The sequence below is a fragment of the Myodes glareolus genome, chromosome 9 (genome assembly GCF_982192425.1).
Source record: "Myodes glareolus chromosome 9, mMyoGla1.1, whole genome shotgun sequence".
Lineage (NCBI taxonomy): Eukaryota > Metazoa > Chordata > Mammalia > Rodentia > Cricetidae > Myodes > Myodes glareolus.
In genome coordinates, this window is record NC_142034.1 from 25,675,775 (window position 1) to 25,743,684 (window position 67,910).

Here is a 67,910-nt window from a genome sequence, read left to right on the forward strand (position 1 = left end):
AAATAAACTGGATCACAAGTTCAAGGCCAGGCCGTATAGCAAGACTGTTTAATCTGACAACAGCAAATCAGAACCGAGCAAATAACGACCACCATAGTCAAAAGTCAGGCATAACGGCTCTGCTTGTGCTGCCAGTGTTTGGTAGGCTGAGGCAGGAGGGCAGCTGTGAGTTCAAGGCTAGCCTGGGCTACACAGTGAGTTCCAGGCCAGCCTTGGCAACAGTAGAGCATCTCTTTAAACAGCTTCAACAAAAGCTCCTGGAAATGCAGAGCCCACTCTTCCTGAAACTGGAGGAGAAACCTGGGATCAGTTGCCACACTTTGGGGTCTCAGAACTTGACCCCAGGATGCTTACCAACACAGAGCAGGAACTTGGGGGCTGCTGTCACAGTGGAGTGGGGGGGGGTGAAGGAGAGGAAGAATCAAATGAGAGCCCAAGCTGCTTTTCCAGCATTCTGAGACACCAAGGAAGCCCCGTGAGAGAAGAAAAGGTCTGAACGTGGACTGAGACCCTCTGCTTTGGCCAAACGTCTGCTTCTGGGTGCCAGGAGGCAATGGGGGCGCTTTAAAAGCAGCAAACTATTTTTGAAATATCACCCTGAAGCTGGGTGTGGATGCTCAAGTAACGTCAGTGCTCAAGGGGCTGAGACAAAAGGCTTGCTGAACTCTAAATGTGTCAGGCCAGCCTGGACTACATGGGATGTTCCAGGGAGCCTGGGTACAATGTAAACACTGTCTCAAAAGAGCAAGTTGAAGACACCCAAACCCACAGAGAGAGAGAGAGAGACAGACAGACAGACAGACAGACAGACACAGACAGAGCTCAGTAATTAAGTTGATTGCCTCACGAGTGCCAAGAACCCGAGTTCAGGTTCCCAGAACCCCTATGAAAATTCATGCTGTCATCTCCCTGACAACGGGATGGGAGATACAGGAAGTGTCAGAGATGTCCCTGGCCAGCTAGCCCATACGTTTCTTAGTGACATCCCAGGTCAAAGAGACCCTACCTCAAACAAAGGAAAAGACAGAGTGTGCCTGGGGAAGGACACTTGAGGGTCCTCAGATCTCCACATAAAAACACACCCATGCACACCCCACACCCACATATATACACCCCCACACAGGAACATGCACATACAACCAGCTAAGCAAAAGCCCACAGCTGCTGAGGCCAGAGGTCTGACAGTCAGTGTGCCAGCAGGGTGTCTCTTCAGGGGCTCAGAGCACGCTCTGCTCTGCTGGACATGCCTGGCTGTGGAGGCCTGGAGTCAGTACACCCACCTCCCACGGGGCGCACTCCCGGATAACCCATTTGCCACAAAGCTCTTTCCTCTTCCCTGTGCCCAACTTTTGTTGTTCTCACAAGGAACCAGTTGAATCTGCCAAGTCCCTGCTCCAGAATAAGACCATAGTTCACAGTTTCAGGAACTAGGAATATTGTGTGTGTGTGTGTGTGTGTGTGTGTGTGTGTGTGTGTGTGTGTGTATGCTATGGCACATGTATGATAGCAGGCAACTTTAAACCAGCTCTCTCCACCTTTACACGAGCTCCAGGGATCTGACTCAGGTCAGCAGATTTGCAAGGCAAAGCCTCTTTACTCCCTGGGCCATCTTGCTAGCCCAAGTAAGTTAACTTTCGTCACACTCTTCCCCCATTCCTTGGCCAGTGCTGAGGAGTGAACCCAGGACTGGCCTTCTGCATGCCAGGCAAGCACTCCACCCCGGGTCCCATACATCCCTATTCCTTTGGAAACAGGCCTTTTTGGAGCAACGTGAGTCAACACACAGCAGTTACGAGCCTTCCCCGAGACCTCCAGAGCCTATAGTTTTCAATGAGGGGTCACGGGCCAAAGTCTAGGACAATCTTTATTGGAGCTTGGAATGTGACAGCAATTCACCTGACTCAGGCAAACTGAGAAAATGAGCAGCAGCAGCAGCGAGAGACACCAGCAGCGGGGGTGTCCTGGCTACATGAGGAATCCTGCTCGCCGGCAAGCAGGACACAGCACGCGCGCGTACACACACACACACACACACACACACACACACACTCCTACACAAACTTACACTCACACTGGCTCACTCCCTCCTGGGTGAGTCTGAGGCCAGGCAACTCAGCCCGCTCCACACCTCTTGGAGAAGGCTCATCCACCTCTTGGGGCATCTGCTAAGCCGAGCCTGAAGGGACCACTGGTGGCCCTGGGGTGGAGGAGCTGGAAGCAGCAGGTGCCTTGCAGTTTGGGAGAAGGGGATGCGGGACAAGGGATGGGTCAGGGCGGAGCGAAGAGGCTGCAAAGACGACAGATGGGAAAAGGGCATCTCCTCTCCTTCACCCATTCCAGCCTCGCAGCACGGCCAGCGCCCTGGGCATAGAAAGTCTGGGTTGCATCAAGGGGGCCCCCTGTGTCCTAGGAAGGCACTAAAATGGAGAGCAAATCTGGGGAACCTGGCATCTCCCCCAAAACACGCCCAGAAGAGGAGGATGGCTGAGCGAGAAGGGTCTGACATGCCAGCTGCTGGGGTAGCAAGACTGGGAAGCTCGGATTCCACTTCTACCCCAGTGGTGGGATGGGAGAGCGCTGAGATACAGCCTCTCTGGCCAGCAGAGGGGGAAAGGGCTTGAGGCTTGGCTGCCCCTCTGCCCTCAAGGGCAGTGAGAGCGAACCTGACCTCACCCATATGTCCGTGGTAGGAAGAGGGGCAGGAGTGATGGCCCAGAGTCTCCTGCCCCTAGGCCAGGGCTACCAGAGCACGGCCCCATCCAGGTTTCCATAGCCCGGCTCAGCACGCAGCCTCCAGTATGTATGGTTGGTCACCCACCACTCCTTGCCGCTGCTGTCTGTCTGCCGCCTGGGGGAAAAGCACCAGTAGGTGTGGGTAGAGGATGGTAGAATGCAGGCTAGTTCCCGGTACTGCCTCCCACAAACTACTCTAAGCAGAAGGCGGTAATGAGGAGCTGGGCTGCAGAGGAACCCAGAGCGGCGGGCAGGGTGGGCGGGGGATGAGGCACCTGAAGAAGCGCGCCTGGTGCACGATGTTGTTCTCCTCCATCACTCTCCTCCGGTCTCGCTGGAGCTGCTCTATCCTCCTCTTCTGGGCCTCCGCCGCCTGTATGTTCCCCTCCTCCAGGTACCTGACGATCCAGACATCAGGCAATGAACTGGCTAGCCTCAGGGGTTCCCAAAGCTGAGGTCCCCGCCCCTTCCCCATTTTAAGGAGTCCCTAGGTAGGTCAGCCGGCACCGACCTCTGGTCAGGCCGGAGCCGTGTGTCAGTGGAAGGCAGGGTCCGTTTCAGCTCTGCGGTCAGCTCATTCAGCTCCAAGGCAAACTGAGTGAAGCCGAAGTTTCGCTCATGGTCTGGGGGCATTGAATCTGGGGGAGGCAAGGGGCTGGGGCAGGTGGACTGTTTCACAGTCACCCTCACCCTCTTTAGTCCTCCCTGGACACCCCACTTACTGGGTTTCCAAATGCACTGCCCACCCGGTGGGAGACCGCGGTACAGCCCCTCATGCCATTTCCCGAAGAGGCGATGGAGGACGCGCCCACTGCGGCTAAGTACGGCGCCTTGCACCTCATGGATGTTGGAGCTCCAGTACTTGGCCTAGGGTGGAGAAGGTGGGAATGAGTGAGGGGCTCTCCCCCTTCCCCAGCGTATGGAGAGGAGAGGCCTCTCCGAGTGGAGAGGTGGGGTGGGCGCGCGGGCACACCTACCTTGCAGAAGGTGATCTTGCAATGGCAGGAGCTATCCTGTGTGTTTCGGATAAGCACCTCTCCATAGTGCTCGATCCAGCGCTGGCCACTGAGGATGTTGTGGATACAGGATGTCACCTTGTTCCACTCAAAGTGGTCCCCAAACCTGAGAGAGACAGGGCACATGAGGGCAGCTGTCAACCAGCCCTGGGAAACAGGTGGGCCGTTAATAGAAATGCTCCTTTCTTCCTGTATCAAGTCAGGAGGGCCGGAAGGAGAAGTCCCGAGGTCCGGCACCAGCTACGGGAGTGGCCATCACAGAACACTCCAGTGAACACGTCTGGATTCCATAACAAAGTCCCTGAGTGCCCGAGTCACGGAAATAAGACTACAGAAGGGTCCCTGACATTCTTCCGTTCTGGGATTTTTGAGTCAGGGTCTCACTGTGTAGCCTTGGCTGGCCTCGGGACTTGCTGCATAGCCCTGGCTGCCTTGAACTCACAGACACCTACTTGCTTCAGTGTGCACCTCCAAACCGGGCTCCTGTCACTGTTAGTGAAAGGCCTCTTTCCCCTTTAGCTTCTGCTGTCTGTCTGTGTCTGTGTCTGTGTCTGTGTCTCTGTCTCTCAGGTTTTCGAGACAGGGTTTCTCTGTGTAGCCCTGACTGTCGCGGAACTCATTTTGGAGGCAGGGCTGCCTCTGCTCCCCAAGTGCAGGGATTAAAGGCACGCACCACCACACCCGGCTGAGAAGAGGGTTTTTAAATATGGTTTGCGATCCATTCATTCCAGCATCCATTTAGATTTCTGTGTGTGTGTGTTGGGGGGGGGTGGGGATGCCTCGTTTCCACAGATTTGAAGTCTCAAGTGCATTTCTGAAGGTGAGTCATGATCAAAAAGTTGTGAAAGACACTTAGTCAGATGACCTCGTTAAGCCCCCACCCCGGTTCTCAGGCTTCTCGCCTTCTTCACAGTAACCGCTGCAGACGCAGGTGTAAAATGTACAAATGCCGCCGCCTGCTGTCACCTCCAGCAGCTCCAGGCTAGACCAGACCCTTCTCCTACCATAGCTCCGGCCCCACCTGCAGCCAGGAGAATACCCGTGGGCAGGCCCAGCCCCTGGAATTTACAGTACTCACCTGGGCAGGCTGACGTTGACAGTCCCCACAGGCACAATCTCCAGGGATTTGCCCCAGAACTTGTTCTTCCACTTCATGTCTGGGTGGGTGACAGGAGAGGGAGCAGCAGACATAAGGCCAGAGTGATCCAGATTGTTCCAGCCACCCCCGCACCCCGCCACCCATAACCTTCATGCCCATCCAGCCCTGCACCACTCACCTTGCCAGAAGATGAAGTTCTCCGATTCTGCGTGACATGCGGAGATTGGGGGATGATGGGAAACCTTGATAAACAAACAAACAAACAAACAAAAGTCCTTAACACTGCCCCTGAGGAGCTTGGGGTCTCCTTAACCCAGCCCCCACCCCGATTCTCTGATTCCTACCTAGTTTCAGGGGAATCAGTTAATTCTTGTTTGTTTGCTCTTTGAGACAGGGTTTCTCTGTGTAGTCCTGGCTGTCCTGGAACTCGCTCTATAGAACAGGCTGACCTCAAACTCACAGAGAACCACCTGCCTCTGCCTCCCAAGTGCTGGGATGAAAGGCGTGCGCCACCACTGCCCAGCTTGAATCGGTTAATTCTAAGTCATCTGCTCCTGCAACCCCCAGGCACCATCCGAGTCCATTACCATCTCTTCCCCCACTGCGCCCTGTGTTCTCCTTGCTCATTGGCCCTGCTGACCTCCCTGGCTGGCTCTGCTGATGGAGCCCTCAAGCAACCCTGCTTTGGCACAGACATTGCCTGCAACATACCCAACAGGGCCTCCACCCATGCGGGAAAAGGCAGCTCCTTCCACTCTGGCCTCATCCCTGCTACCTGCTCCCCACCGAGCCTTCCAGGCTGGCTCCCCTGCCCTGTGCAGCAGCTCTTCCTCCCTGGCTCCACAGCCCTCCCACACCGCTTCCCTTCAGTCCTTCCTTCCACATGACCCCTTCTCTACGAACAAAAGGGTTTCCTGCATCTCCCATCCGAAGCAGCAAGCCTTCCCTTTATTTTCCCACACAAATATTCATAGCGCTTTTATTCATAATACCCCCAACAGGAAACAATTCAAACGTCAATCAAAAAGGAAACAAGCAAACTGCTGTGCGTTCACACAAAGGGATATTCATTAATAAAAGGAATACACTATTGGCACACTCAACAATATGAATAAGGCTTTATGCTGAGTGAGAGGCGCCACCAACGAGTACACACGCCATGACTGCATTTTAAGCCTCCCCCTTCTGGACAGGCACGTCTCTGCTGGCATCTGTGCCCATCATTTCAGGCAGGGTGCGAGTAGCAGAAGTCCCCTCCCTAGGTCAGAATGGGAGGATTCTAGTGTACACGTTATTCTGCTGTGTAAAATTTGCATCCTCTTTAATTCCTGATCTCAGGAGGCAGAGACAGGTCTACATAGCAAGTTCAAGGCCAGCCAGGGTTACATAGTAAGACCCTGCCTCAGAAAACAAAGCAAACAACACCAACAAAAACTAAATAAAAGAATGAGTTGTCTCAGCCTTTCATAGTCCCTCTGGTGCCCAGCCATTTCTCCTCCCTCTGGTGCCCACCCTTTTCTCTGCTTTCCCTTGTGATAACATTTCTTGAAAATAGTCTGCATTTCTTCAAGTTTTAAATTAATTTTTTAAGATTTATTTATTACATACATAGTATTCTGCACGCAGGAATGCTTGCATGCCAGAAGAGGACATCATATCTCATTATAGATGGTTGTGAGCCACCATGTGGTTGGCTGGGAATTGAACTCAGAACCTCTGAAAGAGTAGGCATTGCTCTTAACCCCTGAGCCAATCTGTCCAGCCTGTTAATTTTTTTTTTTCTTAAAAATTTAGCTGGGATGGGCAGTTGTGCCATATACCATTAATCTCAGCACTGAGAGGCAAGAGGCAGAAGGATCTCTGAGAGTTCAAGGCCAGTCTAGTGTTCAGGGCAAGTTCCAGGACAGTCAGGGTTACACAGAGAATCCCTATCTCAAAAAACAAACAAAGAAACAAAAATTTACGCGGATGTATGTTTGCCTGTATGTATATTTATGTACCATGTTCTTGCAAAGACCAGAAGAGGGCATGAGGTCTCCCGGAACTGGAGTTACAGTTGGTTGTAAGCCACATTGTGGTGGTAGAAACAGAACTTGGGGTTCTCTACAAGAACAATGAGTACTCCTTAACCCCTGAGCCATCTCTTCAGTGCCTAGTTTAAAACACACACACACACACACACACACACACACACACACATTCATGTGCTCACACACACACATATATACATACATTTAAAAAAATTTAAATGGGGGCGGTGCTGGAGAGATTGCACAGTTAATAGCCTTGGCTGCTTTCCCAAGGGTCTTACTATGCAAATAAATAAATCCAAGTCCAATTTCCCGTACCCATACGGCAGCTTACACACATCTGTTACTCCAGTTCCAGGGGACCTGGTGTCCTCTTTTGTCCTTTACAGCACCACGTATGCAAATACTGAACAGACACACAAGCAGGCAAAACACCCCCACATACATAAAATATAAGATATGTGCACACATATCTACATATGTGTGTGTTTATGAGTGTATGTGCATGGGAGCATGTGGGTGGAGGTCAGAGGACAGTTGGCAGGAATTGCTTCTCTTTCCGCCATGTAAATCACTGGACTTGAACTCAGGTCATCAGGCTTAGTGGCCACTGCTCTGACACGCTGAGCCACCACATTGGATCTTTTTCTAGCTTTTTTTTGGTTTTTCGAGACAAGTTTTTTCTGTGCAGCTCTGGCTGTTCTGGAACTTGTTCAGTCTGGCTGTGAACTCAGAGCCTGTCTCTCCCGAGTGCTGAGATTAAAGCCTGCCCTATCGCTGCCCAGCTCTAGTTTTTATTTTATATTTTTTTAACTTTCACTGTAGTCAGGGCTTTCTAACTTTTTAAATTTCCTTCCTTCCTTCCTTCTTTCCTTCCTTCCTTCTTCCTTCCTTCTTTCCTTCCTTCTTCCTTCCTTTCTTTATTTCAGACGGGGTCTCTCTTTATAGTCCTGGCTGTCCTAGAACTCACTATGTAGACCAGACTGGACACAAATTCACAGAGTTCCTCCTGCTTTAACTTCCCCAGTATCGTCACCACACCCAGCCTTGTCCATCTTTTGATGTGGCAATATGATGTTGTCATCTACAGCTCTTTTGGGCTGCATTTGCAGTGTCCTGAGGTGGACTCAGCCAATGGGCTGCAAGCTGGATACACCTGTGCATTCTGCATAGTCTCCTCTCTACCCTGTCCACTCATGAAGTCATCGACACCCAGGTCCCATGAACCATTTCCCCTCCTGGTGACAACCCCACAGGGGATCCTGATTTTTCCCACCTACTAAGTTGGGAACCCACTGATTTGCTACCTCTTTCCAGTCCCTGGTCCATAAGCCTCAAAGCCAAGAGGACATTTCCCCGAGGAAGTCCCACGCAGGGGGCAGCCTGCTACGAGGTCCTTTCTTCCCTTCTACCTTCTCTCTTCTCGCTGGCATCTGCACCCATGCACTGAATCTCCTCAACTAGAGGGTCAGGACCACGCAGGACCCCCCTCCACTCACCAATCTCATTGCCCAACACTCTAAGAAGTCCCTCCATACTTGTTCCCGTCTGCTGCCCACACAAGGCTGGCAGCTCCTCAGAGCAGAACCCTCCACCCCAGCCTGTGCCGTGGTGCCCAGCACAGGGTCACTTCCCACGCTCCCCTCCACCCCTCCACCTGCCGAGTTCAGTCAGTGGTGACGCACACACAGCTCTCAGTTTCAGGGAACCACAGGCTAAGTGCAGGTTGCCCTCAGCTCTCAGGCTGATGACTTTAATGGCCCGATAATGGCCTCTGCCAACTGTTGCACACCGCGGCCTGAGTGCTCTTTACAGAGTGCCATTGTGAATACGCCACTTCTCCGTTTCCAGTTCCCCATGCCTCTCAATGGTTTCAGATTTAGAAGCAAATAAAACCCCAGAATGCACCTCACTTTCACCTATAAAGCACAGGGCTTATTTAGTCGGTTCAGTCCTGTCTCTAGCTTTGCTGCACGTGGTCTCCCTTAGCCTACACACAAGAAACAAACCAACGTTCCAGCTCTTTACCCAGACTTTCCCTAACCCACCCTTCAAGACCTAGCTGGCAGTGTTGCCCCTCTCCCAGCACACCTTGGCTGTGGCTCTCACTAGCCCTCTTAAATTGTTTCACCCATATACAGAGCAGAGCTCTCCCACTTAATATGTCCTGGCAAAGGGCCACTGCTTCTATTCTCCTCTATCCACTGGCCCCACCGGCCCAACTTCTGGTCCCCAAAGTCCAGGCCTTCCCCTGCCCCAGCAGTGAGAACAGCCCTCCCACCTCAGGGCCCATACCTGCTCGCTGATAAAACGGAAACCCCGGTCAGGTCGCTCACACTCGTAGGTCTCTCCCAGGACGGGGTTAAAGGGCTTGCATCCTGCCCGGTGGTACGTGGAGGAGTAGGCAGAGACGGCAAAGGCGGCAATGTACACCTGCGGGAAGGCCAAGGAGGGTGCCACAGATGCAAGGACACCCCAGGAAGGAGACAGCAGCCATGGCAAGCAGAGTCTGGGGTTTCAGCACCAGGGACCCACCCTGGCAGGATTTGGGAAGACAGACAGAACCCCAGGGAGGAACGGGTGACCCTGGGTGGGTACCATGCGCTCGCAGGGGTCAGTCATGTGGCTGGCCTGGTCCAGGAGGTTACTATACTCCAGCTCCTCACAGAGCCTCTGCAGGGTGTTGAGCGGCTCGTTGAGCTGCACAGGCATCGACACCTTAGACAGGTCTTTGCCGATGTTGTTGCGGAGGATGTTCCACAGGCTCACGTCTGTTCCAGGCCCACTGGCAGCTGGCAGGCAGCGGCGGCGAGGGGGCCCGACAGCAGTCCCTGGAGCACACGCCCGTGGGCCAAGGCAGTCATTTTAGTCTCCTCTGGGACACCAGTGCTCCAGATAAGCCAGGTCCACTGCACAGGACTGCCTCCCAAACTCCTGAGGCATCCTGGCATTGCCTCCTAGGCCAAGGCTGGATCTACCTGCTTGTGAGCCCCTGGATGGGCAGCAGAGCTAAGAACCACCCAGACAGGACAGTGCCACTGCCATGCACACGTGCTCAGAAGTTGGGCCTAAGCCTCAACCTTGCCTCTGTCCCCTGATGAATAAAGCAGATGCTGGGATGCAGAGCATCCGCTGCCCTCCCCGCAGTTTTGGACAGGGACAGAGTCTCCTTGGGTCTGTGTCCACTGTGTAGCTGAGGGTAATCTTGATCTGACCCTTCACCTCCACCTCCCGAGTGCTGGGATTCCAGGCCTGTGCCACCACTCTTGGTTCTGGGGGCTGAAGCCAGGGCTTTGAACAGATAAGGCCAAGATAACTCTAGAAGCCAAGCTATACCCCCTGTCCCCAGCCCCTTTTCTAGAAGAAGAAATAAGATGGGCAGTGGTTGTGCACATCTTTAATCCCAGCACTCAAGAGGCAGAGGCAGGCGGATCTGAGTTCGAGGCCAGTCTGGTCTACAGATGGAGTTTTAAGACAGCTAGTGCTATACAGAAAAACACTGTCTCAAAAAAACAAAAAATAAATTAAATTAAATTTAAAAATTTTAAAAAATAAATTAAATTAAAATTCAAAAAAAAAAGAGAAAAAAAGAAAGAAAAGGAAATGGGCTCTAGAAAGTAAAATGATGAACTCAAGGCTATTCTGCTGAAAGCCCAAGCAGAACCATCTGTCCCTCTGTCACAGCCTATTGAGCCATCCCAGACTGCTGGAATGAAGGCCAGCACCACTCCCAAGCCTGGTCAACCTCCCAGAACAGCCCCCCAAATATTCCCCAGCTCATGGTTCCAAGGTCAATTCTGGGATCAGTACCCAAAGACAAAAGGCCACCAGACACAAAGGACTGCCTCTACATGGCACCCGGACCATGAGCCAACAACTTCTCCACACACACACCCCAGTTCACTCTTGTCCCCCTGCCTACTCATCCAGTTGGTACCTTTCGGACAGCGGTCGGCTCCCCTGAGGTCCAGCACCTCCTCAGACAGGCTGGTGGTGATCTCACTAGCACACGACTCCTCCTCCTCAGAACCCTGAACAGGGAGAGCGGATAGGTAGGGGAGACTAAACGGCCATGCCCAGGACCTGGCAAGAATATGTCAGTTAACTCTTCGATGGAAAGAGGAAAGACTGGGCGAGGAGGACTTGAGGCCCTAAGGTATCATCCTGTACTTGATTGGCAGAAAAGAGCTTGCGCCGGGTGGTAGTGGCACACACCTTTAATCCGTGCACTCAGGAGGCAGAGGTAGGTGGATCTCTGTGAGTTCGAGGACAGCCTGGTCTACAAAGGGAGTTCCAGAACATCAGGACTGTTACACAGAGAAACCCTGTCTTGGGGAAAACAAAACAAAACAAAAAACAAAAATAAAAAACAGAGCTTGGGGACTTGGCAAGACATAGAGAGAAGGGACGTTGACAGGTACTGAGATTCAGAGTCTGGGGACACAGGGGTCAATGGAGCGTGAAAGCTGACGTGGGATCACGAGAAGAGGACTTCAGAGACCGCAGTAAGGTAAGGCGTGGCAAACTGGGAGAAGAGGTTTCTAAGAGCCCGCACAATGGGTGTGCTCTCAGAGATAGCTGCCAAGGTGGCGAGAAAGGACACAGGAATCTCGGGACCCCAAGCCCATCTTCCCCACATCCCTCCACTCCTGCTGCCAGCTTCCCCTTTGCTCACCTCGTTCTCGGAAGAGCTGGCGGAAAGGAGAACCTCGCAGGCATCGAAGAACTCCGTGTGGGAGTCAGCGAGGGACAGCACACTGCTTTGGGAGAGCTGCGGGGTCAGCTCTCGGCCTTTCATGTACAGAGCTTCTTGCTGTGGAAGACAGGTAAACCAGAGACCTCAGAGGCCGTCGGAGTGAGAGTTCCCGGAGAGGGAAGCCACCCCCACACACACACCAGACACAATTCCTGCCAGCAGGAGAAGTAACAGAGAGGGGAGGAGAAGCATGAAGGGAGAGGGAACAACTTAGACTTGGGAGAGGTGGCACCAACAACACCTGGCTTCAAACCCTTTTCCTGCGCTGGCCCACTCAGTCTAGACCCCCACCCCATGAACAGGTGCAGCTGTGTCCCCAGCTTGAAGATTAGAAGACCGAGACTCAGAACACACAGCTGGCAGGCAGTGGCACCACATTCGGACTCTAATTCAGCCTGGGTACAACTACGGGACCATGAGCCCATCGACTGGATTCTTTGGGTTTTAGTTGTATGATACAGACATGTCCAACCTGTGGTCCATGAGCTCTACCCGACAGAATGCAGCCGAGAACAGCCATAAATGCAGGCCAACACAAATTCATAAGCTTATTTATCACATCATTAAAAAATTGTTGGTGGGGCTGGAGAGATGGCTCAGAGGTTAAGAGCACTGACTGATCTTCCAGAGGTCCTGAGTTCAATTCCCAGCAACCACATGGTGGCTAACAACCACCTGTAATGAGATCTGGTGCCCTCTTCTGGTGTGCAGGCATACATGGAAGCAGAATGTTCTATACATACATAATAAATAAATAAATCTTTTTAAAAAAAATGTTGGCAATTTTGTTGCTGTTATTGTTAACGTCATTATGTGGTTCTGGGGTGTGAATTTCATACAAGACAATGCCATGTTGCAATGTCAAAAGGCTGGACTGGCCCGGTAGAAAGGAAGAACCAATGCCTCATAGGCTCTGAAGTCAAAGTTCTCAGAGGCTGGGCATTGGTTCAGAAGCAGACTGCTTGCCTGGCATGCTCAGGGCCCTAGGTTCAAGGCTCAGTACTGCAAACCAAACAAGACGTGAGGAGGTACAAGCTGCCTGGAGGACCCATCAAGAGAACTGTGATGCTGTGTGAGAGCAAGGCAAGCTGGAGCTCCTCCCACCCCTCCCCCACCTGCCTCCAGACAAAAATCAAGCCCATGCCCTGCCCCTGGGAGAGAGCCAGCACCCACTGTCCATCCTCCATCCTCACCTCCTCCGGGTTGAGGGAACTGAAGGAGTCTGCCGTGGTGTCTGAGGAGATGGAGAGTGAGTGGAGCCGTCTCTGACCATCTGGGGCCTCAGAGACCTGAGGCAGAGGGTGAGCAAACAGGTGTGGGAAAGTGAAACCCTCCCCACCTGCCACCCTCACCGACTCAGGAACAGCCTCTGTCAATCCCTGAGCCCTGGCACAGATCTGCTGAGGGGACCTGCAGTCCCATCTCAGTCTCAGGCCCTCCCTCCAGTCAGCTGCCATGTCCCTGAGCTCACCGCCATCTGGGACAGCTCTGAGCCCTGATGCAGGTCTCTCAGTCGATCCCGTTCTGTGGTGAGGGCAACCAGGACGCTGCTAAGGGAGTTGTGCACTGCCGGGGCAGGCCAGACGTCAGACCCTCTTCTTCTCCTCACCTCTTGACTTACTCGGGGTTACCTCCCAGCCTGTACTTACCCTTTTGGGCCAGGGCCCAGAAACTGCGCTGCAGGTGGGCATAGTCTGGAGGTGGCAGCCCACGGTGGCTGGAAGAGTCCCGGGACTCCAGGTACCGAGACAGGTTGGGAACAGAGCCATGGAGACGACCAACCTGGCGGAGAACGTGAGGGGTGAAGGGACAGCTTCCTGATGTCCAGGGTACTGCATCCCTGCAACTTGAGGCTTGCACCCCCATCTCACCCGTCCAATGGTGTCATCTTTGGCAAAGCCCTGTGTGCACCACATACGACTGGTTCGTTTCCCCTTCTTGGGTCTCTCAGCTGTCACCGAGGCCTGGCAAGTTGAAGAGTGATTTCACTCACAGGGTTGGAAAGAGCCGTGGAGGAGAGCTCAGATCATTCAGGCACATGGGCGTGGCATGCGGCAGTGACCCAGACAGAAGGAGCAAAGAAACAGCCTGAAGGCTACTGAAACAGGGATGAGGCAGGCAGGCCTGCCCCCCAGAGTAACAGGGATGAGGGCCCCAAGCAGTCGCTGCCTCTTCTCTTGACCCTTACCTGGTGTGTGGGGATCACAGGGGCAGAGGGGATTCGGTGTAGGGATTCCAGGCTCTGAAGGAGTCTGTGTAATTCCTGGAGCTTACCCTGGCATTCTGAGAGCGCTGGGGGAGAAGGAAGGAGGGGACATTGCTCTCCTAAAAGTACCCAGGTTTCCCAGGTGTCCTATTTGTTTTTTTTCTATCCAGAAATACGGCTGGCAGCCAGGGGGAGTCTGATACTGTTTCCTCTCTTCAGGAGCTTAAAGCATTTCCAGTCCTGTGGCATAGCCGCTGCTGATTGTCTGGGAGGCCAGTAGTCTACCGCACCCCATCTGCACACTACCCCCCACCTCTTCTGCCTGCCCGTGCCCAGGTTGGGTGTCCTTACTATCTGTCTCTCCTTATTTAGATACACTACCCTCTCTGGGTCACTATCTCGGTCTCCTGCTGCAGGAATTCAATTCTAGGGCACAGTCTTTCCCTGTTGCTATTCAGAAATGTCACTGCATTGGCCTCAGGCAGGACTCTTCATGCGGGCTACGTGTCTAGGGCATGTGCCTACTGTCTTCTGCAAATTGGGGTTCCTCGGGACACTAAGAAGATTTGATCATCTTGGAGGCAGAGGGTGTCTCCCCCAGCAGAGGGGGTCCCTCCAAGGAAGTGATGGAGGTAACATTTTCCCTTTGTGTTGCTGCTGCCCAGACCTGAGAACATGGACCCTACCCACAGAGGCCCTGGGGTCAGGGACCCTCACCATGAGAGCAGCGGTCTAGGCCATCACTGTCCCTCAGCCAGGATGATACTTTCTCTCGAGGGCCAACCCCAGGTAAGGCGGAGGCACTACCTGCTGTTAGCATCTGGGTACCAGGAACCTGTGGGGGTAAGCCAAGGGTCAGGAAAGACGGTGCCCAGCTCTCCGGGGCTCAGTTCCCTACAGCCTCCATCCTTAAATCTTCACATCAGCCGCCCTCACGCCAGGGCCCCTCTTACCTTTCGATGAGCGGCACCGGGCATGTCCAGGCGCTGGGCCAAGCGATGGGCTCGGAGCTGGGCCACCCAGCTTTGGAACAGGTCCTGGGATTTGATCTGCAGAAATGATGGAGAGAGATAAGAGGGGAGGGGTTGCTTTCCAGGAGCAAAACATCAGGTCTCTGATTTCCAGGCAAGCAGGGAATTTCCCTAGAGCACCCAGCTTATAGAAAACCCTATCACAGACAGAGCATAACAACGCCCCAAGCATCAGAGCTCCGAGGTTTGCATTTATATAACAGCCCACGGAAGAGGGCCCACTCCTGCCTGTTCCACACAATTGAAACGTTCTTCATGTCAAACTCAGAGAACCCTTAGCATCTACATTTGTGCCCTGGCACCTCTGCCAGGCTAGTGCCCAGAACACTTTGTTCCCAGGGATGTCACCTTTAGGTGGTAGATGTTGTCTTCTGTGTCCAGGTCAATGCGCTGGGCCTTTTTGTTGATGGACATGACAGATAGCCGGACATCAATGGAGCCATGGAGCTTCCCCTTGGCGATCTGGAGTGGAGGGTTGGTGGGAGACAGAACTGGTTTGAGGTTCCCAGAAGCACAGACTCACCATCTCCTTGAGGCCACTCAAGACTCACAGGCCAAGCACCACAAGTCATATATGAAAGGGCTCATTCATCACCTCGTGTACACAGAACCCTATGCTGTGCCCAACTTCGAGCAGGTCTGAGAAGCCATCAAGGAAGGAAAAAATACTGCCACCCCTTGAGCTCTATGTGGTGGAAAACAGAACGCCCTTTGGAAGGAACTGAGACTCCACTTTATTTCTTGTTCCCAGCACAAGAGTGGGACAAGGACAAGGGCGACAAAGCCCCTAGGCATTTAGTTTGCAATGGGCATCATCCTGACAACGGCACAGGTGGCTGACTGAGTGTGCCCCCTACTCCGTGTCAGCAGGAAGGAGGTTGAAGGCCAGGGAAGCAATTGTCTCATGATATTTTGGGTTCTAGGAGCCACAAAGAAAACCAAAATGCACACATGCTAATATCCAATGGTAAAAGGTACAGTTTCTACATATAAACTACATACCATCGCTGCATCCGTTAGCCATTCCTAGATGACTTCTAATACCTAACACCCTATAAATGCTGTGGGAATGGTGATTCTAGTGTTTAGGGAATCACAGCGATGTGTCCAGTACAAATATACTTCCTTTTTAAAAAGATTTATTTCTTTATTATGTATACAACATTCTGCCTCCATGTATGCCTACAAGCCAGAAGAGGGTACCAGACCTCATTACAGATGGCTGTGAGCCACCATGTGGTTGCTGGAAATTGAACTCAGGATCTCTGGAAGAGCAACCAGTGCTCTTAATCTCTGAGCCATCTCTTCAGCTCCACAGATATACTTTCAAAGTGTGTGTGTATATGTGTATGTGTGTGTGTACGCACGTGTGCATATGTGTGTGTATGTGTGTCTGTATGTGCACATGTGCGTGTGTGTGCGCGTGTATGTGTGTGTATGTTCACACGCGTGCGTGTTTAAATCGTTGACTCTGCAGATGTGGAGCCTAAGGATGCAGAAAGTCAACAGTAATTTGACGGAGGTTGTTGAAAAGTGGAACTGAGTGAGATTCAGACTCTGCTCCAGCTAACTCAAAGCCACCTGCTCAGAACATCTGGGACAAGCTCCCCCCACACCCCCAACCTAGAAGCTGACTTACGTCTTGTCGCGTTGTGGCATAGTGGAGGATCCCATCCTCAAGCACAAAGTACCTCTGTACGGAAGGAGCAGGACCAGGCAGCCAAGAGCACGGGGTAGGGAGAGAGCAAACACACACAGTTGTCTTCTCCTGCAGCACGCATGAATGCGCGGGCTGGCCAGCAGATCCCACATGTAGCTCCTCCCTTGCCCTGACACCCTACCTTGTGCCAGCCCTTAAGAGGCCACTTCCTCTTCTTCAGCAGGTGTCCTTCCTGTCTCTCGGGCATGATGTCCTCTGCTCCCAGTCTGCCCCGAGGATCCTCCACCACCTCCCACAGCTCAGAGGCCTGAAATCCAGGGTAGATGGGGGGGCGGCAGCTGGTGAGCTGCCACCTCAGCCCATCCCCCAGGGGCCCAGGCTAGGCCCAGCCGCCACTGCTTTCTGCTCAGACCTGCTGGGTACTGCTGGGCTTTGATGATTGAGTGCTCTCAGTCAGGGAGGGAGTGTCTCTTTCCTGGAAGTCCATGAGGAAGGAGAGGGTACTCCCCGATGAGGAGGGCAGAGCAGGGTGGCAAGGGAAGGGTGTCACCTTGTCCTGGGGGATCCCTTGAAGCAAAAGAGAGACCCATGAGTATTACCCTGCTGTCATGCTCCCCACCGTCCGTCCCTCCTGCACTAAGATCCATATCCCCCACTCGCATGCCAACCCCACACCCCCAGAATGCCTTTACATCACCATGGGCCTCACCAGCAACACCCAACTCAACCACCACTGTGGCCACTGCTAGGGGGGTAAGTTAGCACTCAGCCTATGGCTCCACCCTGGAAATACACCCCAGGAATCCAGGAAATGCTAGTTCCTTGGGGCTGGGGAGGAAAGAAAGAAGAACGTCCAAGAAGAGATGGAAGGACTCAGAGACTAGGTGGGCAAGAGCTCCTCAGTTCAGCTGCTTTTTCCTCTGAGATCTCTTTGCCTACTTCTATGGCTTGGCCACTCCTCTGCCACAACTGCCCTGCAGACCACCCTTCAAACGTATACGAAATGGCCCATTAGCTGAGCTGCTAGAGCTTGTGCTCCCATTTTCTGCACAGGGAAACTGAGGTCTGAGGCAGTCCTATCCTCCCATGCCTCCTCGCGCCAAACGTGCCCCGAGGATAACCACCTTGGGTTTTTTCCCTGCTCCTATCTACCACGTTAGTCCTCTGTGCTCCTGAGAAGCACCTCCCGCCCAGCAGGTGCAGGACCCTGGCTGGCTGAGACACTGCAGGGGGGGGGGGGGGGTGAGAAAAGGTGACCAGGAACATGAGCAGGTCTGTCCAGGTCCCGCGGCAGTGCCCACAGGCGCCCTTGGCACTCGTTCTGGCCATCCTGGCTCCGCCGGGAGATCAATAATGCATGAGGCTGTGTGTGTGTGTGTGTGTGTGTGTGTGTGTGTGTGTGTGTGTGTGAAGGGGGAGGGGACTCTAGGGGTGATGTCCTGTGTCTGGGGAAGCAGCTCAGAGCTTATGCAGCTAACAAGCACCTGAGGAGTTGAGGCCAGAAGGGACAGGGAAAAGGCAGTGTAAGTGTGGCCAGGTCACAGCAGAAGGACCCAGACTGTAAGAGGCTGACCCAAGGGTAAACTCCTGCATTTGGCCATTTGAAGTTTCCAAACTCTTCCGGTGTTTGGGTGTTTCTATGCCCTTGTCAGGGCCCCTAGGACCTGGGCCATTCACTGCTGGCTCCCGGTAGAGGTGGGAGGTGTCTACCAGTAGGAAGGAGATGAGCCAGGTGAGTGTCCCCCTAACCACCTCCATTCTCTGCCTCTTCACTGGAGGAGCAGACCCTCCAGCTCCAGAGGAGAAGAAGCCCTCCCAGGAATGTCAAGTGGTGCCAGCAAGGCCCCCTTACCCCAGGGTCCATGGACGCCAGTGCTCCTTGGTCCGTACACTGATCCGCCTCTGAGTCACTGTCCCTGAGTCGCCAGCTACCTCTTCACAGAGCTGAGCAGTGGCAGCAGCTGCTGCAGGAACCAGGAAGGAAGGAGACGTCGGAGCCTCCCCTCCAGCCGGATCTCCCCACCTGCCCCTCCCCCGTCGCCTCCTCCCGCCAAGCTCCGGGCTGCCGCTCAACTCTGCCCCCCTGCTCCCGGGAGGACTAAGAACTGAGTGATACCGAGTGACTTGGAATTGAGGGGCGCAGTCCCCACTGGGCACAGATCCACATGAATCAGAGGACTGCAAAAATGCTGGCTTCCAGCCGCAGGAGGTAAAGGATTTATTCTGGCTAGCGTGGCCTTGACCCTGGGAGTACTCAAGGCCATTTCCTGATTCACCCTGGCTGGCCTCTCGGTTTACACCTGAAATAGAGGGCACATTTTGGACCAGCAAAGATGTCAGGTTGACTGGGAAGGGACGAAGACATCCTCCCATCTCACACCACCCCTACATACTCTGGGACGCGACAAACTATGCCAGAAGCATAGTCAGCAGGCCACTCAAGGGACAAGGGACAGCTGAAAACCCAGAGGCTATTCACTGCTAGCATTGCGATTCCCTACCAGGTCGGCTGTGGGGATCATGAGATGCCGGTGCAGTGAGTGTCTGGGGTGGGAACAGCTATGGGGCAATCACCAGCTGGTTGTTATAAAGGAAAGCCAACTTGGGGGTCCCTCCCCTGACCCTCAGACACCTTTACCCACTGCTGGAACACTAAGTTCAGTTGCTGAAGTAATCAAGAATTGGCTCTTGAGAAATGTCTACAACTCATCCAAATGGATGTGCTCTGACTGACAGGTTTGGTGTCTAAGAAATGGTGGCACCAGCAAGCGGATATGGGTGTGAAGGCTCTACTATGGCCTCAGAAGTGATGTGGGTCACTTGTCTGCTCCACCTTGTCACCTCAGGGATACCTGGTGTCTGGGCTCCCTTCAGAACCTCAGCATGGATATAGCCTTCCAGGAGGGAGTAGCCCAGTGGGCAGCACCAGGTAGGCCTCTGGAAGCAGAGCCACCCAGTGGCACTGAGCAAAGCTGCTGACTCTCAGAGCCTCAAGGGCCTTTTAAATGATTGAGCATCCCTGGGCATCCGCAGAGCTGGGCTCGGTAAGAAGCTGGTCCTGGCCCAGGCCAGGGTATAGCTGCTGCAGATCTCCAACCCTAGAGTCTGTCCAGGACTGAAGATGCTGTGGCATTGCTCCAAGTCTGGGAAGGAGTGCTGAGGAGCCGCTCCTCATTCAACACCATCCGTCCAATCAAGGACCATGCAGGCCACAGGCTAAGCACCTTTCTTGTTAGAAGTACCGCTCTCCAAGACCTGAGGAGGGCCTTCTGAGACAGTCCCCCCAGGACTCAGGGAGGGCCTCCTATGACAGCCCCCCCAAGACCTGAGGAGGACCAGCTGTGACAGCCCCCCAAGACCCAGGGAGGGGCTCCTGCGGCAGTCCCCAGAGCCCATATTGAAAGTGAATTCTAGTTTCCCCAGATTTTTTGTGCCACCAGCCACAGCCTTCATGAGGACATGACATCTGTAAGGGTAGGTGACTAGGAAGGAGGGTTTTTTTAGGAAGGAAAGCGAGAATTCAGAGATGCCTTGAGATAACCCAGAGCTGGAGACTCGGCTGTCAGCACTTGCTCTTCTGAAGGACTCAGGTTCGATTTCCCGCCCACACTGTGGTTCACCTCACCAGCACCTCTAGCTCCAGATCTGATGCCCTTTTCTGAGCATAAGTATGAGGCATACACATGGCACAGAGATTTAAACGTAAGCACAGTTTTACACAGAAATCTTAAAAGACAAGAGTCCATAAAACGTATTTTATTTTTATCACGAAGAAGTTTCCTTACCCCTTCCCCAGCCCAGCACATCCCAGGGCGGGACACTAAGCTCTGAGCTCACCCAGGACCCACTCCTGGGTAACTTTATGAAGAAGGTCTACTAAGGAAAATTGAGGCTTCAGAGAATCAAATTCAAGGCCTTATCCAGGACTTCAAACTCTGCTCTTTCCTGAATGGTAAGGAGCTGGCACCTGTGTTTAGTACAGTGCTTAGCAGAGGATTCAGCGGGGCCATTCACAAAGTCCATCATGGCATGCGGAGGAACCAAGAGGGTGGCTGGGAAGACACAGACAAGGGACAGTGGCCAAGAGGGCTGGGCGAGACAATCGCCATCTTCTGCTAGGTGCCTGGAGAGCTGAAGGAGGCTGTTCCTATCAGCTCCCTAGTTGGGACAACTAAAGACAGTGACTAGTGCATCTGAAGACAATGTACAGCCTCATTCTGAAGTGGAATTTTTCTGGAAGAGAAGGCAATGCTCTTAACCACTGAGCCACCTCTCCAGCTCCCTGAAGTAGAATTTTTCTATATCTTCAAGAGGCCTGTCCCCAAGGAGGTCACTGAGAGCCAAGTCACACATGCCACACCCACACCTCAAATTCTTTTAGATCTCTACCAGACCCCAGGGACAGAGCTGGGTACAGCAGGTGGGTTATGGCTCCGGAGCGGGGTCAGGAGGAGGGGGCTTCCCGCTGGCTGGCGTGGCAGACTCGTCCTCATGCTGCTGTCTGACATACTGATCCAGCAGCGAAGTCAGCTGGGCAGGCTGGTGCTGAAGCAGGTAGCAGGTCTGGGCCACAAGGCAAGTGAGTCCTCCAACCAGCTCCCTTTGCAGCAGGTCCAGGCTAGGCAGCTTGGCAAAGTCTACGAATCCCTGCCTGCTGAGGATGGTATCATCGATGCAGCCACCTGGAAGACCACAGGGGCAGTTGGGCTCCCTGAAAGTGCTCTTCTTGAGAGACATCATCCCAACCCAAGAACCTGCTCTCCAGTGCCCCCCCCTTCCAGCTGGCCCTAAAATCAGGGTCACACTTGTGCCTCACCCCATTTCTGCTGCTGGGCATCAATCTCCTCCTCCTTCCCTGAAAACAAGCACCTCGTCTCAAACAGCCTAACTTCTTTGGAGACAGGCTCCTGAGTGCGGAAATGAGCTGCCGTCTAAATGACACAGATGCACAGTGATGGAGATGCATGGGTGCCACCTGCACGACACTACCGTGTGTCCAACCACTCAACTACACACTTACATGCCGGGAGGATGGTGTGTACCATGCTGTGTGTACTTTGCAATGAAATACTAGGGAAAGAAAACCTTGGAGTGTCAGGGGCATGACTATAAATATAAGTTCCTAGGAAATCTGAATTTTCTGGGGACACGAGCAGTCTCCTCTACAGACTGAACCCCAACACAATGGTCACAGCACTGGTCCTTAGCCCTGTTTATTTGAGACACTTGTTTCCTTATTATTTTTCAATGTTTTTACTTATTTATTAGGGGGTGTGCACATACCACAAACAACTTCTGGGACTCAGTTCTCTCCCCCCACTCTGTGGGTCATGGCAACTGAGTTCAGATCCCCAGGTCTGGCAGCAGGACCTTATCTGGCTGGCCCAAGAGATACTGATACCTTCCCCAGTACCCAGCACCTGACAGGTAAGACTCAGAGGGCCCGATGCCCCTCCCCTCACTGGGAGACACCCTTGCTCCCGCTCCTCCAGTACAGAAATGATGTGGGGTGGTGACACAGCACAGGTACTCAGTGACACATCAGTCCCCAAGAAATACGGTGATTCAGGCCTCAGCCACCAGAGGCTCTGACTGGCAGGGTTGCCCACTCACCGAGCAGTGGCAGAAAGGGAACACTCTTTAAGATCCGCACCATTTCCTTGACCTTGGGCTCTTCACTGACCAGCAGCAGATTGTGCCCAACAAAAAGGGGTAGCAGGTTTTGGTATTTGGAATCTTCTAGAAAAGGCTTCAGGACCTGGGATCACAGGAAGGAACGGCTAATGGGGGACAAGAGGGAAAAGCCACATACCTTAGCCCCAGGCTGTGCCTCAGTGTCTCCTCAGCCCCTACCCACAGTTTAGGCACCAGACTAGGGTAGCTTGTCTACTAGAACAGAGGTTGGAGGTGTCCTTCAGGAGCAGCAGCTCCCAGGTCCCCTCAGCAGGCACAGGAGGAAGGCAGGCCTGAGTCGGGGCAACCCCACCTGGTTGGGGAAGACTTTCATCAAGATCCCGTGTTTCCGCAACCGGTGCCGCAGGAGAAGCTTGTCCTCTGCGCTCATGGCCACGTTCTGGCAGACGGCAATCATCCGGTGGTCTCGAAACACTGCCGCTATGTCCCGACGCAGGAGCTGGATGAGGCCTGACTCCTGCGGCAGGATGGGGTGAGGAGATATGAAGATCTCGGGGTATCATCCCTCCCCACACAGGCACTGGGGTGGGCAGTGGTGCCAGAATGCGCAGGACTGGAGGACAGGTGGGGCAGCCCAGCCTGGGGCCTACAATGTGGAACACCTCCCACCATACGCTTTCTGCTTCCACTGGAGAACCTCAGGCTTCAGAGAGCAAGTTTGCAAACCTGAGAGCACCTACCCTTCTCCAGACACCTTGGCAGGCAGCCTGTGACCATAGTTAGCAAAAGTTACTTCAATTATAGGCTATAGTAATACAAGCCTGTAAAATGAATTCCAGCTCCTCAGGAGGCTGAGGCAGGAGAATCAAAAGTTAAGCTTGAACTGCAGAGTGAGTTTAAAGCTAAATTTTGAAATTTAATAAGATGGTCTTGAAATAAAAATTAAAATAAAGGCTCAGGACAGAGTTTGGTAGCAGAATACTTGTCTAGCATGTGTAAAAAAACAGATTCAATTCCCAGTGCCAAACACACACACACACACATACACACACAAAATTACTTCAATTATCAACCTCACACAGTACTAAGGTGAATTATTTTACCAATTTTATTATTATTAGTTGTTGTTGTTTTTTGAGACAAGATTTCTCCCTGTACCCCAGGCTGTCCTGGAATTCACCCTTTAGACCAGGCTGGCCTCAAACTCAGAGATCCACCTGTCTCTGCTTTCTGAGTGCTTGGATCAAACATGTATGCCACCACTACTCAGCTTATTTTACCAATTTTAAATATGTGATGGGAGGCTGGAAGATGAATCAGTGGGTAAAGGTACTTGACACCAAGCCTGAATGAAATGAGGCCAATCCCAAGGACCCAGGTTGGGCACTGGGTGCCTTTACCCTGACACTTCAGGACTTCATTTTCCCTTTTTTTAAATTTACGTGTATGAGTATTTGGTCTACATGTATGTCTGCACTCCATGCATGCAGTGCCCTGGGCGGCCAGAAGAGGGCACTGGATCTGGTGGCACTGGCACTACAGGGAGAGTTGTGAGTTGCTATGTGGGTGCTGAGGATCCCATCGCTGTAACTGCCAAGCCATTTCTCCTGCCCTTTAACCCCTCCCACTCTTTTTTTTTTCCTTAAGACAAGGTCTCATTACAGTCCTGGGGGATATGGAACTCCAATATTTGTAATAGCCAGAACCTGGAAACAACCTAGATGTCCCTCAACTAAAGAATGGATAAAGAAAATGTGGTACATTTGCACAATGGAGTACTACTCAGCAGTAAAAAAGAAAAAAAAATGACATCTTGAAATTGGCAGGCAAATGGATGGAACTAGAAAAAACCATCCTGAGTGAGATAACCCAGACACAGAAAGGCAAACACGGAATGGACTCACTCACAAGTGGATATTAGACATAAAGCAAAGGACAACCAGGCTATAATAGTCCATGATCCCAGGGAAGACAGGAAACAAGGAGAATCCTAAGAAAGACACATATGGATCCCCCTGGGAAGGGCAAGTAGTCAAGATCTCCTTAGTAAATTGGCAGCATGTGGGGGTGGGGGGTGGGGGGGTAGGAGGAGAGTAGGGAGGGGAGAAGGGGAGCAGGGAGGAGAGCATGAGGGAACAAGAAGACTGAGTTGGGTAAAGGACAGAGAGGGAGAGCAAGGAAAGAGATACCAAAAGACAGTGCCATTGTGGGGCTAGCAGGAAACCAGGCACTAGGGAAACTCCCAGGAACCCACAAGGATGACCCCAGCTAGGAATCTAAGCAATAGTGGAGAGGGTGCCTAAACTGCCCTTCGCCTGTAATCAGATTGATGACTACTTTAATCCTGGACAACAGATCCCCCAGCTTCCACCTCCTAAATGCAAAAGATGACAGGCTTGGGACACCACACCCAGCTTCTTCCTGTTCTTTTCAAAAGACAAAACACCTCTATCACCCCTTAGAGACACAGGGAAGCTTCAGCTCCTTTGAAACAGAAAAGGGCAGGGTGTGACAGTCACACATGTAATCTCAGCATCCAGGAGTTTGAGAAGAGAGCTTGGTCCTAAGACACACCATCTCAAAAAAAAAAAAAAGAAAAGAAAAGAAAAAGAAAGAAAAAAGAAAAGAAAAAAGAAAGAAAGAAGAAAAAAGGAAAGAAAAAGAGGAGTGAAATCTCCCCCCACCTGCTTAAGAGTTTTTGCTTGTTTTTGGAGACAGATAAAAATTTAAAAAATGCAGACAGCCCAACGTCAATGGAGAGTCAAGTGTATATTTTATTATAAAAAATCTGGGATGGGGCTGGAGAGATGGCTCAGAGGTTAAGAGCACTGGCTGCTCTTCCAGAGGTCCTGAGTTCAATTCCCAGCAACTACATGGTGGCTCACAACCATCTATAATGAGATCTGGTGCCCTCTTCTGGCCTGCAGGAATACATGCAGGCAGAACACTGCATACATAATAAGTAAAAAAATAAAGAAATTTAATAAAAAAAATGCAGACAGCCCAACGTCAATGGAGAATCAAGTGTATATTTTATTATAAAAAATCTGGGATAGGGCTGGAGAGATGGCTCAGAGGTTAAGAGCACTGGCTGCTCTTCCAGAGGTCCTGAGTTCAATTCCCAGCAACCACATGGTGGCTCACAACCATCTGTAATGAGATCTGGTGCTCTCTTCTGGCCTGCAGGCATACACGGAGACAGAATGTTGTATACATAATAAATAAATAAATCTTTAAAAAAAATCTGGGATGGGTGAGATGGATCAGAGTATCAGAGTAAAAGCATCTGCCATGCAAGTTTGACAATCTGAATTCAATCCCCAGAACTCACATCAGAAAGCTTGATGTAGGTCAGGCGGTGGTGGCGCACACCTTTAATCCCAGCACTCAGGAGGCAGAGGCAGGCGGATCTCTGTGAGTTCGAGGTCAGCCTGGTCTACAGCCTGAGTTCCAGGGCAGCCAAGATTACACTGAGAAACCCTGTCTTGAAAACCCAAAACAAACAAACAAACAAGCCTGATGTGGTTGCCTCTATCTGCACTCACAGCATTCCTACAGTGAGATGCGGGGGCAGAAACAGAACTTGAACTTGTCTGACCAGAGGCTTACAGGCAGCACAGATTATGCAGCGTGGCAGAAACAAGACTACACAGTGGAGAGAACTGACTCCTGAAGGTTGTCCTCTGACCTCCTCCAGACACATATAATAACACACACACATACACACGCAGGGTTCCAAATGGGAAAGGGCACTTAATGGCATGAGTACCTGCATGGCTTGGAGTCTAATTTACCAGCCTTCCAGCAAATAACATACACCAAGTCTCCTTACCTCCTTGGGGGGTTTGGGAGGAGGTGGCAGACATCTGGGGTGGATGGTAGGTTTGGGAGGAATATACTCAGTTATAGCCATAAGCTTCTGCCGCTCAAAATGCATGACGCGACGGTGACGGGTCACAGCCTTGGAGCCATGGCGCACGGTCTGGAGGGTGGGCAGCCATGCTGGAAGACGGCAACACAGTAAGATACGGCTTATTATCTCTAGTGGACGAAAAGAACACCCCCACCCCTACAAAGAAAGACACACGGAACTAGACACAGCACAAAAAGTCTCTTCTTTCAGTGGGGGACCTTATCAGTGGCTCTATCCCTAGACTCTCATTTCTCCAGCTTTGTTACTGTTGCTATTTTTGTCTTCAGACAGGATCTCTCATAGCCCTGGCTACCTTGAATTCACCACATAACTGAAGATGACCTGATCTGCCCACTCCACCTGAGTGCTGTTTAGGACTCTGTAGTCTGCATATTTGCCTCTATGTCTGGTTGAAGTGTGTTGGGGATTAGATGCAGGGCTTCTGGACATGGTAAGCAAGCATGCTACCAAGCTGATTACAGACCCAGCCCTCTAAAAGTCCTTCTTATGTGCAGTGCTAGAATTTTAAAAGTTATATATTTTTTTTTAACCTGATGATGTTGGCACACACCTTTAATCCCAGCTCTCTGGAGGCAGAGGCAGGTGGATCTCTGTGAGTTCGAGGCCAGACTGGCCTACAATGCCAGTTCCAGGGCAGTCAGAGATGTTACCTGGAGAGACCCTGTCTCAAAAAAGACCACCACTGCAATTTCCAGGTACGGCAGGAAAAGGATCAGCTAGAAGACTCTCGGAGACTGTGGAAGGTTACCAGGGTGAGAGGTTGTACGATTATCGGCCGCAAGACCTGTTACGAGTGTCTGTGGAATGAGTTGGAACTAGACTGATTGTAAGCCCTATTCTGCGGATTGTTAGTGTTATTCTTGCCCTGCACTGAACTGGTCCCAACTTCAGTGCGCTTATCTGTAAAGATAACGCCTTCCTCCCAACGTGCTTTTGCTGTAAGATTCAAATGAGGCAATGAGTATAAAACAATAACCGCAATCCCTGGCCAAAAGTACGGTGTCAAATCCACTCATTAAAGGCCTAATGCATGCTTACCGGTGTCGGGTACCATGCCATTAACTAGCTAAAATGAATGGACACCGTGCTGCCCTCCACAGGGTTGAACAGACGAGACAGGCGCATTTGGCAAATGCAGAACTAGACTGTGAACTAGCTAAGCGGGGGTGTAAATAAATAGGATACAAGCAAAGGATTTCACGAGGAACCTGCTTTATAAAGCGAGGGTTGTGAGAGAAGAAGGGGAGGCTGGTTCAGGCTGGCCTTAAGAAATGATATATTAAAATCCCAGCAAGGACTGAGCGAAGGTTAGAAAAACCCAAAGCAGAAATAAGCATTGTTGGTGGTGGCACAGTCGCTGTCATTACCAGAGTGTGTATGGGGGTGAGGGTGGAGGTGGAGGGATGTCACAGGGAACTGGACCCAATCAGATCAGTGACCCGGCTAGTGGCAGGGTCACCGAGAGCTGTCAGAGACTACGGGAAAGGTCGGAGGGAAAGGAGGGAGGGAGCTAGAGAGCGCCGGCCTGTCCGCGGTAAGGCTCTGGGTTTCTCCTTACCCGCCCGGGGCGGGAGACCTCCTCGAAGTATCCCCGCCACCGCCGCAGCCATCGCTACAGGAAGTTCCCACGAACACAGCGCGGAGACGGAAGGAGCTAAGGATTGTGGGGCTGCAAGGAAAGCCCAGGGCCGGAAAGAGTAGGCGAGCAGCCGGATGGAGCCGCTATCCGCATGCGTAGACTCGGGCCTATAGTGCCCGCCCCCACGCCTACGTGGCGTCCCGTCTCCTAGCAACGACGCGAGACCTCTAGGAACCGTTCTTTTCATCACTCAGGTGTTTTCAGTTTGCGGCCAGTGAAGTCCCCCCACCCCACACACTTCTAACTCCAGATCCTTCGCTCCGATTTATCCCTGTCTTCCACCGCACACCAATAATTGACTCTAAACCAAACGTCCCTGTCCTTGTTTCCTCAGTCTTCTCTCCAAACTGGGTTTAGTCACCCGCCAGCCAAGTTTCTCTGCTCCTCTTCGTCCATCTCCAGCCTCAAGCAGCCGCTATTTACTTTAGGTCATGCCGGGAAGTGAGCGGGAAGGTGAGCGGGTAACAGAACAATTGGACGACAGTCAGGTCAGGTTTCCGAGAATGAAGACAAGTGACAAAGGGGCTGTTCTTCTTTTCACAGTTAAGAATGCTGCCCAGAGCACCGAGGAAGGGGAAGTTCCCATCACCGAAGCCCTTATCACCAAGAGGAACTTGAACTTCCCTGAGGATGAAGACCTGTCAGAAAAGCTGTGAGTGCAGGCGAAGGGAGCGGGTAACTGAAGACTGAAGCGCAGATGTTCAGTTTGCTGAGCCGCATGACTCTGGGACTCATTTTTGTCTTTTTACTTACACCATACTCCAGTCGGTAGTACTTCCCAGTTGGTTTTTCTTTCTTTTTCTTTTTTGTTTTTTTGAGACAAGGTTTCTCTGTATGATGTTTCCTTCCTTAAGATGGTTCTTTTTTCATTATCCTCAGCTGCCTTAGAGAATGCTCTCGCAAACTCAGAAATTCTCCGTTCAGTTCTCAGTCTGGCCTTCCCACTCTGTTATTGCCCAATTGATCGTTATAAATGATAAATCTAGTTATCCCCTGGTAGAAGCTTCCTCCGCAACCTACTATATCCAGAATAAAATCCGAACAGCACGGACCGAAATATTTCCAGCCACACCTAAGTGTGCAATTTCTCACACCACGTTTTTGCCCCTTGTTACTCAGAAGTAAGAGCAGCTTGGCATCACCTGATTTCTTGTCAGAAATGAAGACTCGCCAGTGGGGGAAGGGATTAGCTCACTTGACAGAGTGCTAAGCACCACATAAAACCGGCTTTCAGGGCTGGGGATATGACTCAGAGGTTAAGAGCACTGACAACCACATGATGGCTCATAATCATCTGTAATGATATAAGATGCCCTCTTCTGGCCTATAGGGATATATGCAGACAGAATACTATATATTTAATAAATGAATATTTTTTAAGAAGACAGCAATTTAAAAAAAAACAACTGACTTTCATGTACTCTCAGCACTCAAGAGGTAGAGGCAAGAAGATCAGAAATTCAAGACCATCCTCCTCAGCTACATAGTGAGTCTGAAGCCACCCTGGGCTACATGAAGCCCTGACTTTAAGAGAAAGAAAAAAAAGATACCCATCTCAAACCTACTGAGTTAGAATCTGCATCTTCCAGTACACAAAGGATTCCCAGAAACATTGAAGTTTGAAAGAGGCTGAATTAATACACGCATGTACTATTTGTTCTGCTTGAAATGTCTCGTCCTTATCCCTCTTCCATAGCTTACCCATTGGTTACCACCTCTAGGAAGCCGGTCCTGATGCCTCCACTCTGGAGTTGGTGCCCATTTTCATTTCTTTTTGTCTCCCCCACCAAGACAGGGTTTCTCTGTGTAACAGTCATGGCTGTCCTGGAACTCACTCTGTACACCAGGCTGCCCTTGAACTCACTGAGATCTGCCTGCCTTCCAAGTGCTGGGATTAAAGGCATGTGTGCACCACCACCACTCAGTTAAAATTCAATGCATTATTTTTTTGAGACAGGTTTTCTCTGTACAGCCTTTGAAGCCTGTCCTGAAACCCTTTCTGTAGGCCAGGCTCGCCTCGGATTTAACAGAGATCACCTGCCTCTGCCTCCCGAGTGCTGGGATTAAATATGTGAGCCACCTCTGCCCGGCCCACTTCCATTTCTTGTACCTGCCTCTGGCATCCACTTGGCTATAGGTGTTTGGCTGGTTTCCCTGATAGTGATGGGCAAGGACCCATGCCATTTGTCTGGAGGGTACTCAGTAAGTTTGGAAGTAATGAATGTATGGATGGAACAAATGATTTTCCTCCATGGGTGAGACTCAAAGCAGAGTGAGGAAGAGTCTTCCAGAAGGTAGGAGAGTATTTCTGCATCTATCCCCACCCTGCCTCTGCCATCCAAACTGACTAAGGAAGGCTTCTCTGGTTCCGAATCTCCAGGAACCGTGAGCAGTCACCCCTCATTATCCAGAGGGCCCTTCGTCAGTTTTTGCTCCACTCTTTCTCAGTTCCACCAATAGAGAACCATGTGCCTGAGACCAGCCAGTCTCAAGACCTAGACATCACTATCTGGGTCAAGAAGCTGTTCTTGGCATCTCATCAATCCTTTCAGCCCCCTTCCTTTCCTTGAGACATGTCTTCTCCTCTCCCCTCCCTCCTGTCGCTCACTAACAGGCCGCAGGTGTGACCCCTAGTGCACCATTCTGCTCACTTTCCTCCAGGTTTCACACTCTTGAGGAACTCGAGACTGTCCGCCTGGATCGGGAAGGGATTACCACTATCAGCAATTTAGAGGGCCTCCAGAACATTCACAGCCTCTACCTGCAATTGGTAAAGTCTTTTCCCCATGCCTCCTGTCCTCTCCCTAGTGTGTTTGAGAACCGCTGAACGGTTTATCTCTTTGCATTTGATGTTAAGTAAGTGAAACATTCCCAAATGAATCAGGAATCTTCCTGAATTGAAAGACTTGTTTCTGACCCAGTGGTGGTGATATATGCCGTTAATGCCAGCACTTGAAAGGTAGAGCCAGGAGATCTCTGTGGGTTAGAGGCCAGCCTGGTCTTCAAAGCAAGTTTCGGAACAGCTACACAGAGAAACCCTGTTTCGAAAAAACAAACAAACAAACAAAAAAACCCAAGCAAACCAAAATTTCCTACTCCAACCCCACCAAGAGCTCCTGAACATGCTGGAGTCACCATTCCAGCTGGGGACAGTGGCACGTGGCAGTCCCTTGAGTATTCAAGAGGCTGAGGAGGAAGGATCTCAAGATCGATGTCAGCCTGGGCTACATAGGAAGTTCCAGTCATTCGGCTCTACACAAAACCCTGTCTTTTTGTTTGTTTGTTTGTTTTTGTTTTTGTTTTTTCAAGACAGAGTTTCTCTATGAACCAATCTTGGCTATTCTGGAACTAGCTCCTGTAGACCAGGCTGGCCTTGAACTCACAGAGAGCCACCTGCCTCTGCCACCCAGGTACTGGGATTAACGGTGTGTGCCACCACCGGTGGCCCAGCACAAAACCCTGTCTTAAAAACATGACAAGTGCAGTAGCGCATACTTTTGGTCCCATCACTTGGGAAGCAGAGGCAGGCAGCTTATGAGTTAGAGGTCAGCCTGGTTTATGATTTCCAGACCAGTCAAGGCTACTTAGTGTGACTGTATCTTAAAAAAATAAAATAAAATAACTAACTATAGGACTGGCAAGATGGCGTAGTAGGTATAAGTGCTGCCTGACAAGCCTGGCGACCTGATTTCAATCCTAGGACCCACATAGTAGGAGAAAACTGACTCTGTCCAGCTGTTCTCTGACCTCCATGCACATCCTTGGCGTGTGTGTTCACGCACTACATACTCGCACTCACACACATGTGCATGCAGATAAATAAATGTCATTAAAATGTTCAAATAAGTGCTCAGTTACTGTTTTGATAAAAAGATTTCCCTGTATCCTACCTCCGCCAGATCTTTGGGAGGTTGTGCAGTGGTGGCTGGGTGATCTTCAGCTCTTCCTATGATGATCAGGCCCAAAGCCCTTCAAGTTCTATGCAAACCTTGTGAGCCAACTCACATAGATTCATTGCTCTTCCGGGTTCGCAGGCCACCAAGGAGGCCTGTTCCGTTTCTCTATTGGTCACTTGATTTCCTTCAATTGAGTCTCCTCTAGTCCTTTGGTTCTGTTCATTGGACTAGCTCCAAGTTCACCCATTAGCCACTGACCAGAGAAAAGAAATCACCTTCCCCAGGTAATGGCATCTAGCCACGGTCAGGCTGAGTAGTCATTCTCAAAGCGGAGTAGCTACAGCTGAGACTAGGCATGGTCTTAGGGCTTCATCCCCTTAAAAGGTCTCCCCACCCAGCTGACCTTAAACTTGGTTTCCCCACCATGGTTTCCTCCGGCAGAATAAGATCCAGCGAATTGAGAACTTGGCATGCATCACCTCCCTGCGGTATGTGGCACCAGGACAGCAAAGGAGTAAGGAGTTGGGTGGTGAGGAACCCTAGAACTGTTTGCGGGCTCTCCAAGCCTGGCTCTCTGTCAGCTGAGACCGCTGGCTCTGCTCTCCTCACCCCACTCTGTGCCCCCACTTGTCGGCCAGCTGCCAACACAGGGGAGCCCAGGTACCCGGTGCCCTCCTCCCTCCAGCAGTCCTTCCTCTTCCCCTGCAGCTTCCTGTCTCTGGCAGGAAACCAAATCAGGCAGGTGGAAAACCTCCTTGACCTCCAGTACCTCCAGTTTCTGGACCTTTCTGAGAACCTGATAGAGATGCTAAAACTAGGTAGGAGCACCACGCATGCCCTGACTCAGTGGCGTCCTTCCTCCTCTGGGCTCCAAGCTCCTTGTGGTTTTGCTTCTCTCCGGGGGCGGGGGGCGGGGGTAGGGGGGTGGGGGGAGCAGGGCAGAGCGGGCATGAGCCCCTCACTCATTCTTTCGACCCCACAGACGAGTTCCCCCAGAGCCTTCTCATCCTCAACCTGTGTGGAAACCCCTGCACCAACCAGGATGGCTACAGGTGAGGAGGGATAAAGGTGAAGAAAGGCTAGATAAGCCCCGCCCACTGCTCCGGGAAGCCACTCTCCGCCTACCTCCCTCATGTATCCACTGGGCCCTCTGCTTCCTACTCTGATCTGTCCCTTTCTCTCCAGCACCTCACAAGCCTTTTGCTCTTTAGGTTGACCCCAGGTCCATCCCCTAGTCTCGGGGTCATACCCACCCGGGTATGGGCACTGAAGCACACGTCACTGTATCGTCCCAGGCTCAACACCACGCATGCCCTCATGGGTGACCTTTACTCCTGCCTTACAGGAAGACAGTGATAGAAGCCCTGCCACTGCTCTTGGACCTGGACAAGCAGCCTATAATTGAGCGCTGGACTTCCGATGAAGAGGATAAATCCTCAGATGAGGAGGAGGAATTTCCGGAGCTGAATGGCCCATTCTGTGCAGAGCGAGGTGATTATTTCCACAGCTTGTAGCCTCCCCAAGCTGGCATTGCCCTAGGAGAGGGGTAATGGCACTGGCACTGTCCTAGGCAGCTAGCTCCGCCATGATCTCTCCAGCTCTATGGTTGCCTCTACTCCAGGCCCTTCATGTTCCCGAGTGCCAGTCAGGACGGTGGGAGGTGACATCTTTCCAGCATGGCTCAGTAGTCCCTGGGGTTACTTGCTCACTTTCCATCAGACACTTCCTCCTCTGTCTGGAATTGGCAGCATCTAATCAGAGGATGCGGGGTTCCATCTCTCCCCAGCGCCAGCCCGATACTTTTTCTACTAGGGATGCCAGTAGGTTTACCAAAGACATCCCTGAGCCCAAGGCCCTCCTGCTGAGCCCAGGGCTCTGCTTTTCCTCCCCCAGGGTTCTTCAAGGACTTGGAGGAGGAACTGCAGCAGCATCAGGAGCAAAGGCAGCAGGAGGTCCTGGCAGAGCACTTGTCCAGGATGGAGACACAGCCTGTCCTCACTGACCTGCCCCTCCTGCCTGCAGTGCCCATGGCTGGGGACGGCAACCCTGCTGTCACTGTGCAGCCTGAGAGAGAGTCGGCCCCTAAGGCCGCCTCCTCAACAGAGACCACCTCCTCTTCCACGAAACCAGTGCCCAGGAGACACAAAAGCTCTGTCCGGGCGAGGAAGAGGGCTCCAGCAGCCACAGCCACAGCCAAGACCTCTCTGGCTGCAGCCCCCAATAAGACAAAAACTACACCCAGAAGAAACACGAAATAGTGCACAGCCTCTGTGCACTTGCCCTCCTTCTCAGGCCCCTCCCTCACTAGTGGCAGGAGCCCCAGCTTCCAATAAAGCATCTAAGGACTTAGAGTGCTTTTCATGTCACATGGGGTAACTCAAGAAAAGAAACAAAAACCAGAAGTCAAAAACACAGTCCCCAAAACCAGCTTAACCTTTCAAGAACGACCCAAAGGGCTGGGTCCCCGGTGGGCTTGCTGTGCCTCTAGTGGGCAAGAAGTGGAGACCACCTCACAAAGCTTTGTGGTGTTTTGTTTTGGTTTTGTTTTTTGTTTTGTTTGGTTTTCGTTTTGGTTTTTCGAGACAGGGTTTCTCTGTAGCTTTGGGGCCTGTCCTGAGACTAGCTCTTATAAACCAGGCTGGCCTCGAACTCACAGAGATCTGCCTGCCTCTGCCTCCCGAGTGCTGGGATTAAAGGCGTGTGCCACCACTGCCCAGCTTATTGTTTTGTTTTTAAGACAGTGCCTCATTGTGTAATCCTGACTGGCTTGGAACTCACTAGGTAGACCAAGCTAGCATAGAACTCACAGAAATCCACTTGCCTCTGCCTCCTGAGTAATTGGATTGTAGACATGCCACCATGCAGTCCAAGCTAAGGACTAAAACCTTGCTTCTCATGTCACATGGGGTAAGTCATGGTAAGTGTCCCCAAATAGCAGCCAGCTCTCATGAGGCATAATCTTGGGTCTTCATGCAAACATACATGAATTAGGTCCCATCACACCCATCATTAGGGGTTATGGCTTGGCACCACAAATCTAGCAACCAGTCTGCTGGGAACTGCCCTTTGCCCTGGCTCATCTCTCCCCAATAGACCCAAGATTCAATTCACTGAGTAAGGAAATAAAACATATTTATTAAACCAAGGGTGTACCAGCCACCCAGAACCTGGATTAGTGGTGTGAAGGGGATGACTGTGACCACCACCCCCACAGCTCAGGGCAGCTGGCCCCAGAACTCCTACACCCAGCAGGCCAAGAGGGGCTGTATGCTTAAGCATAGGCCTGGTGCTCCTTCTCCACAAAGGCCTGGAAGAGGCCGCTCAGCCCCTGGGGAGGCAGGGTCTGTTCACCAGTTAGTAGTTTTCTGAGAGCCTCCAGGCCCTCCAGCTCCAGGCTCTGTTGCTTTTCCCGGAGCTGTTTCCCTTGATCCTGCCAGGAAAGGCAGAGGTGAGGAATGTGGACCCCCTCCTCCATGCAGGAGAAACCCAAGACTAGCTGAAGACCCCACCTGCCCCCAGCTCTGCCCTTTCCAGATTCCAGAATATCTGGAAGGTATTGCCTACCTGCCCCTCCTCCATCAGCCCCAGGGCTGCCTGGTGTCCACGATACAGCGAGTGCCGACGATCCACCTGCGTCTGGAATCGCGGGAGGATGCGAACAGGGTCCTGGGCTCCAAAAGTGGGGGACAGCACCTGGGGGGGCTGGGCCACCCCCGCTTCAAAGATGAAAGGTTTGAATACCGACCTAATGAGACACAGGTGGAAGGACCGAAGTAGCAGCAGGGCACATGTCCTGCCATGTCCCCTGGTCAGTGTGTCCTCTTCAGCCTCACCTGGATGGGTCTGGTGTGGCAGTGAGGAAATGGACACAGGGCTTTGAGGGATCCTGGGGCAGGACCGACACCATACTGGCGGTGGTGCGGAAGCCTCCCGAGTCCATGCAGATGCCGCTCTCCTTGTTCCTGAGGATGTCCATCATCACCTCTGCCGTGATACTCCCTGCAAACGAGAGTGTGAGAGAGAATCCCAGCTAGGGTGCCCTGGCCCCTTGGCCACCACCCACAGACCTTGCCGTTGCTGCAGCAGCTCACGCCCAGCCCGGAAGCGGGCCTTGGCAGCTTCCATCCGCACAGGTTGCTGGGTCAGGGAGAAGACCTCTGCGAAGTCGAAGGTGCCCTGTCCAGTCCACCAACCCTGGGCCTTGGCATGGCTTCGAAGCTCTGGATGTTCTGCTGAGATGTCTGTGCCAATGCTCAGCTGGTTAGAAATGTTCCGGGCACCCCCTGTGGAAGAAGAGGGGTTTATTCATCTAACATGGAGCACCCGCGATATGCCAAATCCTGGGGGGTGGGAGGGTGCTTAGATTGCGGTTTTAAGAAGCACAACCTGCCCTCAAGGGGCCTACTGTGATGAGACAGACAAATCAGTCAGAGCTAAGTCATAGGGATGGACAAGATGGCAAAGTGGCGGCTGCTTGCATATGACCTCCCGACCATGCAGGGAGGAGGTCCAGGAAGGCTCTGGAAAGGGCAGACTGAAGCAAGGGAGCATCTGGTGAGGAAGAGTTCCTAAGTGGGCTCATTTCCAGTTTCCCAGGATGTCACTGCCCAAGGCTGGCAGGGAGAACAAAAGTGGCAACCTCCAGAAATGGAGAGCGCTACCTGAGGAGGTCTAGGTTCCCTCTCGGAGGCAGGCTCCATGCTAGACTCCTACCCTGGATGCGCTGAGCAGCCCACAGCCTCCCGGCTGTCTCCAGCACCCACGCCTCTGTCCGGTCAGCCAGAAGGAAGGTGTTGTGATAGCAGAAAGGCACAGGGTCCTCCCGGCAGCTGCCCCCCTGCCCATAGCGGTCCAGCAAGCCTGCAATCACGTGCACAGCCTCCTGGGCAGTACTGCTCCGCTCCAAAGCCAGCCTGTCGGAGAGGTCAGAGGACAGAAATGATCCAGAGAGGTTTGATGAAAAGCCCATGTGACAGGGCAAGCCCTGCAGCAATGACGGCATGCGGCACCCACCTGTGATCCAACAAAGAGGTGGAGGCAGGAAGATCAGAAGTTCAACTCTAGACTCAGGTACATACTACATGACTCCTTATCTCAAACCCGACAAAAATACCAAAGCAAAATGAAAAATCAGCCAGATGTGGCGACACACACCTTTAACCCCAGCACTTGGGAAGCAGAGGACAGTGGATCTCTCTGGGTTCAGGGACAGCCTAGTCTACCTAGTAAATTCTAGGAATTCTAGGCCAGTCAGGGATACACAATAAGTCTCAAAAAAGAAGAAGAAGAAGAAGAAGAAGAAGAAGAAGAAGAAGAAGAAGAAGAAGAAGAAGAAGAAGAAGAAGAAGGAAAAAAATGAAAAAGCCACATGCCAGGGGTTTCTAAGCTTTCCGTGAAAGTTCCACAGGAAGGTCTGGAACACCGTTTCCAAGGAAGAACTGCCCAAACTCCTCCTCAGTCAGAGCTGCCCCACCTTTATCAGTTTCTATAAATCAGAATTCTATGAGAGATTTCAGTTAACAAAAATAGTACTGAAAAAAAAATTAAACCACTCTGGGCCAAAGAGGGTCTTTATCAGGCTTGGTGGCCCAGGCCTTTAATCCTGCACTTGGGAGACCAAAGTAGGATTTTTGATCTCAAGGTCAGCCTGGTCTACAGAGAAAGTGCTAGGACAGACAGGGCTGTTACACAGAGAAACCCTGTCTTGAAAAATCAAAGAAAGAAGGAGGATGAGGAAGAGAGAAAAAAATGAAAGAAAAAAAGAAAGAAAGAAAGATAGATAGATAGATAGATAGATAGATAGATAGATAGATAGATAGATGATAGATATAGAAAGTGCACACAGCTTCTTAGAGAGGCCACAGGACGAAGTCAACAGGGAAGCAAGCCCAGTGAACCCGAGTGTTAGGGGAGAAGGTGGGCATGAAGAACTGGTCTATACCTGAGTAGATCCATACCCAGAAGGGCTTCCCCCTCCCCAACAGGCTCTTTGGTCCACACTGCTTCGTTGCCAATGCAGACACCGTGTTCATTGGCTCCCATCTCAGCCCCCCACAGCCAAGAAGGGCGGCTCAGAATCACAGCATGTGTCTTCCACACCTGTTCCACCTCGATGTAGGTGCACTGGAGGTAAAGACAAGAAGAATTCACAGAAAGAAAAAAAATCTAGAACCCGCATTGCCCTGGCACTCTGTCGGCCGTTTTATATAATGGCCTTAAGAAAGGTCTTGTTCTCAGGTTGCACACGTGAGTAAACCGAGTTAGCAGAGGCTCAAGGTTCAAGTAGGTGGACTTGAAGTCCATGCTCTTTTCACGGCATCTGCCAATGTCCCAGGTACACGGAAAGGAAGATCTTGGAACAATGTCTAAACCCCCCAGCTCCTTTTAAGTCCTAACCCACCTGGAGCCGACTCCCAGGAGTGTGAGTGCCTGCGGGTATAAACACCACCTCCTGCACCTCATCTCGGGGGCGGTCCGAGTTCTTTGCAAAGATCACAGCTGGGATGGCAGAGGCAGGGGGCACAGAGACAAAGCAGTCGCAGGAGCAGGGGGTGTCAGGGCTCGGCGAGGCCATCTGCGAAGAGGCGGGAATGATTATGTCCCTCCAACGCCACCTCTCCACAATCCTAGCCACCGGTGGGGCTCGGAATCCGTGCCAGTCGCTCCGGGAAAACAGCACTGTGTGCACACTCAGAGCGCGCTGTGCACTAACTGTGCACTTGGCTTAGAGTCAGCAGACAACGCAGACTCTGCAAGTTAGGACCGTAACCCTTGGAAACCTAGCCCTTCCAGGCTGTAGGGGTAGTTTCTAGGCACTAAATAAGGCTGCAAGAATCCCACGCTCCCGCGCATGCCCACATTAGTGCTCCTCTTCCGTACACCCCCTTCCAAGTCTTCAGTACCTCCGCCTCTCGCCCGTTCTGCTTTCAAGACCCTCAAACTCGGTTCCGGGAACCACCGCCTCCGTTTCAAGTCAAAACTGCTCCTCTGGACCCAGGTTCCCAGGGGACCTGGAAGGCCTTTGTCCCCGGAGGCGGGGCCGAAAGAGAACACCTGCAATTCCAATGTTTCCCACGAGGGTGCGCGCTAGTTAGCACTACTTCCCGGAACTAAGTGGCCTTTCGAATCCTGCCCGGGTGTCCTGAACTTCCCGTTCAGGCTTATCAGAGAGAGTCACTATTAGGTGGAGGAGCTGAAGGAGAAAAGAAGGCTGAGTGAAAAGAGAGTATTCATAAAATAGCCGACGCTGCTGGGGATTCTGGAGATGAAGGGAGAACTTTGGCTGCCTGCATCCTGACTTGAATTCCAAAGACTCAATCCCAGAAAAAATTGCACAGCACAAGACAGGATGCATAGGAATATCTTAAGTTGCTGTAGCATTCATTTTACCAATTTTTAAAAATATATTTTTAGAGGCCAGAGAGATAACTCAGCACTTAAGGGCACTGGCTGCTTTTTCAGAGGCCCTGGGTTTGATTTCCAGGATCCACACAGTGGTTCATAGCTGTCTGTAATTCCACTTTCAGGGAATCCGATGCCTTCTGTCCTGCATGGACACCAGACACATATGTGTGTACAGACACACATACGGACAAACATCCATACACACATTTTTAGTTTTGTAATTATGTGTGTGTGTGTGGATTATGTGTGTGTGGAATATGTGTACGGGAGGGCATGTGCCCGAGGAAGCCAGAAAAGAGTGTTCCCTCTCTTAAAACTGGAATTACAGGCGGTTGTGAGCCCCCTGGCATGGGTGGTGGGAGCCAAACTCAGTTCTCCCGCAAGTTCAGAATGCACTCACTTATTTTCAATTCTGGATGTCTTGTCTCAGGAGCGGCCCACCTTGTTGCCGTTGTCTTTAATATATTTTGCTGTTCGACTTTGGGAGTGTATCTGTGTGTGTCCACATGTACAGTGTACATGCACATGTATATGCATGCTTGTGCACAGTAGAGGTCAATATGGGTGTTTTCCTCAGTTGCTCTCCATCTTATTTTTTGAGGCAGGACCTCTGATTAAACCTGAAGCTTTGATTCTGCTACCTTGTCTGGCCGGCAAGCCCAGGGGTGTCCTGTCTCCACCTCCCCAGGGATGGGAAAGTGAGCGCATGTGGCACTCAGGATGGAATCCAGGCCCTGGTGCTTACAGGGCAGGTGCTTCATTGTTTGAACCCTTCCTGGCTGAGCCATCTCCCTGCCCCCATGTGTCCCATATGTCTCCTGTCACATACACAAAACGTTCCTCTCTCCAAAAATCCAAGTTCTCTGTGGCCCCATAAGTGTAGAACAACACTTGAAAGGAAATTTAGAAATTTCTATTTCAAAAACATGATATTTCTACCTTCTACACACAGTGAAAATGAGATAGCAAAGGAGAAATTTGGGCTAAGAGGGACATACAGTGGTGTGAAGCTGGATTCCAACTTCAAATATTTAGGGTTTTCAGTTCATTTTTCCTCTGTGAATCATCTCTGTAGCCAGCACTGAAGAAAATGCATCTCAGCCGGCAGTGGTGACGCACGCCTTTAATCCCAGCACTTGGGAGGCAGAGGTAGGCGGATCTCTGTGAGTTTGAGGTCGGCCTGGTCTACAAGAGCTAGTTCCAGGACAGGCTCCAAAGCTACAGAGAACCCTGTCTGGAAAAAAAAAATTAAAAAGAAAAAGAAAGAAAGAAAGAAAGAAAAAAAGAAAGAAGAAAATGCATCTTATACATTTATGTTCATATGACCTCAAGGAATTACTTCTAGGGGTTATATGGAGTCTGTAATATTTCAGCAATCTTAATTCTTGCAATACATAAACATAGGAGAGAGAGAGATAGTGTATGTGTGTGTGTGTGTTGTGTGTGATTACTTTAATCAATTTTTGGGGTTTTTGTTTGTTTGTTTGTCTTTCAAGACAGGGTTTCTCTGTAGCTTTAGAGTCTGTCCTGGAACTAGCTCTTGTAGACCAGGCTAGTCTCAAACTCACAAAGATCTTCCTGCCTCTGCCTCCCACGTGCTGGGATTAAAGGCGTGCGTCACCATCGCCTGGCTGTTTTTTGTTTTTAGAGACAGAGTTTCTCTGTAGTTTTTGAGCCTGTTCTGGAACTAGCACTTGTAGACTGGTCTCAGATTCACAGAGATCCTCCTCTCTGCCTCCTGAGTACTGGGATTCAAGGCATGCGCCACCACCACCCAGCTCTTTAATCAATTTTTCGGTATCTGGGGTTGAGACTGGGGCTGGTAGAGTACTCACCTAGCAGGCGAGAGCCCTGAACTCAACCCTAGGCATTGCATAAACTGGGTGTGGTGGAAACACCTGCAGTTCTGGGAGGCAGAAGGATCAGAAGTTCATGGGTTTCCTTGGTTACGGAGGGAATTCATCCTGGGCAGGAGTCTCTGAGTCAAAATTTGTTTTTCAGTGTACAGATATTCCCTTTCTTTGATCCCTTAGTACTTCGTGTGTGTGTGTGTGTGTGTGTGTGTTTGTGTGTGTGTGTGTGTGTGTGTGTATTGTAAAAGGATTGTTTTCTGATTTCCCTTTTTGAATATTTTGGCGTTAGCATATAGAAATCTCCTCCACTTTGGTTTTCAAGCCCTGGATGCCCCAAACTCACTCTGTAGACCAGGCTGGTCTGGAACTCTGAAATCCACCTGCCTCTGCCTCCTAAGTGCTGGGATTAAAGGCCTGTGCCACCACTGCCTGACTAGAAACATCTCTCAAGAGCTGAAGAGACAGCTCATTAGTTAAGAGCACTTGCTACTCTTGCAGAGAGGACCAGACTGGGTTTCAAGCACCTAGACCAGGTGGTTCACATCAGCCTGTAACTCCAGCTTCAGGGGATCCAACACCTTCTGGCATCAGTGGGCGCCTACAGTGAAGTCTACATACCATATACTTAATTACTAAATAAAAAGAAAACTTTAGATAAACAATACAGTTAACTTAAACTATTCTTATGACTCCCCCCACCCCCACCCCTTTTTTTTTTTTAAGACAAGGTTTCTCTGTAACTTTGGAGCCTGTCCTGTAACTAGCTCTTGTAGACCAGGCTGGCCTGGAACCCACAGAGATCCACCTGCCCCTGCCTCCCGAGTGCTGGGTTAAAGGCTTGTGCCAGCACCACCACCTGACTCGATCCTTATGGCTCTTGTTGGCCCATTCTGCCTCACTAGGAATACATCTTTGGAATTTAAATGAAGATGCGGCGGAGGTTTTCCCTAATCTTCAGCTACCACAATTATCTGTAGCTCCAGTTTCAGGGTTTTGGTGCCTCTTCTAGTCTCTAAGGGTGCTGTCTTCATGGGGTGTACATACATATACGCAGGCAAAACATTCACACGCATTAAATTATTATTGTTATTATTATTATTTTCGAGGCAGGGTCTCTCTGTGTTGTCCTGCCTGTCCTGGAACTCGCGTTGGAGACCAGACTAGCCTCGAACTCAGAGATCCGCCTGGTCAAGTGCTAGGATTAAAAGCCACATTAAAAAATTTTTGAAAAAGGAATATTTCACATTATTCTGTTGACTGTATTCTGTGGCTTTTTTATTTGATTAGTTCTAACAGTTCTTTGGTTTTGCTCCTAAGATCCTTTTTAAATTTACATTGCTGGTATTATCCATTAGGCAGTAAAGGATTGTTGGGGGTTGTAAAAGCTGCTTCCGTGCGTCTTGGAGGAGGGGTGCGAAGTTGCTCAAGGCTACACCTGCCCACAGGCATTTGAGGCGCCCTGCGAAGGCAGGTTCCTCTTCTGCACTTCCCCAGCTGTCCGCTGGGGGGCGGGACGGGCCGAAGAAGAAGGAGGCAACCGGAAGAGCTGGAGGAGGTGGAAGCTACGGACTTCAAGCAACCCCAGGCTGCGTTCCAGGGCCGCCTTCTGTCACGTTTCTACTTTTGACTTCATTCACCCGCCACTTCTCTGGTTAGAAGACTCAGAGAGGTCGTCCAGAGACTCAATCCATACGGGATGATTCCCCTCCATTTCAGCCTCTCCACTACAATCCAGCTGCGGTGCCCACTTCTGAGGGGTCATAGGTGACCCTGGGTTTCTCCAGGGGGCCCAGGCCAGCCAGGCAGCATTGCAGAGGATCAAGCATGCATGAGCCCCACCAAAGGCCCCTGCTAAGAATGCAGGTCAGCTGGAGGAGTTGCAAGGGGAGGAGGGAGGGCCCTGGCCCTGCCCAGACAAGCCCAGCCGGCCCTACAGCTGCCCTCCTGTCCCCGGGGGGCAGATTTGGGGAAAAAGAGGGGACTCACCAGGTTTCTGGGGTCTAATTCCCCCAGAACCAGGAAGACAAAAGAGGTGCCCCGCAGGAGTGCCTCAGGCAGGAGGTCACAGGTAAACAAGGCTCTGAGTTGTTAAATCCTGTAAAAGATGAAAGCAGGTGCCCACCCCAAACCAGTCTGGCTTTCTCCACAGCCCCTAAATTATCCTGATGTCCTCTTCCAGGGTCCCCTTAAACTCTGAGGCCCCCAGATCTCTCAGACATGTGATTGGATGGGCCAATCTGAGAACCAGATTTGACTAGAGAAATTTGGTTACGGGTTGTAGGGGCTGGGAATCCCACAAGGGAAAAAACATTTCTTTTTGGAGAAAAGAAATATAAACAAAAGGTATGTAGGGAAGGTGACAGGGAGCAATGACCAAAACAAAAGCTGAGTCCCTATCCCCTTCCAAACACCGGGTCTCTGCAGTCATAAGCTTTCATTCTGAATTGGATACCAGCTAATGAGTGGGCATCTCTAGTCTCTCTGAAGACAGCGAGTCCCGTGAGGGTGCGCCTGGGCACACTGCGGTTGCGCAACCCCGGCAGGTTTCTTGCTTTGAGTAGTAGCAGCAACCTTTCCCTCATACTTTCCAGCTGGACAGATGCCCATCAGATATCCTGGCTGCCTTTCATCGCCTTGTCTCTGATAGGGATCATCCTGGGTGAAGAAATCGCTGTCAGTCACCCCATCTCGCTCACAGCCAGAGGGACCGGTTGACACGCATGCTCCCATGGGGGTGGGGAGAGTCGGGCGGCCAGCTATGACAGGGAAGGGAGGGGACCTTGGGGAGGAACAAGTTATAAGTAGAATACGGAAACATCCTGAAACTGCTCCAATCCACAGATGAGTACCAGAGACTATGGATCCGGAAGCAGCGATTCTGTCCTTATCCCCTTCAGGAAAGGATCAGATCCAAGCTCTGACCAAGCCAATTGAATAGAGGTGATGCTTGCCCAAGGACCCCCTTGCCCAGTCTTCACTGTGGAGGGACAGAGTCAAAAAAAAAAAAAAAAAAAAGGCTAAGCTGGAAGACAAACAAAGCAAGAATGTGGTTGGTTGATGACTTTATTGTTGCATAAAAAACACAGGCTATTTCTGCCTCCTCCTCCCCACCCCCCAAGTGGGTTCACAGCAGTAAAAGAAAAAAAATCCTACATTTTCCTCTAGGGGGGCTGCCTAGAAGGGCAGGCAGCTGAGAAACCTAGGTTGATAAAGAGCAGGGCAAACAAAAACTATCCAAAGCCCCACCTGCAGATCTTAGGGTTCAGAGCGTCTATAAGGGGGACCATGCATGACCCCCCCACACCCATGTAGGAGTTCCCCTAAGAATGGTCACTGGAAAAGGTTGTCTTGGTAGCACAGGGAGAGGGTGGCTGGTTTCGATGGGTGGAGGAGAGAGCATCCCACACCCACGGTGCCCTTCTTTCTCCCCCTCTGTGCCTACCTAGCCAGGCAACCTGCAGACATGGCGGCTTTGCTCTTGCTCTCAGTCCTCTTTGTAAGAAAGGGGACCTCTGGCTTAGGTTAGCAGGAGGTGAGGAAAAGAGGGAGAATATAGAAAGAACCTTATTCTTAAACTACCTCAGGCCCCTACATCCCACAGGGAGTCACCCTGTCCCTTTTAAGGAGGAGCTCTTTCTACACAAACACATATTCCTACCCAGATCCCAGCCCCTACTTCCCATACAGTTCCCAGTCCTCGGACTGGGCTCCAGCATCCCCAATGGAGGAAGAGATACTGTGGGTCTAGGCCCCAGACCTTGGATGGGGTTAACAAGATGGGGTCTCAGAAGACCCCAGGCTCAGTAGAGAAACACATACATACATACATACAGGTACAGACAACACACACATATACACTCACACCCTAAAATTATTAAATAAAATACCCATTGCTTATAACTTAAAAATCAACACACAGCTATTCCCTGCAGAGGGTTCTGGGTGGAGAGAAGAAAGCAAGAGAGAGGTCGGAGGGACTCAAGGCCTCTGCCTCAAACCTGAGTGTGCCTCCAGCCCCAGGGTCCTGTGGTCTGCTAGGCAGAAATCTACCCTCCCCACCCTGTGATCAAAACCCAAATGTATCTCTAGCATCTAAGAAAGGGACAAAGAAAGAGCTTCCTAGAGTCCCTTCTAGGGGAGAACTCTTCATATGGAAGGAGAATTCTCACGGGGGGGGGACTCTATAATAGTGGAGGGGACATGAAAGGGTCAAGCTAAAGCTAAAAAGAGGGACAGGGGAGTCCAGACAGGAACAGGGTCCTCCACTGTAATCCCTCTGCTAGGACAACCCCAAACAGTCAAAGGACCCCTCTCCCTTCCATCCCCATTGAGAAAGCTAAAGATAGGGACCTGAGGGTGGGGTGGGGTAGGGTAGGGGAGTCTATGTCAACTCTGGAGTTGGTGTTGGTGCCTGACTTTAGAAAACTACCTAGGGTATTGGATGGAGAATGGGAACTACTGAATTTGATTTCTTTTTAAAAGGTCTAAGAGTTAAGGATTGAATTAGAGTTGGAAAAAGAAGCAGTTAGTTCTTCCATCCCCCCCCCCATGTCACGCTTCTTCCAATTTTGTAAGAGGACCTCCCTGCTGGATACCTCTCCCCATGTATCTCTGACCTCCAGCTCACAGCTCTGGCTACGAAACTGTGCCTTTCCTGACTCTTGTAGACTGAATCAGAAGGGTTTATAAGGAATTCATTGAAGGGGTTTGTTCTATTGGAGCAACCCTCGTAAGGGGAACCACCCCAGGCTCCCCTACCTCATCTCTGCTCTCTCTCTGGAAATTTTAGAGGGACAAGCGCTAGCAGGGGGATGAAAGGGACCTGGGCCTTTGGGCGGCTCCGAGGTGCTTTTATGTCCAGGTTCCCAGGAGCTAAAGACGTGTCCAGACAGCTACCCCCAACGCCCCAAGCCAGTCTCTCTTCCCCTCAGCTCCTGGGACGTGCCATTTCTATTAGACGAACCCTCCACATGATAAGAGTGCTCCATCCTAACCCTTCAACAACTCAGGGGAGGGTGAAATAGTGAGAAAGAAAAGAAGCGAGGGGCGGGACACTTAGCTCCTGGCAGCCTAACCACTCAAATAGCCTCTCTTCTAGCCCCAGAAACTAAAAAACAAACAAACAAACAAACAAACAAAAAAACCTTAGCGCCCCTCTCCCCGTCCCCTCACCATCAATAAATAACCACCTTCCCCTCTTCCTCAGGCCGTCCCCCTAAAAAGATCGGCAGGGATGTGACATCCATGGGGGCTCAGTTGGAGGGCGCCGAGCTGCTTTCGGCCTCCCGTTTGCCTTTGCTCCCGGGTGGCTCCACCGTGCCGCCCGCCTTGGCCTCGCCCTGGGCCGCCGCCGCAGCCTCCTCTTTGGCTCCCTCGTGGGTTTTCATGTGCTTGGCCAGGTGGTCGCTGCGCATGAAGACTCGGCTGCAGACCGCACAGGGAAACTTCTTGGTCCCGGTGTGGGTCTGAAGGTGGCGCTGCAGCTCATCGGAGCGCGTGAAGCGCTTGCCACAGAAAAGCCAGTTGCACACGAAGGGACGGTCGCCGCTGTGCCACCGCAGGTGCGCCTTCAGATGCGACGTCTTGGCGTAGGCTTTCCCGCAGCCTGGGATGTGGCAGTTGTGCAAATGCTTCTTCTTGCCCCCATCGGGCCCGCACGGAGCCCCGAGTCGCTCCGCCTCCAGGCAGTTGGGGCAGCGACACACGGTCTGCCCAGAGCTGCGGGGCACAGACCGCCGGGAGCCTTTGGGTCGGGCCGCCGCATCCAGACTGGAATCCAGCCCTTGGGACTCTGGCGCCGCCGCTTCCAAGGCCTTAGCCCCGTCGGGTGGCCCTAGGAGGTGCTGCCCACCCGCGGCTGGGAGGAGGTGGTGCGGGTGCGGATGGGGCGGCGGAGCACAGAGCTGGTGGTCTCCGACGTATCCTCCCAAACCCGGCTGAAGCGCCCCCGGGTGGCCAGGTGAGGTCAGCGCTCCTTGAGTATGGGGGAGGTCCATCCAGCTAGTGCCGGGATGTAGGTCCCACCACGAGCCATCCTCCGTGCCTGGGTGAGTCGGCCGGAACCACGATTCGTAATGATGTGACATGTCCGGCTGCAGGAGCTTGGAAAAGGGTCCCGGAGCCAAAGGACTGTCACTTTCCAGGTCCTCGCAGGTTACCCGCGAGGAGGCCCCTGGCAACTCATAGCCCTGTGAGAAGTCTACCTCCGGGCCCAGCGGGAGGCTCTGCAGCTCTCCGGGCTGCAGCGGGGAGGGGTAGTCCCCGACCTCAGGGCTCGTGTGACCCTGGTACGTCTGGAGAGGCTGCAGGTCGAGGCGCGGCGGTGATGCGTGAGGCGCGTCGGTGTGCTGGCTGCCCAGAGAGCCACAGACAGCGGTTAGCATTGCCGGGATCCGGGGTGGGGTGAGGGCAGGGACGGTCAAGGGCACCTCAGGTGGGACCTAGAGGAGGCAAAGATGAGACGTAGTAAAGAAGGAGACCGACCTGCTTACTTTCCCTATCCCAGATCTTTCCTAGCAAAGCGCTCCTTCCGAGCCCCAGGAGGAAAAGGGGGCGTGCCTCTGGGTGGAGACAAATCAGTTCGAGCCCGGGAATGCTATGAAGGAATAAGAATGTGAAAGTTTAGGTCAGGGCACGGAAAGGTCTTTCCTCTAAGTGACCCCGCCCTTAGGATTCAGCTCCTCCTGGAGTTGGGCTGGTCCCAGTGCCGCCAGAACCATCTCTACACAGCTGCCTGGACATTCCCCCCCCCCCCCCCCCCCCCGCAGACCTGCTGCCAACCTAAATGATTGATCTAGATTCATCTTGCCCCAGGCTAACTCTGGACACAGATAGGGCAGGGGTATGCTTCTGGCTGCTTGAGGTGATTTACCCTTTAGAAAGTCCAGAACAGGTCCTGAGATTTTTGCCAAAGCCAATCTCACAGACCTGCTGTAACGACGTGGAATAATAGCATTTAATCTCTCTATACACTCCCGGGCTTGATTGACTCTGCCCACCAAACCCATTCCCTAACTCAACACCCACTCCTTCGCCTTACCAGAGAAAGAGATCACCCAGAGAACGGCTTGTTAGAAACTCACAAAAATATAGCCGCTGCTCCCTTATGGAAGGCAGCATCAGAGTTTGGAAGAGATGGGCATCCTTTATCCCAGAACCCAAGGGCAAGCGTTGGAGAGCTTGTAGAAGCCCCTTCCAGTACTCTGATGTTGAGAGTTACTGTTCTGAGCTGCTCTTATTGAAGAAAGCAGAACTTGGAGCAGCGACTAGAATAAGGTGCCCATTTAATCATTCAATCAACAAGCATTCACTGTGCAGTACCTCTGGGAACCAGTTCCCTTTCATAAAGCAGTAGAAACCTAAGGCCCAGCAGAAACCTAGAGATCTGGCCTGGGTGTGGTGATGCAAGCCTTCAATCTAAACACTCAGGAAATCAAAGCAGAAGGATGCAGAGTCCCAGACCAGCCTGGGCTACACGGGAAAGAAGGGAGAGAGGGAAGGGGTGAGGGAGAGGGAGAAAGAAGAAGGAGAGGAGAAGAAAAAGAGAAGCTGCTAAGCGTTGTGGGGACCATCTAATAAATAATCTCCGCACTCTGGAGGCTGAGACAGAAAACTTCTGAGCTCAGCCTGGGCTTGGAGACAAGACCGTTTTAAAAACAAAACAAAACAAAATTAAAGAAACCTTAAAACCTCCACCGTTTTCTCCACTATAAATCTATGACCTGAAGGTCCCAGTCTTCTCTCCATCTCTCTCTAGAGCTTTAGAATCTTGCCTCTCTGCGGGCTGGCATGGAAGAAATCAATGATTTAGAGCCTTCCCGAAGCAGGGCTCAGCTGACCCTACTAACCTCCCGCCTTTGGGACCAGGGCGGTAGCATTGATAGTCTGGGAGAGGCAGGGAAGAGGAGGACTCGGGTGCCTACTCTGGCTCTGGCAGTCTTACCACAAGAAAGGAACAGGGTGAAGCTGCAGGAATGGAGCCTCAGGCCGGGGCGGGGCAGCCCAGAAGGGGTTGGGCTGGAGCAGTGAGGCCTGGGACCCTAATAGCTTTTGGCGCCTGGGAATTGCCCCAGGGTCGGGGGGGGGGGGATGGGAAGGCTAAGATGACCCATGCTGCGAGGGGCCTCTCTGGACAGAGAGCTTGAGCCCAGGCCCAGAATGCAATGGCCTGCAATCAAGGCTGCACTAAAAGAAAGCAGAGCGAACACATCGGCTCCCCAGTTCGAAAAAGAGGGTAGAGACAGACGTCTTTAAGTCCCAAGGATCGTCTGCCTTTCCCGATTCCCAGTGCCCAGGCGGTGGGGACTTTTGTTCAAACATGGTTTTCAAAGTTCCAATACTCCGGTTGTCCCAGTTGCTCCAGTTTCCCCAGTTCCCAAACTCCCTTGGTCCCTCCAGTCCCTCCCGTCCTCCCGGTTTTTCCTCCGTCTGGGTACTTAGTTCCTCAGATCCTTTACGACCACCCTCCCCATGAGGCCAGCTCAGGCTGCCATGTGTTCCGAGCATCTTTCCCCTCGGATCTCCGCCGCGCGCGTCCCTGGCCGCGCGGACCCGGGCTCCTTCCTACCTGGCGGTTGCGCTCGGGCTCGGGGCACCGCAGGCTGGCGCGCTACAGACGGGCGCTCATGGGCTCTGCGCGCTGGCCGGCTCTCAGCGGCGTGGGACAGGAGCCGAGGGCAAGCTGGGGTCGCGACCAGAGCGGGTGATCGGCGGCGGTGGAGGCGGTGAGAGCCGGCGGGAGGGTGGAGGGCGGGCGGGCACCGGTGAGCGAGTAAGCGAGCGAGGGAGGCCAGCTCCGCCCGTGACTCACCGCGCTCTCTGCCTTCATCCTCTCCCCTGCGCTCCTTTTTCCCCCGAACCCGCGGCCCCGCCCACTTCACCTGCGGCCGCCTTTAACCCTTGCTGGCTCGGCTGGAGGCGAGGCCCAGCCCAGCGCGAGGAGGGGGCGGGCGAGAAGGATGGCTAACCAGGCCATTTCCCTCCCTCTCCCTCACTCCTCCCAGGTCCCCACCACTCCCTGAGTTAAGGAAGGACCTAAGTTGGAAAGTTTTTCCTATATTCAGAGACCGTGTCCGATCCCGTGGAAATCTGATCCAGAGCTGGTTCGGTTCGGCGAGGGACACGGCTCAGACCCGGGATGGGACGAAGGACCGAGAGTCCCGGGAGAGCTATCGAGCCTTCCTTAGGACCCGTGTGGCTACCAGTGCTTTTGACCCCGCGTCTGGTCTCGCAGTGCTAGAACTGAGTGAAAAGGAGACCAAGTTTTTGCCCGACCCACCCCCCAGGCCTAGGCCAAGAGAGAAGTGTATTTTGGCTACACCTCTGCCCTCCCTCCACCACCACCATGCGCCGAACTTTCCCCTCCGCTTTCCTGAGATCCTCCCCCTCTATCTGGCCACTGGACTTTTTGGGTGATGAGCATCCTCTCAATGTCTTCCCCAGTCTCCGGTTCTCACTGGCCCCCAAATCCTCTCAGTGTATTCTCTCCACCTTTCCTTAGGCGGCAAGCCTGGCGCCATCAAAGTCCACTACGTAAGTCCGCCGGCTTCTTCCCGGTCCCGGTTGCTCAGCCTGTACGCGGGGTTGCTGCCGCGCACTTGGATCTGAGGGTTGGGTTGGCACCTGAATGGCCCGGGAAAGGCACATTTCAGCCACGGATTGAGCGAGTCTTTTTGCCACCCTCTCTTTCCGAGTCTCGGCTGAGTATCTTAAGTTTAGAGAAAGGTCTTGGATTCCTTGGCGGAAATAAACGCAAAGCCACATTCTGGTACATTTTCAGGGCGTCCACCGCGCCATCAAACAAAACTCTCAAGATCCGAATTGGTGGAAATCCTGACATCCCTACCTCGAACTCAGCTGGGCACCACAGTACCCCCAATTCTCTGCCCTGATGGCCTGGCTAAAAGTAGTTCATGTGCCTTCCCTGCCACCCCCCAAGCCCGCGCGCTTTGACCTCCCTATGTGATCCTTTCTGATACTGAATTTCTGAGCGATTTTCGTTGTCTCTTTCCTTATCGGGTCTAGCTTTCTCTACGCACTCTTTAACATCAATTTCTGAGAGTTCTGTCATTTAGACTAATTTAATCTCGCCATTATGGACTCTTCTTTTTCTTTTTCTTTTCTTTCCTTTCCTTTCCTTTCCTTTCCTTTTCTTTTCTTTTCTTTTCTTTTCTTCTTTCTTTGCTTTTTAAAGCTGAGTCTCACTTTGTATCCCAGGCTGGCTGGGAAATCACTTGATTGCTCATGCCGGCCTCGACTCTGCAACAAACAATCTTCCTGCCTCAACCTCCCAAATTCTAGAATCACGGGTGTTAACGACCACGCCCGGCTTTCAGTCCTCATTTCACTCCGACTAGTTTATCTGTTCCCGTTTGAGACACACTGAAGTATTCCATCAGCCTTCTGAAAGTCAGTGCAGGCACGTGTCTCCCTAGCGGTCAGTGCTTCAGCTATTTGAACACCTTTGTAATTTCTAAAACTGGAGTCCTTCACCTGGACAACCTGGGTACAAGCTGGGAGGGTTTCCTTGGGCATAAGTAAATCGCATCTAAAAGAGCAAATTCCCTGCTAGAAAGAGAATAACCCTTAATTCTTTTAAAATAAGTCTGTTGCCAGAAACACGTTCAGATTAAAGTACATTCAGAAAGATCTTTGGACTAGAAGGTCACAAACCTAAATCCTGGCCCCAGCAGGACATCTTTTACACTGACCCTCTAGGACTATGTTATTCTATGCCTCTGGTTTCCTCAGTCGACCTGGAGGGTATTAGGAAGCAGAAGACATATAAGGTAGAGTTTGGTGACCAGCCTGGACCTTTTGTTCGTCCCTCTTCCCTGCCCTTAGAGTTACATAACAACAATTCTTAAGAATCCCTTTGGCTGTTTGGGTTCAAATTCACACTTTTTATCAACACAGTTTGTCCACTCGATCAACCTTCAAATCCTAACTGGTGGGGTTTGCATTCTCAGTTCACAGTTACCTCCAGAGCCGAGTTAGGGGTTCCTAACTCAGGGAGCAGTTAGACCCTGGCATTCCAGTCTCCCCAGCCGTCTGAAGTCAGTGCATCTGCTACACAGTGGTTCTCAAGCCGTGGATCTCGACCCTTTCGGTGGGTTGCATATCAGCTATCCCGAACATCGTATATTTACATTCCGACTCATAACAGTAGCAAAATTACAGTTATGAAGGGACAACAAAATAACTTTAGGTTGAGGATCACCACATCATGAGAAACTGTATTAAAGAATTGAAGCATTAGGAAGGTTGAGAACCACTGGTCCACTGTTCCTCCAGCCAGGCAGGCAGGAGCTAAAGCTAAAGTCAGTCTGAGTGCCCGCATCCAGGTGTCAGACTGCCTTATTTTCCAAGTGCTGTCCATCTTTTCTTGGAAAGCAGCTAGGAAAAGAATGGCAGAAACCCCACTTCAGGTTCCCCTTAACACTGCCGTGTCCTGGAGCAAAGAGTCTGCGACAGCTTTGTGACCCGAGTCAGCTGGAGGGAAGCTTCTCCTGGACCTCAGGGTCATCCTGCCTCTCTGCCCTGCCTAGCTGGCTCGCTTTCTTTCAGACAACCTGGACCTCATTCCTCTGCTTCCAACTTGTTCCTTTTCCCACTTGCTAGGTGAGTTCTCCTAACAAATGACGGTTGTGATCTAATATTGACTTGACTTCTCAGGAGGTCACCATAGCCTGCCTCAAGATTGAATTGCCTGTCACACACATCGAGATGTGCTCAGGACACTGTCCGCTTCTATTCCTTCTTTCATTCTCTCAAAGTCTTAGATTTTTCCAAGTCTCTGTCTCTTCTACCTGCCAGGCCTCACCTCAAACTTCTTTCACAGTAAGTGATCGTTTTGTGCCTGTCGCGGCCTCCTTGACTGGCATGTTCATCGGAGGCAGCATTTCTGTATTGAGCACCCACCATGTGTACTCCAGGTACTTCCTCCCCACAAGGACCTCTAATTCTCATGAGCATGCAACAAAGTAATTATTACTATCATTCCCATTGTACAGATGAGGAAGCCAGGGATCAAAGAAGCTAAATGACCTGCCCAAGATTACAGAGATGTTAACTGATAAAAGAGGAAACTGAGTCCAGATAGGTAAGGCTCCAAAACCCACATTCTCCCTGCTATTCTGTCTGGCTTCACTATGACCAAAGGGATGGCCCTGGGAGCTCAACATTTTTTTTTTTTCCAACACAGGGTTTCTCTGTAGCTTTGGCGCCTGTCCTGGAACTCACTCTGTAGATAAGGCTGGCCCCAAACTCACAGAGCTCTGCCTGTCTCTGCCTCCCTAGTACCGAGATGCAAGGCATGTGCTGAGAACAACATTTTTAACAGACCTCTAGGTTCAGGCCACCGACATTTTGTGTCTAATAGGATGAATTGATTTATCTCAGATTACAGGAACAAATCACATTCCACACAGGTGTTCCTTTCCAGACCCCACATTGTCACTGTGAGGGACTGGAAATGTAGCTCCATTGGTAGAGTATTTGCTTAGCATGAATGAAGCCCTGGGTTCAGTCCCCAGCACCTAATAAAACTGGGTGTGGTGATGAACACCTGGAATCCCAGCTCTGAGGAAGTAGAGACAGGACTCAGGAATTCAAGGTCATCCTTAGCTATATAGTAAGTTTAAGGCCAGTCTGCACTTCATGAGATTTTGTCTCAAATGACAACTGAATTGTTCTAACAATAAAAATTATCAGATACAAGTACTGATAGGAAAACTGAACCCCTCAACAGGGAGATACCTAACTCAAAATTACACAGCGAGTTAGAGGCAGAGCAGGCTAGACCTTACCTCCTAATTCCTGGGTTCCTAGTTGCTCACTATTTCCTACTCCTCACTCCCAACTCCATGGCTCCCAAACTTCAAGCTGGTGACCCAGGCCACCAGCACTTTCCTCCTGTCTCTGTTAACACTCTCAGATTCCTGGAAAAATGGGCACGGTCCAGATATGGGGCCAGATAGTTTAATTTATCCTTCTTTAACAGACATTGAGAGACTACTAGGACCAAGCAGTGTGCTGGGAACTGATTTTTTTTCATAAATACAAATATCACTAGCCTCTATCATCTGTTTATCTGTTTTTAGTCTAAAGGATGAACACCTCTTAGAAAGTCAGTGTGTGTGTGTGTGTGTGTGTGTGTGTGTGTGTGTTGTGCGTGTGTATGTACATGTGTGTACCCTGTATGTTTATTAATATTCACCCATACTTTCAAATTGAAGTCCCCAGTCTTGAATCCCTGCCCTACATCTTGCCCAGATCTCAGCCCAACCCATTCCGAAGACCTCCCAGGGATCCTTGTTGGTCCTCCCTCCCCCACAGATCTCCCTTTTATCCCCCTTCTTCAACTGAGAAAGTTTTCTAGACCCGTCTCTTTCAGAAGAGACCTGGTCTTCTTCCCGAGGGTCCCCTATGCTAGACAGGGAAGAGTCTTTCTTACCAGTCCATGGAGCCCAGAGCTGGCAGCAGCAAGGGTGGGCAAGTGGGGTGTCGGGAGAGCTGGGCTTTATAGAGGAGGCGACAGTGAGAGCCAGAGAGGGAGCTGGGAGAACAGGCAGGATGCTGCCAAGTCCTCCCGGCCTCAGAAGCTTTTAGGATAATCCAGGAAGCAGTGGCCTGATTCTCATGGGGGGAGTGGGAGTGGGTGAGAGCTGAGAGTGAGGGCTGCCAGGAAGGGAGGACTACAGCTGGAAGGGGCAGCTGGGGGTGGGGACAGAGCGCCGCACAGGACTTCCTTCTCCAGGGTCCAGGGTGGGCAGTGGGAGAGGGAACGGAGGAAATGAGTCCATTGCTGGGGAAAACACTGGTGGGGTTGGGACTCTCTGAATGCCAGCCTCTCCCCAGCCCCCCAACCCCCACCCCGCCTCCCTGAGATTTTGAGGTTTTTCTTCCATTGACTTGGACTTGGTGGGAAAGAAAAGAAGTTCCATTTTTTTAAGACCCGAAACACACACATACACACACAGCTCCAATGCCAGGCTTTCCCTAAACTGCTCCTAGCCAGAGTAGCTCTGGTTACTCTGACAAATCTTGCTTACCTCTAGGAGCCCGCTCTCCTACCCCCACCCCACCCCCACCCTGCAGCACTTTAAATCTGTTTTGTTCAAATCCCAACTTGGAGCCCCCAGGAGGAGCCAATGTAAACCTTTTTGAGCTTGGGACCTCTCATCCTCAAATGGAGACAGAGGCCTCTCTTTCTCATCAAGCACGAACTGGGTGGCTTGGGATGGACAAAGGGTCTCCTAAGACTAGAGCTGAAGCCCTCCATGGACTTCAACAGACAGTGGGCCCTGACCCATAGGAAAGCAAAGAGACTGGAGACTGGAAAGCCAGCAAGGGCCTCGAGGTGAATCCAGATGTTCTCCAATTAGAGGAGCCTAATTTAGGATGCCCCGCTGGCTGATGGAGTATGTCCTGGAGCGCAGAAACACAGGGCCAGGAAGAAGAGCAGAGGTGAAACCGAAAGCTGTGGTCATGAAGGCTTCTGAAGCTGGGTCTTCTGACCCACACAAGAGCAGCCTGGAGCCTTATCATAGGACATGCCCCATCCCCAGGCATGGGGCCCTCAACGCTGAGGACAGGTGCTTCAGCATACCCCACCCCCACAGGGAACCCAGTATCTCAAGGCTAGCTTGCTACCTCCCTCCCACAGGTGAGCCAGGGAACCCTCACCCTAACTCCTCCTCCATCTCCTCCCAGCAATCTCCAGACTGGGGATTCCCAGTCTTTTCATTAGCTTTTCAGTAATTATCGAGTAAAGGCCCCAACAGGTTCTTCCTCTCCCCATTTCAGAGATGAGAAAACTGAGGTGGCAGGAAGCCACCCATCAAGCAAGAGAGAATAAGGTGATGGGGGACTTGGGAGGCAAAGCTGCACCTTCAGTCCTCTGCAAAATTAAGAGGACAGGGCCAGCACAGAGGGGACTCTGTGTTCCAAGGAGGGGCTTCCAAGCTGGCTCCAAGGAGGGGCTTCCCTGTCCCTCCCCACCTTCCAGCCCAGAAAACCCCAGCGAGGGGGACGGCACTCAGGAGACCACACAGGTGGAGTAAATAATGTTAATACAGGAGTATTATCACCAGGGCATTTCCTCATGGATAAATGTCTGAAATACCAAAGGATGCCTCCAAATTATAGTTAATTACAGAGTTGATTTGCATAAATTATAAGGTGAGCATACAAATTCTTTCAATCGGTTCCATATGCTTAGGTAGCAGGTCCAGTCCAGAAGACAGGAGAATCTGGGGCTGGGGGAATTTGAGAAAGGCAAAGGGACACAGCTCTGGACCTGGACTTGCAGGGCCTGTAGATCTTCCCCCAGGGCCAGTGAACCAGGAGCAGAGGTGTGAAGCCAGCCTGCCAGGATCCTGATGGTCAGGGCTCCTCTGCCTTTCCACCTCTGTCCTCATCTCCCAACAATGTGTTTTCCCAGCACCAATGGGATGAGGTAGGATGGGCTCCACGGGGCTTCGAGCTACTGAGCCAGGCACTGATAATCCCCCCCCCTCCCCCGAGTCAGTCAGTCCTGACCCTCCGTCCCATTCTGGTCTTAAGGGAAGAACAGGGAAAGAGCTAGAGGAAGCTGAAGACCAGCATGGTTAATGGTAGATTCAGATCCCTGGAACCGGCTTTCAGTTCCCACCGGAGCCAGCCCCAGCTCGCGGCTGAAGCCAAACCTCCACCTCAAGTTTGATGTTGCCGCGGCTGCCTACACCTTCCAGGTGGCTCCTAGGTAGCTCAGACACCCAGACTCTTGTCTCCAGAGCCGGGGCCCATTTCCTCTGAGCTTGCCTCCTGTTCCCCTCCCTCCACCCCACCTGCTAAGACCCTGCTTCCTTCTCCAGCTCTCTAATTTGTCCCTCCCTCTCTCCCTCCCTCCCTTCACCCCCATCATCAGCCCCAGAGGCCTCTCTCTAACTCCTCTCCCCTCTCTTCTTATTCTCCAGCCCCCATGACCCACAAGCCCAGCTTCTCCCTGCGTTCAGGGGTCCCTTCTTCTTTCCCGCCCTCTGACAGTCTCCTGCCCTCAAACCTCCCTACTGCCTGCCTGCATGCCTCCAACATCCTTTGCATGCCTGTCCCAAAGGAGGAGCTACTGGATTAGCTGGGGGGTAATGGGGTATATGCTGAAGTCCCCCAGGTGTGTGGGGGTGAAAGTCCTTGTGTTCTCACCCGGTCTCAGATGGCTGAGACACGGTGAAGAAAGCCGTCAGTGCCTGGCATTTTGTATTTAGTTGTTATTTGTTAAATGAATAAATGAAGAGGAACTGGGCAGGGTCCTGAGAAATTTTAGGGAAGTGCCAACTTGCTGCCAGAGGAACTTTAGTTACCAGATGGGGTTCTAGGTTGCTTATAGGACCTCTCTCTCCCTCTCCTTCTCTCTCTCTCCCTCTCTCTCCCTCTCTCTCCCTCTCTCCCCATGCTGAGGACAGGTCTGATCAAGCGCTCAAACCCTGGGCTACCACCCTAACCCCTCCTATGGGTTTTCTGCCACCTCTTTGCCTTTCACCTAATCTGTCCTGAAGACCAAAAACAGATTCATCATCCTAAAACGCCACTCCCTTCCTGCTCACGAACTCAGCCAGTTGCCCACCCTAACCCCCCCCCCCCCCGTGCTATTGTGATACCAGTCTCTACTGTTTGGCCTTCAAACTTTTGGAGGCTTTGCTTTCCTCTGACTCCTATGAGAACCCATGGCCCCAGCTGGCTGGATCCACGGCTGCTCCTCAGCACACCTGGTCCTTGCTCTGTGGCTCAGGCTGTGTCTGCTGCAGCCAGCCATTCCTGCCTGGGGAGAGTGGACCATCCTCCCTCTGAGCTCCAGGCTCTGAGTTGGCTTCTCTAGGAATCTGCTCTTATCCGAACATCAGTGGCCTGCTCCTGGAATTTCCCGAGCTGAATTGCCTCATGCTCTGTTTCCACGGGGCTGCTGTCTTATCTCCCCTGCTGGTTGCAGCTCCTTGGGGGCAAGAACTAACTCCTCTTACCACACAGGCCTCCTTCCAGGGCCTTTCTTAGTGAGGGCAGTGGAGAAGCCATGGCCAGAAGAAAAAGAAAGGTCTCCTTGTCACCCAAGCTTCTAAAAGCCCTCCAGTTAGAGAAGGTGGCAGTTAAGCCAGATGTCTAGAACAGGTGTGGACACAGCATGGGTTCTAAACCCCAAAGATCTATCATGAGGGTGGAAAAATAGCTTCCCTAGTCTCCTATTAGCAGGCTAATATCACAGGGTGGAGGTGGAAGGAGTCAGAGGCACGCAGGGACAGAGCGGGTTGGCTGAGAATTGAAGGAGGTTGAAACCTTCCATGTTTTCAGTCTTATTACGGCCAATAGCGGAGCAAACGGGGCCTTGGAATCAAGGCTGGCTAGGTTGCAGCCATGGAAAAAGACAGAGGCAGAGCTAAAATCATTTCCCCCTCTGGATAAGTTAAAACTCTTCTCCTAGAGGAGCCTAAACCCTGATCATGTCATGCTGCAGCTCCACAACCTTCAATATCTCCCCATTACCTACAAGAGAAAACCCATGCTCTTTGGCCTAGAATTTAAGAACCATTTCCCCATCTGCCCCCAGGCTATTTTTCCAGCCCTGTTCCCTCTGACTCTCCAGTGCCCAGCCACAGGAAACACATGTTCCATGTTTATTGACTACATGCTTCTTTTTTTTTTTAATTTATTTTTATTTTATGGCATTGATGTTTTGCCTGCATGTATGTCTGTGTGAGGATGTTGGATCCTCTGGAACTGGAGTTACAGACAGTTGTGAGTTGCCATGTGGGTGCTGGGAATTGGACCCTGGTCCTCTGGAAGAGCAGTCAGTGCTCCTTCTGTTTTGTTTTGATTTTCCAGGCAGGGTTTCTCTGTAGCTTTGGAGCCAGTCCTGGAACTAGCTCTTATAGACCAGGCTGGCCTTGAACTCGCAGAGCCCTGCCTGCCTCTGCCTCCCAAGCGCTGGGATTAAAGGCGTGAGCCACCACCGCCCGGCTTGAGCAGTCAGTGCTCTTAACCACTGAGCCACCTCTGCAGCCCCTGGAGATGCTTCTACACTCTGCATTGCCCCATGTATGAAATGCTCTTCCCCATTTTCTCTAGAGCCCTGTTGGATGAGCCTACATGGAAGCTTTGAAACCCAACTCATGCCCATCCCCCCCAACCTTCTCTCCCACCCCTCTTCTATCCCTCCCACCCCCAACCCTTGCTTCTGTGAAGCCTTCTCCTGTCTCTAAGCCTAAAGTCCAGAGCTGTCTGATGGCTGAGCTAACTGAGGGACTGGAGTGTTTTCTGCTAGCATGGGATCTCCCTGGTGTCTTGGTGACGGATATTGAATACGTAAGTAATCGCTATGAGTTGCTTAGGATTTAGTGACCTCCTTTCCATGGCGTAAGGGAGGGCCAAGCCAGAGATGGGTGGTCTCTCCGAATCTTTTGGTTACAGCCACCCACAGGGGTTTTGCTTCCAGTTGCTACAGCACAGTCTCTTCCATCCCATGTGGTGCCCAGTCCCAGCCAGTTTGACATACAAGGCTTTGTAAGAGGCCACCATCCTCAGCAGTAAGGCAAAGCCGCTGACCTGCATCCACTCACAGCCCCCCGAGCTGGGTCCAATGCTAGATCAATTAAAGAGGAGTTGGGTATCAAGAGATGGCAGGCAGAATGGGCCAGGGAGGAGAGAGCGGGCAATGCCCTGCAAAGGGGGCCGGCCTCATTGTTGTGGTCTGTCTGGGAGATTCCTCCCCTTTTTAATTTGCTTCCTGATTGAGGGGTTGGCTCTGCCTGCCCAGCTCCCCAGTCATTATCTGCTGCCGGTGGCTCAGGTGCTGGCGAGCCTGGCGTGGCCCCTAGGTTATTACCTGGAGCTCTGGGGGTGGCACAGGCTGCCCCTCTGGCCGGGGTGGGGGCCTGTCTGGAATCTGCCCGGGTCCTACCACCCACGGGGCAGCCATCTTAATGTCTACCATGATGGACACATTCACACTGTTGTGGAGAGTTGATCTGATGGGTCCCCAGTAGCTTCAAAGTACTGAAGAAGCTTAACCTACAGAACTGAGTCAGGAATTGGAGCCAGATGAGACCTGGGTAACAAAATACCCCCAAAGTCCAAGCCATTTCTCAAAAGCTAGTAAAACATACTGAAGTTAGACATACCAAAGAACTTCCCAGCCACATTGGGAAATGAAGTTTGGTGGTTCCTAGCCGGAGTCCGGCCTATTCTTCAGTCTCGGGAAAACCGAGTCACAGAGAGAAGGAATTGTGGCTCTGAGGACCTGGGGCAACGAGAGCCCAGCTAGGCCTTCCCTGTGGGGCAGTGTCAAAGGAACTCAGGTACCTCGTCTTCACCGGAGCATCAGGTCTTGCCTCTGCCTTTGGGAACAGCTAGAAACGTACTGTGGAGAGAGAGCGTCCTTATCTGGCTAACCGGGCTCCAGAGCTACAGAGGTCTGCTCAACCCCTGGACCTACCTGTGGGCGCCAACGACAGACAGGTGATACTATCAAAACAGACAGGAAGTGCTGAATTAGAGAGACCGGTTTGTTGTCTTAAGAGGGTGCCCTTCGCCAAGCAGTGGTGCCAGGTTGGCAGTCTTAGAGCCTGGTACCTGCCCGCTCTGCCACACTCACCTGCCCTCCACACCCTCTAGCCAGAGTAGAGAGAAGATGGGGAAAATGCCAGGAAGGGGTTGAACAAGTGGTTCTTTTCTCCCATCAGCCCAACGGTTGTGGTATCATCTCTGATTCAAAAGGGCATTTAGTCACTCCTGCCACAAATCTTATTAAACGCCTTCTCCGTCCCCGTGGCTGGCACCGAGCTCCCGAGGAGATGAGCTGGGGGCAGGCAGCTTGCTCACAGCTCTGCTCACAGGGCTCTGAATAGGGCCCCACTCTCTAAGAGTGTCCAGTGGATGACTGAAGAGGGGGGGGTTGGGAGGCAGGAAAGAAAGAGGATAGCTGGAGAGTCCTCTTGATTTTCTGCGGCATTGAACTTTTATTTTTTTATTTTTGAGACAGGTTCTACCTAAACATCCCAGGTTGCCTAGACCTTGAGTGTTGAGATTATAGATGTACGAACCACCATGCTTTCTCTTTCTCTCTCTCTCTCTCTGTGCGTGTGGCGCGTGTGCACATGCATGCAATACTCAGGCTTGGTACATAATGTACCTGCTGGATGAATGCTTTGCCACTGAGCTATGTGCCCAGCCCTGAACATCTTTATTTTTTTATTTTCATGTGTACCAGTGTTTTACCCACATGTTTGTCTGCACAATGACCAAGGAGGCTAAGAGAGGACCGGAGTTACTGAGGGTTAGAAGCCATCATGTGGGTGCTGGGAATGGAACTCAGGTCCTTTGGAAGAACAGAGAGTGCTCTTAACCACTGAGTAATTTCTCCAGCCTTTGGACATCTTTTTTTCTTTTTAATAATTTATTTAACTTTATTTTATGGGCATGGCTATGAAGGTATCAGATCCTCTGGAACAGACAGTTGTGAGCTGCCTTGTGGGGGCTAGGAATTGAACCCAAGTCCTCTGAAAGAGCAGCCAGTGCTTTTAACTGCTGAGCCATCTCTCCAGGCCCCTTCTTATTTCTTACTAAACTCTGACTGGCCTGAACCTCTTTATGTAGAACAGGCTGACCTTGAACTCATAGACCAGTCTCCCTCTGCCTCTTGAGTACTGAATTAAAGGCATGTGCTACCATGCTCAGACAGCCCTGGACTTCATTTATTTATTTATTTACTTACTTACTCACATTTTTAAAACTCATTTATTTATTGTTTGAGACAGGGTTTCTCAGTATATCCCTGGCTGTCCTGGAACTTGCTCTGTAGACCAGGCTGGTCTTGAACTCAGAGATCTGCTTGCCTCTGCCTCCCAAGTGCTAGGATCAAAGGTGTGTGGCACCGTGCCAGGCAGTTCTGGACTTCTTCATTAGTTCACAGATGTTCGTTCCATGAAAGTGGCCTCTCTATCCTGCCTACCGCCAAATGATTTTTTTTTCAGTACTAAGGTTTGAACCCAGGGCCTTGCACATTCTAGGCAAGTGTGCTACCACTAAACATTGAGCTATTTCTTCAGACCTTCCAATGCATCTTTGAATTTTTTTTATTCGTTCCCTTTCTTCCTTCCTTCCTTCCTTCCTTCCTTCCTCTCCTCTCCTCTTCCTCCTTCTTTTGGTGTATGGTGTTTTGAAGAGCTCAGAGATCCACTTGTCTCTGCCTCTTAAATGCTAGGATTGTTTTTTGTTTGTTGGTGGTGTTTTTTTATTTGTTTTTTTTGGGGGGGGTTTGGCTAGGATTATTGTTATGTTGAGTGCACACGCCATCAAACCTGGCTCTTTTTTTTTTCAACCTGAGACAAGATCTTTTGCAGCCCAGACTGCCTTGAATTTAAAATTTAAAATTGGCTAAGGTTAGCCTTGAATTCCTGATCCTCCATCCTCCATTCCCGGTGGCTGAGATTATAAGCATGCATCACAGTGTCCAGTTTTATGCAGTGTTGGGGATTCAACCCATGACTTCATGCCTGCTGAACAGCCACTCTACCAACTGAGTTTCACCCAAGTCCCATCCTTAACCCCTGACACCAGTCAGTGGCCGTGACCCGGTGGTCTCTTGCTCAGAGGCTCCCAGGGACTTAAGCTTCCAGGCTGCCGCCTCAGAGGATGAAGAAAGAAGACCAAGCATTTGGTATAAACAGTCCACACAGGAAAGCTCAGGCTTCAGCAGGCTCCTTCAAGGTATTAAAACATTGGGGTCCCCCAAGGCTCTGGGGCCAGCTGCTCTCCTGGGCCCTGGCATGCAGCCTCTCCCTCTCTCCCCATGGTACCAGGGAAGGCTTCAGGCATGGCAGAGGCTGAACCGAGAGCCACCCCACCTTGTTCCCGTGGCTCCATCCCCTCATCCACACCCAAGAGGTGAGATCCCAAGGCAGTTGGCATCTGACAGCCTGGCATCAATTCATGCCAACAGCTTGGAAGCTGCAGTAATTAAAAGGGGAGTGAGGGGGAGAGAAGGAGAAGGAAGACAAGCTCCTCCAGAGAGAAACCTTCTCCTGCCTGCCTCAGGGCAAACTACTTCAAACGAATTCGTTTTGCTCTTGTGAAACTGAAGACAATTTCCTTTTCTGTCATAAAACAAATTATTGCTCATCAGGAGCGCTGGGCTCCTCTTTCCCTCTGAGAGTTTCCCTTGCTACTGTACAGGGCTGAGAGGTGCGGGCGGATGTGGAGAAATCTGGGAAGTAGGCAGGGTATGAGAGGGGATTCTGGGAACCCCCTGCACAGAGCTAGCCGAAGGGTGTGGCCTTACTGAAGGGTAGGAGATGCTGCAGTCACCGTGTCTCCCTCCACCTCTTTCTTCACTGACCAAGAAGTAGGTCCAAGCTGGACACCACTGGCTCTGACCAGATGGGTTTCCAGGTGGTTATCTCGTCCTCGGGCACCTGTTCACGGTGTGGAGAAGTGGGGTCAGGAGCAGGAGACATGGAGGGACAGTCTGCCAGATATCACTCAGCCAAGTAATTAATGGCAGGATTAGAGCCCAATGGCCAGGACCCAAGGATGCCTGGGGACTTCTGCTGGCATCGTTAAGACTCTGTGTGGTTTGTGTGTCAGTGGATCCAAACCCTACTGCTAGGCAAGCAGGGATCCAGAAAATGAAGTCAGGTGGTCCAGGCTCCTCCATCTCCGGTCATCTGCCCTTGCAAGGGGGAATGTCCCCAATCCTAGCCTTGGTTCTGCTTTTCCAATGAATCCCCCACCGGCCCCTCGTTCTTTTCCTCCCCATCCCAGGAAACTTCCAGAACTCCTTCTCTTCTCTATCTGATCCCCGGGGACAGAGCTCAGGAGATACATTCCTCACTTCTGGCCAGCTCTTTCTCATCCGCCGCGCGTACCTCCGGTCTCTGCTCACAGACCCCAGCCCTGTGCTGGCCCCATAGGAATCCTGAGCATTGGAGGGAAATGTCAAAGTTTCCATCCTTGGAATTCCCTATCTTGGTCAGGGGAAAGATGCAGGCCTGTTCTTAGAGAACACCTGGCTCACCCAAGCAAGACTGGACACTGGCGTTCCCTCAGGAGAACTGGCAGACTCTGACGGGAAAGGGGCCAACAATGGGCTCTCTGTTCAAAAGTCCCCCCATCATCAGGACTAGGAGCAGGTCAGGAGATGTGTGGAGGAGAGACCTCAAGCCACAGAATTCTTGGAGATTGGCGTGAAGATGAGCCCAGGTTGAGGAGGACATAGAATGTCTGGGAGAGGCTGGTAGCCAGGATACAGGATGCACATCCCTGCCAGGTATGAGGCTGACAGCTGGGAGTCTAATACAAACTACCTCTCTAGTCATAAAGAAACCCAACACCCAGCCAGTGCAAGTAGAAAAAAATGTTTGGGCCCAGGCTACAGGTCCTGAGAGGCCAGCCATTATTGTGAACACAGACTGAGGGATGGCATCTGGGGCAGGTGGGAAACAAAAGTCATCTTGTCCACCTCTGTGGACACCCCAGCACTGTGCCTCCTTCCCTTCCCCACCCACTGACCAGCACTTTGGAAAGGAGGGCCCATGGCAACCCCTACAAAAGTTCTTTCTTGTATTTAACCGCAGTTCTTTGGGTGGCCATCAGAGGCTTGGCAAGGAAAAAAAAAAAAAAAAAAAAAAGCAAGAGCAAAGCTGACAGCAGTTGCCCCAATGAAAGTGGCTGGGAGGAGATGAGCAGAGGGCAGGGCCAGGAGAGGGATCTGTCCGGGCGGGCGAAGATGCCTGCTCATCGGACACGCCACGCTGGAAATCAGAATCTGCGGTGGGAATGGGCCGGGCTGGCAGGAACAAAGGATGAAAGGGAGGTTGTGACCGCCTGGAACACACACACCCACCACTGACGTACTTCAGTGGCCAGTGACCTCAGCGGGGCCGTCAGACCCCATCTCATTGTGCTGCAAGTGAATCGCCCAGGCCCCAGCCCCCAAAGAGGACCTGAAAACATTTGAGAAGGTACCTAGGTGTCCAGAGCCAGGGCAATGGCCTTTCCTAGAAATAAAGCTACAGGAGAAGAGACTGAGAGAGTGAAGGGAAGGGCTATGGAGAAGGCATCATATCAGCAACACCCAGATTGGGGACAGAAAGCACACAGGATTAGCCTTGACTGACGGTAGAGACCCAGAGAACTTCTTAGTTCTGGGTAGGACCTTGGATGAACTGAATGAAGGCCTTCACGCACAATGAACACGGAACATCCAGAATCATCCTTCTCATTTACAGATAAATGGCCGCTTAACAATACCGTCATCTGGTCCTGTCATCTCTATGGCAACCCAGTTGTCTTGAACCAGGGAGCGAATGGAGGATGCTTTTGGTACCCACTGCCCCCCACTTGCCCTGCCTGGAAAGGCGAAAGCCTCGTCTGCTATTTTCTCTCTCCACTTTGAAGCGATGGGCCTGGGAAAGAAGTCCCTGATTGGGAACTAGATATGCCCGTTCTGGAGACCTTCTAGCATAGCTATAGGCATGGAAGTGCATCCCCACTGACGGTTCCTCACATACACAAACACACGAGACAGAGCGGTTGCACATGTACATCCTCAGCCATCACCCACGGGCACATTACCCGCTCACTGGGCCACCGACTCCAGATCGCCACGCATCGAGAGGCCCATCCAGACCCCAACACAGACACATACTCTGGACGTGACTGGCCCCTTGCATGCCCTGGGTAGACCCAGCATACTTCCTTTACTGTGTCACTTAAATTCATAATCTCATGGTAGCACTGGGCCTTGTCACCCCAGAGACACACACAATTCTGAGGTTTCCCCCTCCTTCCTGTGCCTACATCCACACTTTCTCCAATCTCACGCTACAGCCCTGGGCATTGGGATGAAAGATAGGCCGACCTGGGGCCCTGAGTGTTTTGGTCACTAGTGGACTGTTGGCGTATCAGGAGGAAGGAAAAGCGTAGCATGAATTACTCTGGGGACTGGCCCAAACTCGATATCCTGAAAATTTCCCACATCCATCCACAAGTTGCCAGCTCCAGCTGTCATTAACCTGCCTCCATCGTAGATTTGACTGTCCACACTCCGGAGGACCCCAGACCTCTGCTTGCCAGACCATCTCAGTAACCCTCACATGTTTACACACACACACACACACACACACACACACACACACACACACACACAGAGGCCCACTATATAGATGCTCCTTCCTAGAATTCAGGGCCACTTGTCACTAGAGGCGTCTCTTAATTGTCAGGTATGGCCAGGGTTTTGGAACAGGCAGAGTGGAGGGCGGGGAAGGGTTCCTGAGGCAGGGGGCTTGGGAGCTGGGCCGGGGGAAGAGGGAGGGGCTGGCTCCAGTGCCCTCTCCTCAGCTCTGCAGGTGTAATTAGCCCTGGCAGATGAAAGGGCGTCTTTGAAAGCGGTTGAGATCCTTGTCTGTCAGCAGGGCGCTCTGGGTGGCATCGGCAGCTTATCCTGAAACCACACACGGCACCAGAGCCGGGCTGTCTGGGCGCTGCCCAGAAGGCAGAGAGGCAGACCCCAAGGGGAGTGTGCCCCTGACTCCCCAGTCCTCAATATTTCAGTCTTGGACTCCTTGCCTCTGTGGGTAGACGCATCTCAGAAGCAGAAGTCCTCCCCAGAGCTTGGCAATGCCACTCCCAATAGGCTGATGCCCCATGCCGCCTGGGGCCTGAAGGGACAGGCTGCTCCTTCCCCTCCCCCGCAAAGCTGGACAGGAGGCCAAGGACAATGGCCCTAGGCAGTCCTTTCATCCTGAGATCTCAAAGCGCCATCTAATTAACCCCGCCCAGGTCGGGGACTTCCTCTGGAGTCCCTTTTGGAGGGGTGTGGTCTGGGACCAGCAGTTCCCAGATCTCATCTTGGATAGTAGCCCCAGGAATACTAGATATCCTGTGTTCACCCTGTTTGGGATCTGGGAGTCTAGGACCAGCAAAGTGCTAGCTACAAGCTCTGAGAAACAGAACCTCAGAGGAAACCTTAGTTTGAGACTCCAAGGTGTATATGTGTCTGTGTTTGTGTGTGTGTGTGTGTGTTTATGTGTGCGTGTGTGTTGGGGGGGGGGATTGGTAATCTGGAGATCCTAGGCTTCACGTCACAGACGGGTGAAAGTCAAGCATAAAGTTTACCTCACAACCGTACAGAGTGCAGGATGCCAGGTAAGCATGTGCTGGATTCCAGTTACGTAAAGATCAAAAAGTCGTAAAGAAGCAAATCCTAACCTATTCTTTGAAGTTGGAAGACAGGCTCCTCTTCTTGGGGGCTTAAGTAACCTGAGGGGCCACCAAGGTGCTCTGAGGCCTTGGGAGCGCTCCTTGAGTGGAGCGGTGGTTACTACCTGGGTGTGTCCAATTGGCAAAAGCCTCTCCTGTTGTGTGTATGTGTTTGGTAGGGGCATGGAAGCCAAGGTTCTAAGCACGCTGAACATATGTCCGACCGCCAAGTTACACCTCCAGTCCCTCAGCTTGACACTGGTCACGCAGGTATGACACTTCTCACATGCTATGGATCCACAGACATTTACATCAGAAGATTTTCACAGGTCCAGCCAAGATGGGATTCTTCAGAGGGACTCTTCCTCCCATCACTTTCCGTGAGGCCAAATGGGAGGAAATTGAGGGGCAGGTGTCAGGGATCAAATTCAAGGCCCAAGTCAAGTATGAATTTTTCCTTTTCCATTGAGCTGTATTGCCAATCAAGAACAACAATTTCTTCTTCCTCCGTCCTCCTGCCTCCCCGTTCTCCTTCTCCCTCTTTTCTCTTTATTTCTTTTAATTAAAAAAAAAAAAGGTATGGGGGATGACTGGAGACATGGCTGCGTGGTTAAGAGCACTGACTGCTCTTCCTGAGGACCTGGGTTCATTTCCCAGCACCCATATGGCAGCTCACAGCTGTCTGTAGCTCCAGTTCCAGGGGATCTGACCCCTCACACAAACACTCGTGCAGGCAAAATACTGATGTACATAAGATACAATTTAAAAAAAATAAAAAAGAAAAGAACAAAAA

The 67,910-nt window shown here is 51.8% G+C and overlaps 5 protein-coding genes across 6 annotated transcripts; 1 reads left to right on the forward strand and 4 right to left on the reverse strand.

Moving 5' to 3' along the window:
* Positions 1-1,846: 1,846 nt before the first annotated feature.
* Osbpl7 (oxysterol binding protein like 7) lies at positions 1,847-18,546 on the reverse strand. Its single transcript, XM_048450891.3, has 23 exons — positions 18,384-18,546; positions 16,944-17,098; positions 16,713-16,838; positions 16,511-16,564; positions 15,220-15,333; positions 14,794-14,889; positions 14,558-14,675; positions 13,823-13,926; positions 13,506-13,598; positions 13,284-13,416; positions 13,106-13,200; positions 12,828-12,923; positions 11,554-11,691; positions 10,816-10,909; positions 9,477-9,709; positions 9,174-9,311; positions 5,027-5,090; positions 4,828-4,906; positions 3,711-3,855; positions 3,456-3,600; positions 3,245-3,371; positions 3,009-3,131; positions 1,847-2,848 (listed from the first exon to the last, which is right to left on the reverse strand). Exons 2-23 carry the CDS (start codon positions 17,016-17,018, stop codon positions 2,740-2,742), a joined length of 2,499 nt encoding a protein of 832 aa, XP_048306848.2. The 5' UTR covers positions 17,019-17,098; positions 18,384-18,546; the 3' UTR covers positions 1,847-2,739.
* A 1,726-nt stretch (positions 18,547-20,272) lies between these two features.
* Positions 20,273-27,809, reverse strand: Mrpl10 (mitochondrial ribosomal protein L10). The gene is made up of 5 exons (XM_048450892.3): positions 27,658-27,809; positions 25,998-26,167; positions 22,518-22,682; positions 22,145-22,289; positions 20,273-21,213 (listed from the first exon to the last, which is right to left on the reverse strand). Exons 1-5 carry the CDS (start codon positions 27,707-27,709, stop codon positions 20,957-20,959), a joined length of 789 nt encoding a protein of 262 aa, XP_048306849.3. The 5' UTR covers positions 27,710-27,809; the 3' UTR covers positions 20,273-20,956.
* A 71-nt stretch (positions 27,810-27,880) lies between these two features.
* On the forward strand, positions 27,881-33,985 carry Lrrc46 (leucine rich repeat containing 46). Its single transcript, XM_048450894.3, has 8 exons — positions 27,881-28,191; positions 28,282-28,390; positions 30,400-30,508; positions 32,076-32,122; positions 32,343-32,452; positions 32,617-32,686; positions 32,980-33,125; positions 33,528-33,985. Exons 1-8 carry the CDS (start codon positions 28,170-28,172, stop codon positions 33,890-33,892), a joined length of 978 nt encoding a protein of 325 aa, XP_048306851.3. The 5' UTR covers positions 27,881-28,169; the 3' UTR covers positions 33,893-33,985.
* Positions 33,986-34,749: 764 nt separating this feature from the next.
* On the reverse strand, positions 34,750-38,684 carry Scrn2 (secernin 2). Its single transcript, XM_087910047.1, has 8 exons — positions 38,537-38,684; positions 38,035-38,208; positions 37,576-37,757; positions 36,348-36,547; positions 35,702-35,917; positions 35,468-35,633; positions 35,199-35,379; positions 34,750-35,064 (listed from the first exon to the last, which is right to left on the reverse strand). The coding sequence occupies exons 2-8, from the start codon at positions 38,206-38,208 to the stop codon at positions 34,906-34,908; spliced, it is 1,278 nt and encodes a 425-aa protein (XP_087766173.1). The 5' UTR covers positions 38,537-38,684; the 3' UTR covers positions 34,750-34,905.
* Positions 38,685-43,936: 5,252 nt separating this feature from the next.
* On the reverse strand, positions 43,937-54,497 carry Sp6 (Sp6 transcription factor). 2 transcript variants are annotated; one of them, XM_048450896.3, is made up of 2 exons: positions 54,345-54,497; positions 43,937-47,331 (listed from the first exon to the last, which is right to left on the reverse strand). In XM_048450896.3, the coding sequence occupies exon 2, from the start codon at positions 47,272-47,274 to the stop codon at positions 46,144-46,146; it is 1,131 nt and encodes a 376-aa protein (XP_048306853.1). In that variant the 5' UTR covers positions 47,275-47,331; positions 54,345-54,497; the 3' UTR covers positions 43,937-46,143. The 2 variants fall into 2 exon arrangements, with proteins under 2 accessions (XP_048306853.1, XP_085551840.1); XM_085695714.2 differs by lacking the exon at positions 54,345-54,497 and adding an exon at positions 49,458-49,738.
* Between the last annotated feature and the right edge of the window lie 13,413 nt (positions 54,498-67,910).

Excerpts from the sequence above, each read along its gene's own strand:
- Osbpl7 (XM_048450891.3), bottom strand. The coding sequence starts at position 17,018 with ATGGACTTCCAGGAAAGAGACACTCCCTCCCTGACTGAGAGCACTCAA. Across the intron at positions 14,890-15,219 it reads ACAACATCTACCACCTAAAG|ATCAAATCCCAGGACCTGTT; the intron begins GTGACATCCCTG and ends TCATTTCTGCAG. Across the intron at positions 13,927-14,557 it reads CCTAGACCGCTGCTCTCATG|CGCTCTCAGAATGCCAGGGT; the intron begins GTGAGGGTCCCT and ends CTTCTCCCCCAG.
- Mrpl10 (XM_048450892.3), bottom strand. The coding sequence starts at position 27,709 with ATGGCTGCGGCGGTGGCGGGGATACTTCGAGGAGGTCTCCCGCCCCGG. Across the intron at positions 22,683-25,997 it reads CTCCCAAACCCCCCAAGGAG|GAGTCAGGCCTCATCCAGCT; the intron begins GTAAGGAGACTT and ends ATCCTGCCGCAG. Across the intron at positions 21,214-22,144 it reads TCCCTTTCTGCCACTGCTCG|GTGGCTGCATCGATGATACC; the intron begins GTGAGTGGGCAA and ends GTGGTCTTCCAG.
- Lrrc46 (XM_048450894.3), top strand. The coding sequence starts at position 28,170 with ATGCCGGGAAGTGAGCGGGAAG. Across the intron at positions 28,192-28,281 it reads GCCGGGAAGTGAGCGGGAAG|TTAAGAATGCTGCCCAGAGC; the intron begins GTGAGCGGGTAA and ends TTCTTTTCACAG. Across the intron at positions 30,509-32,075 it reads ACAGCCTCTACCTGCAATTG|AATAAGATCCAGCGAATTGA; the intron begins GTAAAGTCTTTT and ends TTCCTCCGGCAG.
- Scrn2 (XM_087910047.1), bottom strand. The coding sequence starts at position 38,208 with ATGGCCTCGCCGAGCCCTGACACCCCCTGCTCCTGCGACTGCTTTGTC. Across the intron at positions 37,758-38,034 it reads CTCCTGGGAGTCGGCTCCAG|TGCACCTACATCGAGGTGGA; the intron begins GTGGGTTAGGAC and ends CTTTACCTCCAG. Across the intron at positions 35,634-35,701 it reads GCTGCTGCAGCAACGGCAAG|GGAGTATCACGGCAGAGGTG; the intron begins GTCTGTGGGTGG and ends TCTCGTTTGCAG.
- Sp6 (XM_048450896.3), bottom strand. The coding sequence starts at position 47,274 with ATGCTAACCGCTGTCTGTGGCTCTCTGGGCAGCCAGCACACCGACGCG.